The sequence below is a fragment of the Mustelus asterias genome, chromosome 1, assembly GCF_964213995.1.
Source record: "Mustelus asterias chromosome 1, sMusAst1.hap1.1, whole genome shotgun sequence".
NCBI classification, from domain to species: Eukaryota; Metazoa; Chordata; class Chondrichthyes; order Carcharhiniformes; family Triakidae; genus Mustelus; species Mustelus asterias.
Window position 1 is genome coordinate 173,980,054 of NC_135801.1, and position 72,089 is coordinate 174,052,142.

The window sequence follows — 72,089 nt, forward strand, 5'->3', positions numbered from 1 at the left end:
AACTGTCAGTGTGATTGCAATAAGTTTAACTTTTTTGCTTTTCCCATAATTTCATGGAGCAGTGGATGATTAACAAAGAGAAAGAATTAAGAGGCAATATGCCTCTAACACAGTGTAAAGGAAGACATGTTCATTTGGTGCTCATTTTCGATAGTGCTGAACAGCTGGAATCATGCTTCCATACTTCCCGTCTGCTGCTCCCGAATTGTTTGTGGATCTACATTGGCTTGTGTTCTTGCCTCAATTTTACAACTGGCTAGCTCTGCTGTAATGTCACAGACCTGACCTGCTGGTCGGAATTCTCCAGTCCCAGTCGCTCTACTGCTGCTGCCAGCAAGCTTGGAGAATCCCAGCTGCGCGCGAAGTTGGAGAATTCAGCCCATTAACTGTGTTTCTCTCTCCAAAGATGCAGCCAGACGTATTGCCGACATTTTACATGTTCAAAAGATATAGGAGCAGAATTAGGCCATTTGGCCCATCGGGTCCGCTCCATCATTCGATCATGGCTGATATGCTCCTCATCCCCATTTTCCTGCCTTGTCCCCATAACCCTTCAACCCATTTATGAGTTTACTCTACCTTGCTGCCTTCCTCCCTCCCACTCTTCTTTAAGACTCACCTTAAAAACTGTCTCTTTGACCAGGCTTTTTGTTCACTTGCTTTGATAGCTTTGAAGTTGGTGCAGTGTTAGTGTTTTCACATTGCAGATGCTGTATAATACAAGCTGTGTTGCATTGAGGTTTTCTTACCTTCTGTCTCCCGCTGGAAATGGACAGAGGGCAGGCAGGTGACTTGTACTGAGACCTCCAGCAGTGTTATTCTTTACTCAATTGAAGCCAATGATAACTCTCCTTCAGCTTTTGCTCACCTCCATTGCCTGCCATAGGCTAGGACCGGGCCTTTAATCAACAGCTTTCTGAATGGTTCTGATTGAAATACAGGTGTATCTATGTAAAGAGAAAACATGTTTGTCAATTTGCTTCTGAATTGGTGCCAGTGACCAGAGACCCACATGCCGAGAGCTCCCAGCATGAGTGCAGCACTTGATCCAATATAGAAACAACTCTAGATCCATGGAGTCATGGACTAAGGAAGCGGTGGTGGGTGAAGGCACCCCCCTCCCCTGATTGCTACAGGTAAAATGTGCTACAGGTGAATGTGTGGAATTCAGTACCACAGAATGTAGTTGAGGCCAAAACATTGGGTGATTTCAAGAAGGAATTAGATACAGCTCTTGGGGCTAAAGGGATACATAGAACATAGAACAGTACAGCACAGAACAGGCCCTTCGGCCCACGATGTTGTGCCGACCTTCATCTGAAACCAAGATCAAGCTATCCCACTCCCTACCATCCTGGTGTGCTCCATGTGCCTATCCAATAACCGCTTAAATGTTCCTAAAGTGTCTGACTCCACTATCACTGCAGGCAGTCCATTCCACACCCCAACCACTCTCTGCGTGAAGAACCTACCTCTGATATCCTTCCTATATCTCCCACCATGAACCCTATAGTTATGCCCCCTCGTAATAGCTCCATCCACCCGAGGAAATAGTCTTTGAACGTTCACTCGATCTATCCCCTTCATCATTTTATAAACCTCTATTAAGTCTCCCCTCAATCTCCTCCGCTCCAGAGAGAACAGCCCCAGCTCCCTCAACCTTTCCTCATAAGACCGACACTCCAAACCAGGCAGCATCCTGGTAAATCTCCTCTGCACTCTTTCCAGCGCTTCCACATCCTTCTTATAGTGAGGTGACCAGAACTGCACGCAATATTCCAAATGCGGTCTCACCAAGGTCCTGTACAGTTGCAGCATAACCCCACGGCTCTTAAACTCCAACCCCCTGTTAATAAAAGCTAACACACTATATGCCTTCTTCACAGCTCTATCCACTTGAGTGGCAACCTTTAGAGATCTGTGGATATGGACCCCAAGATCTCTCTGTTCCTCCACAGTCTTCAGAACCCTACCTTTGACCCTGTAATCCACATTTAAATTTGTCCTACCAAAATGAATCACCTCACATTTATCAGGGTTAACCTCCATTTGCCATTTTTCAGCCCAGCTTTGCATCCTATCTATGTCTCTTTGCAGCCTACAACAGCCCTCCACCTCATCCACTACTCCACCAATCTTGGTGTCATCAGCAAATTTACTGATCCACCCTTCAGCCCCCTCCTCTAAGTCATTAATAAAAATCACAAAGAGCAGAGGACCAAGCACTGATCCCTGCGGCACTCCGCTAGCAACCTGCCTCCATTCCGAAAATTTTCCATCCACCACCACCCTCTGTCTTCGATCAGACAGCCAGTTACCTATCCAATCGGCCAACTTTCCCTCTATCCCACACCTCCTTACTTTCATCATAAGCCGACCATGGGGGACCTTATCAAACGCCTTACTAAAATCCATGTATATGACATCAACCGCCCTACCTTCATCAACACACCTAGTTACCTCCTCAAAAAATTCAATCAAATTTGTGAGGCACGATTTGCCCTTCACAAATCCGTGCTGACTATCCCGGATTAATCCGCATCTTTCTAAATGGTCGTAAATCCCATCCCTAAGGACCTTTTCCATCAATTTACCAACCACCGAAGTCAGACTAATCGGTCTATAATTACCAGGGTCATTTCTATTCCCTTTCTTAAACAGAGGAACAACATTTGCCACTCTCCAGTCCTCTGGCACCATCCCCGTGGACAGCGAGGACCCAAAGATCAAAGCCAAAGGCTCTGCAATCTCATCCCTCGCCTCCCAAAGAATCCTAGGATACATTTCATCAGGCCCAGGGGACTTATCGACCTTCAGTTTATTCAAAACTGCCAATACATCCTCCCTCCAAACATCTATTTCCTCCAGCCTATTAGCCTGTAACACCTTCTCTTCCTGAAAAACATGGCCCCTCTCCTTGGTGAACATTGAAGAAAAGTATTCATTCATCACCTCGCCTATCTCTACTGATTCCATACACAAGTTCCCACCACTGTCCTTGACCGGCCCTAACCTCACCCTGGTCATTCTTTTATCAAAGGAGATGGGGGAAAGGGGGGATTGGGTATTGAATTTGATGATTAGCCATGATCATATTGAATGGCGGAGCAGGCTCAAAGGGCCCAATGGCCTACTCCTGCTTCTAGTTTCTATGTTTATCCACACCCACGTGTTTAGCAGCCACGCCTTTGCATTTTGCATGGGACACCAGCAGGCCCAGAGAGATCCGCACCTCATGACAAACTGCACCTGAAACAAAAGCAATAGTCGGACGATGCTGGATTGGTGCCAGCATCAATCAGCATTGGTACCAGCATACCTGTCGAGAGGTATTGATAGAGTGGATTCTCAGAGGCTTTTACCCAGGGCTGAAATGGTTGACACGAGAGGCCACAGGTTTAGGGTGCTGGGGAGTAGGTATAGAGGAGATGTTAGGGGTAAGTTTTTCACTCAGAGGGTGGTGGGTGCGTGGAATCAGCTGCCGGTAGTGGTGGTGGAAGCGGATTTGATTGTGTCTTTTAAGAGACTTTTGGATAGGTTCATGGAGGTTAGTAAGATAGAGGGTTATAGATGAGCCTAGAAGGTAAGGAAATTGTTCGGTGCAACTTGATGGACCGAAGGGCCTGTTTGTGCTGTAGCTTTTCTATGTTCTATGATGCTCTCCCCAAACATGAACGCCAAAAAAATAAATGCCAGTGAGGTAAAAGTTCAGAAGGGCGTTCTTTGTAACAGTAAAATGTTGTGCCATCGTGTCTGACTCAAAACTTCAGAGCAGTCACTTCCTCTTGGGATGATATTATCAGTTGTCAGATAGGACATATTGATTTCACTAAAACAGGCCCGTGCCTCATCCTCCCTTAGATTGTGTACAGTCAGACAAACAGCAGCCTCTATCCATTTATATGTAAAGACACCTGGGGGCATGATGTGTTTTTTTTCGGTGAGTAAGTTATGCAATAACCGGCTGGTATAGCGATGAATTCCTGCTACATTGGGTCACCCTTTCTGTGGACAATGTTGACAACGTCTAAGGGTAGGCCATGAATGTCTTTTTGTTAAATTTCTTCAAAGGTTCCTCGCCCTATTGATTTGTTTTTGTAAAAAAAAAGCTTTCAATCTACTTTTGCTGCATCTAACATAGATTACATTGTAGATTAGGTCATGTTGATGCTTGCTAGGCACAAATAAATTACCGGAGAAACTCTCTTCTTGAAAAATATTTTCAATTTTCTTTGATTTTTCCCAGCTTTGTTGCTTCCTCCTCACCTGAAGGTGCTGACCTGTGCTTAGTGTTAAAAACCTGTGCAAATCATCGCCCAAGTGGCTATTCTCTGTGTGTGAGCTCAGACAGTAAACACAGACTATTCACCACAGTTTTGTCAGTTTTATTTTATTAAACGCCTCTTCATTTGAATGGGCGCCACGGTGGCACAGTGGTTCGCTCTGCTGCCTGACAGTGCCAGGGACCCAGGTTCAATTCCGGCCTTGGGTCTCCGTGGGTCTCCTCCGGGAGCTCCGGTTTCCTCCCACACTCCAAAGATGTGCGGGTTAGGTTGATTGGCCATGCTAAATTGTCAGGGGGATTAGAAGGGTAAATATGTGGGGGTTACAGGACCTGGGTGGGATTGTTATCGGTGCAGGCTGGATGGGCCAAATGGCCTCTTTCTGCACTGTACATTCTATGAATAACCTGTTAATTTACTTGATTTCAGCAATAAAGCCCAAAGTTTGCTGTTTTCTCTTTTTTCATTTCTTAATTCTAATAACAGGAGAATTCCAGTTTCATAGAGTGAGTGAAGCTTGATCCCAATCAGGGGAGCCGGTGGCGCAGTGGTATTATCACTGGGTTAGTAATCCAGGGACCCAGGGCAATGCTGTGGGGTCCTGGGTTTGAATCCTGCCATGGTAGATGGCGAAATCCGAATCCAATAAAAATCTGGAATTAAAAATCTAATGATGACCATGACAACCATTGTTGATTGTCGCAAAAACCCATCTGGTTCACTAATGTCCTTTAGGGAAGGAAATCTGCCGTCCTTACCTGGTCTGGCCTACATGTGACTCCAGATCCACAGCAATGTGGTTGACTCTCAACTGCCCTCAGGGATGGGGAATAAATTTTGGCTCAACCAGCGACACCCACATCCCATGAATGAATAAAAAAAAGTCATAATCCCACCTGGAATCACAAGACAGGGATCAAGAGTGAAATCCCAGGTTTCTGTTTTCCTTCCCTCGCCTTCAGGATGCAGATACCAGTTGGAGTTGCTGGAGTGGATTCTGCTCGGCGTAGAATTCCTCAGCTCCAGAATTCCATCCTAAAGGTCCCCATCTTTCTCTATCTTTGTAGGTGCACTTGGTGTCAACCCTGCTCTGCTTTCAACAAGTTTGTAGGTGATCTTCCAACTCAACTCCACTATCCTCGTATCCCTCATATCCCTTAATTCTCTGAGCATCCAAAAATCTATTAACTGCTGTCTTGAGTGTGCTAAACGACTGAGCATCCACAACCATCTGAGTAGAGAATTTCAAAAGTTCAGTGAAGGAATTTCTCTTGTCTTGTCTGGTGTTTAATCCGGGCAAGTGTGAATCATAGAAACCCTACAGTGCAGAAGGATGCCATTCGGCCCATCGAGTCTGCAGCGATGACAATCCCACCCAGGCCCTATCCCTGTAACCCCACATATTTACCCTGCTACTCCCTCTAGCCTAAGCATCTCAGCACACTAAGGGGCAATTTAGCATGGCCAATCAACCTAACCCGCACATCTTTGGATTGCGGGAGGAAACCGGAGCACCTGGAGGAAACCTACGCAGACACGGGAAGAATGTGCAAACTCCACACTGAGCTGGGAACCGAACCCAGGTCCTTGGAGATGTGAGGCAGCAGTGCTAACCACCGTGCCACCCCAAAGTGAATTGCTGCACTTTGGGAGATCAATTGTTAAGGGTAAGTACAGTTAATGGCAGGACCCTGAACAGCATTGATGTACAGAGGCATCTTGAGGTTCAAGTTCAAATCTCCCTGAAAGTGGTCACAGAAGTAGATAGGGTGGTAAAGAAGGTGTATGGCATGTTTGCCTTTATTGGTCGGGATATTGAGTATAAGAGTCAAGATGTCTTGTTGCAGCTTTATGAAACTTTGGTTAGGCTGCACTTAGTGTGCTGCGTTCAATTTTAGTCACCACATTATAGGAAGTATGTGGAGGCTTTGAAGAGGGTGCAGAAGAGGTTTACCAGGATGCTGCCTGGATTAGAGGATATGAGCTATAAGGAGAGGCTGGACAAACTAGGATTGTTTTCTCTGGAGCAGCGGAGGCTGAGGGGAGACCAGTCTATAAAATTATGGGAGGCATTGATAGGATTGACAGTCAGAATCTTTTTCCCGGAGTTGAAATGTCTAATACTAGAGGGAACGCACTCAAGGTGAGAAGGGGAAAGTTCAAAGGAGATGTGAAGGGCAAGTGTTTTACACAGAGTGGCAGATGCCTGGAACACGCTGCCAGAGGTGGTGGTGCAGACAGATACGATAGGGGCGTTTAAGGGGATTTAGATAAGCACATGAAGGTGCAAGGAATAGAGGGACATGGACCAAGAGCAACCAAGCCTCCTTCTGCATCGTGACAATTCTGTGATCCTGTGCTTTGTTAAAGGTGCTAGATTAATGAAAGTTATTGTTTTTGGATAACTCAATGTGACACCGAGATTGTTTTAAATTATTTTGGAGAAAAATTATTCTCCTTTGGCAGAATTAAACATGCTCTCCAAAGAGACATTCTTTGTGCTTTATCCTTGTCAGAAATATTAGTGCCATGTACCTGTCAACACATGGAAGATACACATTCTTCCCAGTCCCATGTTAAACGGTGCAGTCTAGCAAACTAAAAATCATGGCCGGAATTCTCCCAAAAAAATTGTAAGTGTTGAATTCATGTGAAAACTGGAGTAATTCACACTGGTTTTTTCAGTGGGAATTCAGAGAAGAATCTCCCACACGCTGTGCACTGCAGGGGCCACCAGTGTGAGGATTATTACATTCCAGGGGGTGGGGCCTATCCCCGCGGGAGAGGCTGAAGTCAGCGCGCTGAGTGGGCTACTGCCCATGCGCCAATCTGTCAGTGCCGAGATCTGAGCAGAGGCCCCGCACTGATGGCTTCTTGATTGCGGTCCAGCTCGATCGCTGGCCAGACCCCGATCCCTGCAATGCTGGCTCTCCGACCCCCCCCCAGAGCCCAATCGCTGGCCCCCCCGACTATTCCTGGGCCCAGCCCTGACCACCCCCTCTCCCGGCCTGCCCCGATCTCCAGACCACCCCCCTCCATGATCCCCCCACTGGCAGTTATTCCCCCATAGTCCCGACTGCCCCCCCACAGTGCTGATGCCCCCGCAGTGCCGACCCACCCAGCAGGCTGATTCACACCACACCCCACCCCCCTCCAGCTTACCCCGCCTCCCCCAGCCCAGCCCGATCGCTGGCCTCCCTCCTTCCCTCACCGATCCTGACTGCAGAGTAGCAGTGGGACCCCCTCCCCACCCCCACTGACCATCCCCTAGCCCCCGCCCCCCCCATATGCTCCATCCTCTTGACACTGCCCCATTCCTGACGGAATGTCAAGGTGCCCCCTGGGCATTGGCACTTTGCCCCTTGGGCAGTGCCAGGGGACCCAGGCTGGCACTGTCAGGGGGCTAATGCCCAGGGGGCACCCCCCCCACTGCCCGATCCTCTGGAAGGGCCCTGATTTTCCCCCCTTCACTTCTGGCGGGGTCGGGCCGCTAGTTCCCCGAAAGTGGGGAGCTACAGTAATCCCCACTGGAGTGAACCACTCTGGCAGTGTGGGAGATGCTAGCAGACCCAGAGGCTTCAGTCGTGGGCCCGCTAATCTCATTCAAACTATATTCAAATAACCATTTAAATGGTCTTTGCTTCACTCCACCGATTTCTGGCACAGATCTGACACTGCTGGAAATCCGGTGCTGGGGGGATGCTAGTGGGGTGTGGACACATGCGCGAATCCCGCAAATCGGTTGACATGAGAATCTCCTGGCCTGCTGCGCTAAAAAATTAGTGCAGTGGGATGGGAGTATCATTCCCCCCTCATGTTGTTATCCATGGCAACAATGTATCAACTGCATTACCTAGTAATTTATTTTCTTAACAGAGGAACATAAGGCAGTTTTGGGTATTTGACTTGTTTAGTTTCATTCTGAACATAATCCGTTGTCAAAGGCGCTGTGTTGATACAACTCTGATGGTACAAAGCTAGGTGAGAAAGTAAGCTGTGACGAGGACCCAAGAGGCTGCAAAGGAATATAGGCCGGATGGACAAGTGGACATGAATGTAGCAGACAGAAAATAATGTGGGAAAATGTGAAATTATCGACTGCGGAAAGAAAAGCAGATAAGAGACTAATAAACAGGGTATCTTCAGGCAGGGGGTGCGGCTAGCCCATTGCACTGGGGGAGGGCTGATGCCCGTGGTTTTCCTGTGCTAGGGTAGAGCAAGTGATCCGGGTAGTCACTGGGGGTAAACCGAGGCTTTACCTGATGAAATTTTTCAAAGCCATCTGGGCTTTTTGACTACGATGAAGCTCAGATCAAGTCCAGGAGGGGGTGTAATGCCTCATCCTGTCAGCTTGGATCTGGTTTGTCCCTCATGTGGGGATTCTGATTAGACTTAATTGGCTTTTTTGATTCGGAATAAAGTACCAAAAGGTACAAGAAAAAATCTCCATTTGCTTATCTGGCAGGGGTGAAAGTATGATCATGTAGGTGGTACAGCCAAGCTAGGGGAGAGTCAATGATCCTGTAGGTGGTTCATCCAGGGCTAGGGGAGAGCCAATGGTCATGTAGGTGGTACACCCAGGCTAGGGGAGAGTCAATGATTCTGTAGGTGGTCCACCCAGGCTAGGGGAGAGTCAATGATTCTGTAGGTGGTACACCCAGACTAGGGGAGAGTCAATGATCATGTAGGTGATACACCCAGGCTAGAGGAAAGTCAATGATCCTGTAGGTGATGCACCCAGGCTAGGGGAGAGTCAATGATCCAGTAGGTGGTATACCCAGGCTAGGGGAGAGTCAATGATCATGTAGGTGGTTCACCCAGGCTAGGGGAGAGTCAATGATCATGTAGGTGGTTCACCCAGGCTGGGGAAAATCCAATGATCAGGATAGCCGAGAAGGTTTAACTGAGGCAATTAAACCTTCTGGTGCAATTTTCCAAAACCATCTTGGCCAAAGATGTGCAGGTTAGGTTGATTGGCCATGCTAAATTGACCCTAGTATCAGGGGGATTAGCAGGGTAAATATGTGGGGTTATTGGGATAGGGCTTGGGTGGAATTGTAGTCGGTGCAGACACAATGGGCCAAATGGCCTCCTGCACCGTAGGGATTCTATGAAGATGAGGCGTCAGATCAAGCCCAAGATGGGATGCAATGTCGCATCTTGTCAGATTGGATCTTGCTTGCCTCTCTCGTGGAGACCATGAATTGGATTCAATTGGAATTTGGATTGAATATTTTTTTCAATCTCCATTTGCCTCTTGGCCTTTTGGCTGAGATCAAGTGTTGGATCAAGTCCAAGATGGGGTGCAATGCCTCTTCTTGTCAGCTTGGATCTTGTTTGCCTCTCTTGTAGGGGCCATGAATTGGATTCAAATGGAATTTGGTTTTGGGAGCAAGTAAGGAATGGATTCGAGTCAGCCTGCTCCACTCTGAACATTGGCTTTGTAATTTTAAGAATGGAGTAAAAATTAAAAGAAATAGACGTCTCCATTCAGTCCACAACTGTGGCCCTAAGCTTCCAGTCGGCATGTCATTTTAATTCTCTACCTTGCTCCCACTCTGACCTATCCATGCTCGTCTCCCGCAGGATTCCAATGATACAAGCTTGAGGAACAGTACCTCGTCTTTCGATCAGGTACTTCATAGTCTTCTGGACTCAGTACTGAGTTCACCAATCCAGGGCCGGAATCTCGGCTCCTATTTTGCTGGTTTTGGTTTTACTGCCTTGTCTGCCACTCTTGGACTCTCAACACTGGTGCACTGAGCTCAGAGGATTGTCCTGATTCACTTTAACCACAGGCCTCATGCCTTTTGGTGGAACCTGTCTGAACAGACCTGCTGGTCACCCACAGGAGGAGGCCAGTGACTGATGTAGAGCAGAAACAAAGACAGGTGAGATCCCAACTGATCCCCACAGAGAGAAGATGGGGCTGGGAATGGAAGGATCTGGTCAAATAACTTCAACTCTTCCTGTGCAGAGTGTAGCAGAGACAGCTGGTTTTTGACACTCTTTCAAGCCTGCAGGGGGAACTTCAACTGATCAGTCCATGGGGAAAGATGTGTTGCCAGAGCATTCAGGTCTACAATGACCTGTTGATATATTAATGAACACACATAGGAATATTAGGAACAGGAATAGTTCATTTGGTCCCTTGAGTCTGCTACACCATTCATTGGGTGGCACAGTGGCACAGTGGTTAGCACTGCTGCCTCACAGCACCAGGGACCCGGGTTCGATTCCTGGCTTGGGTCACTGTTGGTGCGGAGTTTGCACATTCTCCCCGTGTCTGCATGGGTTTCTCTGGGTGCTCCAGTTTCCTCCCACAATCCAAAGATGTGCAGGTTAGGTAAATTGACCCTAGTGTTAGGGATTAGCAGGGTAAATATGTGGGGTTATGGGAATAGGGCCTGGGTGGGATTGTGGTTGGTGCAGACTTGATGGGCTGAATGGCCTCCTTCTGCACTGTAGGGATTCTATGACTTAAATCATTTATTGATTTCATTTACGCAGCTTTGCTCTATATCCCTTGACTACAATTAACTGCCACAAATCCCCAAATGACCACAGCGTTTTGGGGAGAGAATTCCAGATTTCTGCCACCCTTTTTGTACTGCCATATTTTGCCCCTAAATTTCTCAACTCTAAGAACAATGTTATGTTTTGTTCTTGGTTCCCTTACCAGGTGAAAACATTTCTCCACAGTTACCATATCAAATCCTTTTAACAGTTTAAACTCTCAGATCAGATCATCTCTCAAGGGACAGTGCTGGATCAAAGGAATAGGCTTAGGACATTGTCAAAAAGATTGGAAACCTAAGGAAAGGAGGCATAAGAAATAGTTAAGAAATGATAAAAGGGAAAATTGTGCTAGCGATAGGATATAAATATTTTTAAAGTTTGTATAAGTGCCTACATTAACACTGCAATGAAGTTACTGTGAAAATCCCCTAGTCGCCATGTTCTAGTTATCTAGCTGGTAACTAGGAAAGCTAATTGAATGTTATTATTTATTGCGAAGGGAATTAAATACAAAAGTGGGGAGGTTATGCTTTAGTTATGCAGGGTATTGGTGATATCTCAGCAAGAGTACGGGCTTGGAGGGCCGAAGGGCCTGTTCCTGTGCTGTATTGTTCTTTGTTCTTTGTTAGTACTGTGTTCAGTCCTGGTCTTTTTATTTAAACAAGGATGTAAATGCATTGGAAGCAGTTTAGAGAAGGTTTAATGAAGGAATACCAGGAATGGGTGGGTTGTCTTATGATGAAAGGTTGGATAGGCCAGGTTTGTATCTGTTGGAGTTTAGAAGAGTAGGGGGTGACTTAATCGAAACCTTTAAGATCCTGAGGGGTCTTGACAGGTTGGATGTGAAGAGGATGTTCCCTCACATAGGAGAATGTAGAACTAGAGGTCACTGGTTAAGAATAAGGGGTCATTTATTTAATGATGTCCCGAGGCATGGTACATTGGGGAAATATAAAATATGGTACATTGGGGAAACCATGCAGACGCTACGACAACGGATGAATGAACACCGCTCGACAATCACCAGGCAAGACTGTTCTCTTCCTGTGGGGGAGCACTTCAGCAGTCACGGGCATTCAGCCTTGGATCTTCAGGTAAGCGTTCTCCAAGGCGGCCTTCACGACACATGACAGCGCAGAGTCGCTGAGCAGAAACTGATTGCCAAATTCCGCACACATGAGGACAGCCTAAACCGGGATGTTAGATTTATGTCGCATTATCAGTAACCCCCACAGCTTGCCTCCTGGGCTTGCAGAATCTCACTAGCTGTTCTGTCTGGAGACAATACACATCTCTTTAGCCTGTGTTTAATGCTCCCTCCACCCACATTGTCTGTACCTTTAAGACCTGGCTGGCTTTAGGGATTCGCATTCTAATCAGTATTCTGTAACTTGATTTTGTGTCTCTGTGCACTGTTTGAGAGCACATTTCCACTCCATCTGACGAAGGAGCAGCGCTCCGAAAGCTTATGGTATTTGCTACCAAATAAACCTGTTGGACTTTAACCTGGTGTTGTGAGACTTCTTACTCATTTATTTAAGACAGAGATGAGGAGACTCTTGATCTTTCAGAGGGTGTTGAGTCTTTGGAACTCTTGTTCTGGAGAAGCATTGGAAGCAAAGTCTGAATATTTTTAAGACAGAGCTGGATAGATTCTTGATAAGCAAGGGGGTGAAAGGTTATCGGGGGTTGGTAGGAATGTGGGGTTATAGTTACAATCAGATCAGCCATGATCTTATTGAATGGCGGAGCAGGTTTGAGGGCTGAATGGCCTATTTCCTGTTCCTAATTCACATGTTTACATGTTCAGAGCAGGCATGTGCCTGTAAAAAGGAAGGGTAGGAAAGGGAGGATTCGAGAGCCGTGGATAACCAGGGAAATTGAGGATCTGATCAAAAAGAAAAGAGAGGCATACGTTAGATCCAGGCAACTGAAAACAGATGGAGCTCTGGAGGAATACAGAGAGAGTAGGAAAGAACTCAAACGGGGAGTTAGAAGGGCAAAAAGAGGTCACGAAATGTCCTTGGCAGATAGGATTAAGGAGAATCCTAAGGCATTTTATTCATATGTTAGGAACAAAAGAGTTGTCAGGGAAAAAGTCGGACCTCTCAGGGACAAAGGAGGGGAATTATGCTTAGAACCCAAGGGAATAGGGGAGATCCTAAATGAATACTTTGCATCGGTATTCACAAAGGAGAGGGACTTGTTGACTGGGAGTGTCTCAGAGGGAGGTGTTGACCTGTTAGAGAGAATCTCCATTACAAGGGAGGAAGTGTTAGGTTTTTTAGGTAACATTAAAACTGACAAATCCCCAGGGCCTGATGGCATCTATCCTAGACTGTTCAGGGAGACAAAAGGTGTGATTGCTGGGCCTCTGACGGAAATCTTTGTCTCTTCATTGGACACGGGTGAGGTCCCTGAGGATTGGAGGATAGCGAATGTGGTACCGTTATTTAAAAAGGGTAGCAGGGATAACCCAGGTAATTATAGGCCAGTGAGCTTGATGTCCGTGGTAGGGAAGTTGTTGGAGAGGATTCTTAGAGACAGGATGTATGCGCATTTAGAACGGAACAATCTTATTAGTGACAGACAGCATGGTTTTGTAAGAGGGAGGTCGTGCCTTACAAATTTGGTGGAGTTTTTTGAGGAAATGACAAAAACGGTTGATGAAGGAAGGGCCGTGGGTGTCGTCTATATGGATTTCAGTAAGGCATTTGACAAAGTCCCTCATGGCAGGTTGGTTAAGAAGGTTAAGGCTCATGGGATACAAGGAGAGGTGGCTAGATGGGTAGAAAACTGGCTTGGCCACAGGAGACAGAGGGTAACAGTCGAAGGGTCTTATTCTGGCTGGAGGTCTGTGACCAGTGGTGTTCCGCAGGGCTCTGTACTGGGATCTCTGCTATTTGTGATAGATATAAATGATTTGGAAGAAGATGTAACTGGTGTTATCAGCAAGTTTGCGGATGACACGAAGATGGCTGGACTTGCGGATAGCGATGAACATTGTCGGACAATACAGCAGGATATAGATAGGCTGGAAGATTGGGCAGAGAAATGGCAGATAGAATTTAATCCAGATAAATACGAAGTGATGCATTTTGGAAGAACTAATGTAGGGAGGAGTTATACAATAAATGGCAGAGCCATCAAGAGTATAGAAACACAGAGGGACCTAGGTGTGCAAGTCCACAAATCCTTGAAGGTGGCAGCACAGGTGGAGAAGGTGGTGAAGAAGGCATATGGTCTGCTTGCCTTTATAAGACGGGGTATAGAGTATAAAAGCTGGAGTCTGATGTTGCAGCTATATAGAACGCTGGTTAGGCCACATTTGGAGTACTGCATTCAATTCTGGTCGCCACAGTACCAGAAGGACGTGGAGGCTTTAGAGAGAGTGCAGAGAAGGTTTACCAGGATGTTGCCTGGTATGTAGGGTCTTAGCTATGAGGAGAGATTGGGTAAACTGTCTCAAACCCTAAGCTAATCCCAATTGCCCGCATTTGGCCCATATCCCTCTATACCCATCATACCCATGTAACTATCTAAATGCTTTTTAAAAGACAAAATTGTACCCGCCTCTACTACTACGGGGCGGCACGGTAGCACAGTGGTTAGCACTGCTGCTTCACAGCTCCAGGGACCTGGGTTCGATTCCCGGCTTGGGTCACTGTCTGTGTGGAGTTTGCACATTCTCCTCGTGTCTGCGTGGGTTTCCTCCGGGTGCTCCGGTTTCCTCCCACAGTCCAAAGATGTGCGGGTTAGGTTGATTGGCTATGCTAAAAATTGCCCCTTAGTGTCCTGGGATACGTAGGTTAGAGGGATTAGCGGGTAAAATATGTAGGGATATGGGGGTAGGGCCTGGGTGGGATTGTGGTCGGTGCAGACTCGATGGGCCGAATGGCATCCTTCTGCATTGTAGGGTTTCTATGACTACCTCTGGCAGCTTGTTCCAGACACTCACCACCCTCTGTGTGAAAAAATTGCCCCTCTGGACACTTTTGTATCTCTCCCCTCTCACCTTAAACCTATGCCCTCTAGTTTTAGACTCCCCTATCTTTGGGAAAAGATATTGACTATCTAGCTGATCTGTGCCCCTCACTATTTTATAGAGAGAGAGGGAAAGAGACAGAGTGAGAAAGGAGAGAGAGATAGACAGAGTGAGAAAGCAGAGAGAGACAGAATGGGAATGGAGAAAGTAAGAAAGCAAGAGAGTGGGAAAGAGAGAGAGACAGAAACAAAGTGGGAAAGGAGAGAGTGCGAGAAAGAGAGACAGAGTAGGAAAAGAGAGCGAGAAAGAGACAGGTGGAAATGGAGAGTGAGAGTGAGGCAGAATGGGAAAAGAGAAAGAGATAGAATGCGAAAAGAGAGAGTAAGAGAGCGAGAGAATGGGAAAGAGAGAGACAGAGACACAGACAGAGTGGGAAAGGAGAGAGAGAGGGAAAGAGAGGCAGAGTAGGAAAAGAGAGATAGAAAGAGACAAGTGGAAATGTGGAGAGAGAGAGACAGAATGGGAAAAGAAAGAGAGAGAGACAGTGACAGAGTGAGAATGGAGAGAGAGGGAGGGGCAAAGTCAGAAAGGAGGAGAAGTAGAGAGAGTGGGAAAGGAGAGAGAGAGACAAAGTGGGAAAGAGAAGCAAGCAAAAAGTTGAATTGAGTTTCAGGAGTGCTGTGGGCGAGACACAGAAATTCAGGGCCTGTTTGGGTGATTTACTGCAATCTAATTTGAGTTTCTATGGTAATTCTATTATATTCAGTGATTCCTTTTATTTTGCCTGTTATTTCAGCTATGAAAGCATAACGCTGCTCATGTACGGAACAATATTTCAACTCCTACATTGTTTGTTTCTGGGTGAGAAACATCCAAAGGGACCTGACTCCAGCTTTAACATCGAATCCTGAGGGAAACCAACGATTCCCAAAGCTGATTCACTTAAAAGTCGTGATTTTCAGGCATGAAACCATAACTTATCGTCAGGGCTCACTGTATTTTACGCATAATTAAAAGCTTCTAGTCTGGAATAGGATTCAAAGGCATTTTGGTGTTCAGACAACATTGATGTCAGCATTTATGCTCCCCACAAGCCTCCTCCCGCCTTCATGTCATTGAACTCCATAAATTTGCCGGATAAAATCATCAAAGTGTGTTATGGCACAGGAACAGGTCTTTTGGCCAATTGAGTTTGCACTGATGCATTTGTCTCCTCTCGCATCCCCAACCCTTTAATATTCTACTTCCGAAAACAACTTTCTGCCTCTAATTGTCATGATGTTCCCTTCACATCCTTTAGACAGCACGGAGTGCTTGACAACCCAGTAAGTGCAGTCACACGTCAAAGAGTCAAAGGGTCATTTCGGGACAAGAAGAGGCCATTCATTCCATCGAGCCCATCTCAGCTGTTGTCCACTCGCTCTTGTTAAGTAAATAAATATGGAAGTCAACTTGTACATAGCAAGATCCCACAAGCAGCAGGGGAAGGAGAGACCCAGATTTTAAATTGATGGCTGATGGTACAGTGTTCGCACAAGGAAAACGATCTAGTTTTCTTCATATAGCACTATAGGATTTTTTATGCCCACTTCAGGATGCACATGTTTGATGTTACATCAGAAAGAGGACATAATGCACCTATGGCTGTTTGGCCAAATTCCCCTCCAATTCGATTTTCAAATTTGCTGATGACACTACCGTAGTGGGTCGGATCTCAAACAATGACGAGACGGAGTACGGGAAAGAGATAGAGAATCTGGTGAACTGGTGCGGTCACAATAATCTCTCCCCCAATGTCAACAAAACGAAGGAGATTGTCATCGACTTCAGGAAGTGTAGTGGAGGACATGCCTTTGTCTATATCAACGGGGATGAAGTGGAGATGGTCAAGAGCTTCAGGTTTCTAGGTGTCCAGATCACCAACAACCTGTCTTGGTCTCCCCACACCGACACTTTAGTTAAGAAAGCCCATCAACCGCTCTACTTTGTCAGGACATTAAGGAAATTCGATGTGTCCACCACGACTCTCACCAATTTTTACAGATGCACCATAGAATGCATCCTTTCTGGATGTATCACAGCTTGGTATGGCTCCTGCTCTGACCAAGACTGCAAGAAACTATAAAGAGTCATGAATGAAGTCCATTCCACCACTCAAACAAGCCTCCCATCCATTGACTCCGTCTACAGTTCCCGCTGCCTCTGAAAAGCAGCCAGCATAATCAAGGACCCCACGCACCTCCGACATTCTCTCTTCCACCTTCTTCCGTCGGGAAAAAGATACAAAAGTCTGAGATCACATGCCAACCGACTCAAGAACAGCTTCTCCCCTGCTGCCATCAGACTTTTGAATGGACCTACTATATATTAAATTGATCTTTCTCTACACCCTAGTTATGACTGTAACACTACACTTAAGTTTAAACTTAAAACTTAAACTCAAACTTCTGCACCCTCTCCTTTCCTTCTCCCTTATGTACTCTATGAACGGTATGTAAAGCACGTAAGAAACAATACTTTTCACTCTATCCCAATACATGTGACAATAATAAATCAAATCAAATCAAATCAAAAGGTAGAATGCCTCAATACCACATTAAGGTGCCAGCATATGTGGTAGCTCACATCTGGTCTTTAGTGATACTTAAGACCTTGTGACCCACAGGTAACATATTAATCATCTAAGGAGTCTTCAACATTGACTTGTGCTGCAAAATCTCACAAGTAATGTTTATTTATTAGCTTACATTAACACTGCAAAGGAGTTACCATGAAAATCCCATAGTCGCCACACTCCGGCGCCTGTTCGGGTACACTGAGGGAGAATTGAGCATGGCCAATGCCCCTAACCAGCACGTCTTTTGGATTGTGGGAGGAAACCCACGCAGACATGGGGAGAACATGCAAACTCCACACAGACAGTGACTCAAGTCAGGAATCGAACCCAGGTCACTGGCGCTGAGAGGCAGCAGTGCTAACCACTGTGCCACCGTGCCGCCCCACAAATGAGACCATGTCAGAAATATAACTGTGCCTGGAAGTTTTTCCCTCAATTAACAATGCAAGCTAAGATAACTGCGGATGCTGGAAATCTGAAATAAAAATAGAAAGTTCTGGAAAAACTCTGCAACATCTGTTAACATTTCAAGTCTAATGTGGCTTCTTCACATCCGAATGGGAATCTTTCTGCACCAATACTGCCAGACTGGCTGGGTTTTTCCAGAACTTTCTGTTTCTATAACAATACAAACTGGCCAAGTTGTGCTCCCTGATGTCTGTCAGTGGGTAGTTATTTAAAGAAGCCTCAGGACTATCAGATTTAACACTGGTGATGACTGACATCTTCTGTACCTTCCCAATAATACCCTATAATATCGTGCCAAAACTGTCTGCAGTACTCCAGCAGTGGCCTAACTCGTGTTTCATTCAGGTCTAACAGAACCTCCCTGCTCTTTTTACTTTAGACCTTGGCCAGTGGAGGAAAGATATGCCCTCTTGACCTTAATTTAAAAGAAAGACTTGCATTTATATAGCGCCTTTCATGACCAAAGGACATTTCAAAGTTGGAGTCCAGTCACCGTTGTAACGTAGGCAACCCAGAACCAGTTTGAACACAGCAATGCCCCATGAATACCAATGAAATAATGACAAGGTAACCTCTTTTTAACAAGGATGATTGAGGGGACAAATATTGCCCAGGGTACCCAGGGAATTTTGCCAGCTCTTCTTCGAAATATTGGGCATCTTTTACACTCACCCGAGATGGTTTAATGACTGATCAGAAAAACAGCACCTGCAACAGTGAAACATCTCTCAGTGCTGCATTCAGACAATCAGAGAATCCCTACATGCCGAAGTCGCCAATCGGCCATTGCGTCTGCACTGATTCTCTGATAGAGTATCTTACCCAGGCCTTTTCCCCTGCCGTAGCCCCGTAACCCCACGCATTTACCATGGCTAATCCATTTAACCTACACATCTTGGGACACTAGAGTTCTACTGCCCCACCCGCCAGGGGAATCAGAGCGGATAAGGGGCAGACAACGGGAAGGTCCATTGACCTCAGATGGGATTTTCCAGTCTCAGGTCAAGTGAGGACGTAAAATCCCGCCCAAAGGGGCAATTTACCATGGCTGTGGGAGGCAACTGGAGCACCCGGAGGAAACCCATGCGAACACGGGGAGAATCTGCAAACTCCACATAGACAATCACCCAGGCAGCTGTGCTAACCACTGTGCCACCATGCCGCATTGAAGACTGTCAACCTAATTCTTGTGCGCATTACCATTTAAAGACTAATAAGGTTAATTAACTGCTGCTATTAACACTGCGCGTCTTATCCTTGAGACATGTGAGCATGCGAAATGACAAGCATATTGTTGAATATTAGTGTCAGCGAGTGTACAATCAGCATTGCCCGAGGCACAAACTCGATGCTGGTAACTCCAAGCGGCTGTATACAATGAGCTGTCTGCCGCAGTCAGACAAATAGTGGCGATTGTGTTTCAGGTAAGCACAGAAATATTGCTTCACTTTGCCATGATGCCGGGAAAGGACTGTTGCAGAGAAGAATGGAGTCTTTATGCAGTTGCTGGAACGGACCTGAGTATCTGGAGGGCATGTCACGATGATAACCACAACCTACTGAACAATGAAAGACCCTTGTCTTGTGTTTTTTTTCAATTCTTTACCAATCCGCTGAGAATCGAGACAAATCTGCTGAAACCACTGTTTGTTTTGTGTAAGTTAAGTGGTCACAGTAAAATAAACCGATAGATGACACTGCATGGCACCACGAGCAGTCGATGCAGAGTGGGGAATTTACCCAGAGAGACACAGCAGCAAACAACTGCGGATGCTAGAAATCTGAAATAAAAATAGGAAATACTGTTTAAAGTTTATTTGTTAGTGTCACAAGTAGGCTTACATTAACACTGCAATGAAGTTACTGTGAAAATCCCCTCGTCGTCACACTCTGGTGCCTGTTCAGATACACTGAGGGAGAATTTAGCACGGCCAATGCACCTAACCAGCACATAACAAAGAACAAAGAAAATTACAGCACAGGAACAGGCCCTTCGGCCCTCCAAGTCTGCACCGACCATGCTGCCCGACTTAACTAAAACCCCTTACCCTTCCGGGGACCATATCCGTCTATTCGCATCCTATTCATGTATTTGTCAAGACAAAAAGTCACTACCATATCCGCTTCCACTACCTCCCCTGGCAAGGAGTTCCAGGTACCCACCACCCTCTGTGTAAAACATCTGCCTCGTACATCTTTAAACTTTGCCCCTCGCACCTTAAACATGGAATTTAACGCAGACAAGTGTGAGATATTGCACTTTGGAAGGACAAACCAAAGAAGAACGTACAGGGTAAATGGTAGGACTCTGAAGAGTGCAGTTGAACAGAGGGATCTGGGAATACAGGTACAGAATTCCCTAAAAGTGACGTCACAGGTGGATAGGGTTGTAAAGAATGCCTTTGGTACATTGGCCTTTATAAATCGGAGTATCGAGTATAAAAGTTGGAGTGTTATGGTAAGGTTATATAAGGCATTGGTGAGGCCGAATTTGGAGTATTGTGTACAGTTTTGGTCACCTAGTTACAGGAAGGATGTAAATAAGGTTGAAAGAGTGCAGAGAAGGTTCACAAGGATGTTGCCGGGACTTGAGAAGCTGAGTTACAGAGAGAGATTGAATAGGTTGGGACTTTATTCCCTGGAGCGTAGAAGATTGAGGGGAGATTTGATAGAGGTGTACAAGATTTTGATGGGTATAGATAGAGTGAATGCAAGCAGGCTTTTTCCGCTGAGGCTAGGGGAGAAAAAAACCAGAGGGCATGGGTTAAAGGTGAAAGGTGAAAAGTTTAAAGGGAATATTCGGGGGGGGCTTCTTCACGCAGAGAGTGGTGGGAGTGTGGAATGAGCTGCCGGATAAAGTGGTAAATGCGGGGTCACTTTTAACATTTAAGAAAAACTTGGGCGGGTTCATGGATGAGAGGGGTGTGGAGGGATATGGTCCAAGTTCAGGTCAGTGGGACTCGGCAAAAAATGGTTCGGCACAGACAAGAAGGGCCAAAAGGCCTGTTTCTGAGCTGTAATTTTCTATGGTTCTATGGTTCTATGTGTCCCCTAGTAATTGACTCTTCCACCCTGGGAAAAAGCTTCTGACTATCCACTCTGTCCATGACCCTCATAATCTTGTAGACTTCTATCAGGTCAACTTCTTTCAGACTGTAGGAGGAAACTGGAAGAAATCCACACAGACACGAGGAGGACGTGCAAACTCCACACGGACAGTGACCCGAGCCGGGAATCGAACCCACTGAGGCAGCAGTGCTAACCACTGTGCCACCCCTCTACTGGGCAACATCCGACGGAAGAGCTTGCCATCTGAAACATCAAGTCTGTTTTTCTCTCCATGCAGATGCTGCCTGAATATCTCCGGCATTTTCATTTCATTTCGGGCGGCACGGTAGCACAGTGGTTTGCACTGCTGCTGCACAGCTCCAGCGACCTGGGTTCGATTCCCGGCTTGGGTCACTGTCTCTGTGGAGTTTGCACATTCTCCTCGTGTCTGCATGGGTTTCCTCCGGGTGCTCCGGTTTCCTCCCACAATCCAAAGATGTGCGGGTTAGGTTGATTGGCCACGTTAAAATTGCCCCTTAGTGTCCTGGGATGCGTAGATTAGAGGGATTAGCGGGTAGAATATGTCGGGATATGGGGGTAGGGCCTGGGTGGGATTGTGGTCGGTGCAGACTCGATGGGCAGAATGGCCTCTTTCTGTACTGTAGGGTTTCTCTGATTTCTCTCTCTCTGATTCAGCAAAGCGATGTGTTGCTGCGAGCAATATTCATCTATAAATCTCAATTATTGGTAAAATATAAGATATGAGTACATTGATTTTGAAATCCTGCTGTGATGGAGGCCACCAACATAACAAAAAAAAGCAATAATGGCTGATATATTCACATCTTTACAGAACAGCAGGTACATAACTCACAGGAACTGGGGAAGCAAAAGACCATACTAGTGTATTCAAAGAACAAAGAACAATAAAAACAGTACAGCACAGGAAACAGGCCCTTCGGCCTGAGCTATATGAATGTTGAGATCCCAAGTTCCAGCCCTCACCTGTACAGAATTAACTGATTTCAGTCAAAGTTGTGCTAGGATTGATATGGCTTAACACAGAACACCGAGCTTAAGAAAGGAAAACTCAGGCAAAGTTCTTTCTTCTGATCGCCACGTGTTGACTTTTACTAGAAATTGTTGTAATATGCCTTTAAGGGATCGCAACATGACATTGAAACATAGAAACCAGAAGCAGGAGTAGGCCATTCGGCCCTTCCAGCCTGCTCCGCCATTCATTTTGATCATGGCTGATCATCAAAATCAATATCTTGATTCCTCCCTTCTCCCCATTTCCCCTGATCCCTTTAGCCCCAAGAGCTATACCTGATTTCTTCTTGAAATCAGACAACGTTTTGGCCTCAACCACATTCTGTGGTCGTGAATTCCACACATCCACCACCATTTGGGTGAAGAAATTTCTCCTCACCTCAATTCTAAAAAGTTTCCCCCTTATAAGGGAGGAAGTGTTAGGCGTTTAAGGAAGCATTAAGGTAAACAAATCCCCAGGGCCAGATGGCATCTGTCCTAGATTACTGAGAGAAACAAGAGATGAAATTGCTGGGCCTCTAACAGAAATCTTTGTTTCTTCATTGGACACAGGTGAGGTCACAGAGGATTGGAAGATAGCAAATGTGGTCCCGTTATTTAAGAAGGGTAGCAAGGATAACCCGGGTAATTATAGGCCGGTGAGCTTGACGTCCATGGTAGGGAAATTGTTGGAGAAGATTCTTAGAGATAGGATATATGCGCATTTAGAACTGAATAGTCTCATTAGCGATAGACAACATGGTTTTGTACGAGGGAGGTCATGCCTCACAAATTTGGTTGAGTTTTTTGAGGAGGTGACAAAAACGATTGACGAGGGAAAGGCCGTGGATGTCATCTACATAGATTTTAGTAAAGCATTTGACAAGGTCCCTCATGGCAGGCTGGTGCAAAAGGTTAAATCTCACGGGATCAAAGGTGAACTAGCTAGATGGGTACAGAACTGGCTTGGCCATAAAAGACAGAGAGTAGCAGTGGAGGGGTCTTTTTCTGATTGGAGGTCTGTGACTAGTGGTGTTCCGCAGGGCTCTGTACTGGGACCTCTGCTGTTTGTGGTATATATAAATGATTTGGATATAAAAGATGTAGCGGTCTGATCAGTAAGTTTGCGGATGACACAAAGATTGCTGGAGTTGCTGATAGTGATGAATATTGTCAGAGAATACAGCAGGATATAGATAGGCTGGAAAATTGGGCGGAGAAATGGCAGATGGAATTTAATCCAGATAAATGCGAAGTGATGCATTTTGGTAGATCTAATGTAAGGGGGAGCTATACAATAAATGGCAGAACCATCAGGAGTATAGACACACAGAGGGATCTGGGTGTGCAAGTCCACAGATCCTTAAAGGTGGCAGCACAGGTGGAAAAGGTGGTGAAGAAGGCATATGGCATGCTTGCCTTTATTGGATGGGGCATAGAGTATAAAAGTTGGCATATGATGTTGCAATTATATAGAACGTTAGTTAAGCCACATCTGGAATACTGCATCCAGTTCTGGTCGCCACACTACCAGAAGGACGTGGAGGCTTTGGAGATAGTGCAGAAAAGGTTTATCAGGATATTGCCTGGTATGGAGGATATTAGTTATGAGGTGAGATTGAGTAAACTAGGGTTGTTCTCCCTGGAAAGACTGCAATTGTGTAGGGTAAAGGTTGAGGGGCGACCTAATAGAAGTTTATAAAATTATGAAGGACATAGATAGGGTGAAGAGTTGGAAGCTTTTTCCCAGCTCAGAAATGACAAACACAAGGGGTCACAAGTTCAAGGTTCAATACAGATATGTGGGGGACGTATTTTACACAGAGGGTGGTGGGGGCCTGGAATGCACTGCCAAGCAAGGTGGTTGAGGCAGACACGCTAGGATCACTTAAGACTTATCTAGATAGCCACATGAACAGTCTGGGAATAGAGGGATACAAACAGATGGTCTAGTTCGGAACACATGATCGGTGCAGGCTTGGAGGGCCGAAGGGCCTGTTCCTGTGCTGTATTGTTCTTTGTTCTTTATCCTCAAACTATGACCGCTAGACTGCACCACCACCGGGAACATTCTTTCTGAATCTACCCTGTCTAACATTGTTAGAATTTTATAAGTTTCTATGAGATCCCTTCTCACTCTTCTGAACTCCAGTGAATATAATCCAAACCGATTTAGTCTCTCCTCATATGACAGACCTGTCATCCCAAGAATGGTAAACCTTCTCTGTACTCCCTCTATCAAAGGACATCCGTCTTCAGATAATGACACCAAAACTGCACACAATACTCCAGGTGTGGCCTCACCAACACCCTACACAATTGCAGCAAAACATCCCTAATCCTACACACAAATCCTCTCGCTATGAAGGCCAACATACCATTTGCCTTTTTTACTGCCTGCTGTACCTGCGCACTTACTTTCAGCAACTGATGCACGAGGACACTAAGGTCTCGCTGAGTATCCACCTCCCTGAATTTACACCCATTCAAATACTAATGTTATCCTACATCACCAGAAGGGAAGTGTGTCATGCAATCCAATTTTATTTTTATTTCTGCTTTTGAGCAGAGCAAACACACACAGCTCTGCTGATGTCATCAAGCTTTCTACTGATATAGAGCCTAGTTCTTATGTGCCTAGTCTCGATAGAAGAACCCACAACATGTTTACCCAATCCCGTATGATCAGTGCCTTTATATCACTACAATAATACAGCAGAAATTACGGGCTTGTGAACTTTGAGTTTGGATAAGATTGAAGATGGGTAGAAGTGCCCTCTATCTATCTCCTCCTGCAGTGCCCCACCTTCCGCAACCTCCCACTCCCCAACCCCCACTCCATAGTTGTACTATCACATTTTCATATTCTTTCATGGAATGCAAGCATTGCTGGCAAGGTCAACATTTATTGTCCATCCTTTATGGTCTTTGAACCGAGTGGCTTGCAAGGCCATTTCAAAGGGTAGTTAAGTGTTAACCACATTGCTGTGGGTCTGGAGTCACATGGAGGCCTGGAGTCACATGGAAGGGGGCCAAATCAGGTAAGGACAGCAGATTTCCTTCCCGAAAGAGGTATCATGATGACTAACTATTCAGACGCGGTACCGTTGGGTTGCCTGCACCTCTGGATCTTTGTGAATGATTAATTTCCCTTGGGACAGGAGAGAAGAGGATGAGATGTGGTTCTGAAATATCCTCAAAGGAACAGTTTAAGCCAAGATGAATTAACATGGAGAGACTGTGGGTGAGATTTTCCGGCCCTGCCCGCCACCGGAATCGTCCGGTCCTGTTGAAAGCCAACGGACCTTTGGTTGGGCTGTCTAATCTCCCACAGCGGGTCTGGAAAATCCCGACCTCTGGAAGCAGGATTGTCCTCCTTGGGACAAAGAAGATTAAAGCGAGATTTAATATTCGTGTTCAAAACAATGAAGAATTTTGATGGGGGTAAATAAAGAGAAACGGTTCCCAGTGGCAGAAAGGCAAAGGGCACAGATTTAAAATAATTAGCAAAGGAACCAGAGGGGCGGAGAGGGAATTGCTCTCTGTCAAACAACTTAGAAAAGACAACAAGGCAACAAGACAAACAACTGTCAAACAACTTGCCAAGGTTTGGAATACCCTGTCTGAAAAGAGATTCCTTGACAGTCCAAAGATGTGCGGGTTAGGTTGATTGACCATGCTAAATTGATCCTAGTGTCAGGGGGATTAGCAGGGCAAATGTGGGGGGTTACGGGAACAGGACCTGAATGGGATTGTGGTCGGTACAGACATGATGGGCCGGATGGCCTCCTTTTGAGATATATAGGGATTCTGTGATTCCATGACAGCTTTCAGAAGAGGATTGGATTGATTCATATTTGAAAAAGGCAAAGCTGGCGGGTTATGGGAAAAGTCTGGGAGTGTGGGGTGAATAGTTCCCCAGCGAGCCAGCACAGAAATGATGACCCAAATCCTGTGCTGTAATATTGCATGGTTATGTTTTGCTGATAACATTGGAAAATGAAACCATCGCATGGTTATTATACAGACATCAAATGACAAAACACACTGCTCTCAGAAACTGTTAGGACGCTATTGGGATAACGTGGTCCAGTAGCTGCTGGCTTGTCACATCTCTTGCATTTGTGGATTTCTGTGCAACTGTATGTACTGCACTGCAGGTCAGACTTTAGGATGCTGATGATTATCCTCATGTTAATGAATAGCTGAATGTCCTCCTGTACATACTGGTTAGCTTTAAAAGTGTAAAGGTTCTGAACTGGAACTTTACATATCACCAAAATGCAATTCAAACGGATAGCTCCAAGCTGGTTGGAATTGGGTGGCACGGTAGCACAGTGGTTAGCACTGCTGCTTCACAGCTCCAGGGACCTGGGTTCGATTCCCGGCTTGGGTCACTGTCTGTGTGGAGTTTGCACATTCTCCTCGTGCCTGCGTGGGTTTCCTCCGGGTGCTCCGGTTTCCTCCCACAGTCCAAAGATGTGCGGGTTAGGTTGATTGGCCATGCTAAAATTGGCCTTAGTGTTCTGAGATGCGTAGGTTAGAGGGATTAGTGGGTAAATATGTAAGGATATGGGGATAGGGCCTGGGTGGGATTGTGGTCGGTGCAGACTCGATGGGCCGAATGGCCTCTTTCTGTACTGTAGGGTTTCTATGATTCTATGATATAAGGGGTAATTTCATCACAGGCAGATCCTTTCAGGAAGTTGGTTGTTTTCCACAATCTGTCCACCTTCCATTGCCTGCCAGTTTCATTGGTTCAAGTGATGTGGAATAGTTCAATAGTGCAACAGAACAAAGAGATCGACCACCCCTCACCTGGTCGATCAACCCCCCCTCCCCTCCCCATTGCCTGGTTGATCACCCCCCCCGCCCTCCCTTTTCCATGGGGCCCGGTCGAATGCCACCCCCACCCCAGGGCCTAGACATTCGCCCCCCCCCCCACCTCCCCCACAACCCAGTCGATCACCAACCCCCCCCCCACCCTCCCACCGCTCCCCAGTCAATCGCTGCCCCAGCCAATAGCCAATTGCAGATTGCGCAGCTCTCCCTCCTGCCCCCCAGCCGATCGCTGTTTGCAGCATGCACACCTCCCCCGCTTGCCTCCCTTTAGGCCGCTAGCCCCCCATCATGGCACTGCCCCCCTCCCCTTAGGCCTCACCCCTAAGACTCCACCCCTTCACACTGCCTGGTGCCTGGTGAGCAGCGCCAGGGTGCCATGTGGGAAGTGTCAGGCTGGCCATGTCCAAGGAGCACTGCCTCCCTTGCCCCCGACCTCCCAGGGGGCCTCAGTGGCCTCTGGTCCTACCAGCGAGGCCACCATGTGAAATCCTCGTTGATGGGGACCATATACGATACGGGTAGGACCTTCACCAGTGAGGCCGTTAAGCCAAGTGAGGCCGGACGATTGTGTCCTGGGCTCACTAATTCTGTGTAAATGAAAATTTAAATGTTAAAATCAGCCTCACGTCCGCTGCTTACACTGGAAATTGGGGGCTGGTAAGATCGCCAGAGGTGAGAAATTGTGCGTGAACCTGGTTTTTCGCCTCTCATGCGATCTTACTGGCTCGCCCCACCATTGACCTGTGTGACAAGCCAGTAAGATCGCCCCCTTGAAATTACATAAAGCCTTGCATGATCCTGGATTGTCCCAAAGTCCTTTACGACTAATGAAGTGTTTAGGAAGTATATAGGGAAACAGGGCAATCAATTTGCGCACAGCAAGACCCCACAGACAGTAACAAGATGCATTACAAGATATTCTGCTTTAAGCAACGCTGGTTGATGAATAAATATCAGCCAGGTCATCGAGAGGTGTCCTTCTGCATTCTCCACCTGTGAGGGCAAACAAGACCTTTTTGGCCAACTTCTCATCCGAGGGATAGCACCTCCAACGGTGCAGCACTCCCTCAATACTGCACTGGAGTGTTAGCCTAGAATGTGCTCTTGTATCTGAAAGACTGAAGTGGTGATCTTCTGGCTCAGGTGAAAGTGCTACCACTAAAACCAAGTCTGATGCCTCTGGTTGCTGTTTTCGGAGAGCTGTGAACCAATCTGACCTCAGTGGGCCCAGTGCCCATGTTGAAACAATGAGAAAAGGAATGTTTCATCTGTTAGTGCTGCCAACATTCATTTCTGGGTTTGGAGATGCTGACCAGGATCTTTCTGCTTCTCATCATTCCCCAGCCCATAATTTTTAGCTGGAGTGGCGGAACCGGAAAATTCTGGCACCTTCTACTTAGAGAATGTAACATACAGAGACCAAAAAATAAGCTCACAAAATGTTGGCATCTCCTGGTCATTTCTAGTTTACACACAAGTAAAGTTTATTTATTAATCACAAGTAAGCTTACACTAACAATGAAGTTGCTGTGAAAATCCCCGAGTCGCCACACTCCGGCGCCTGTTCGGGTTCACTGAGGGAGAATTTAGCCAATGCACCTAACCTGCACATCTTTCAGACTGTGGGAGGAAGCCGGAGCACCCGGAGGAAACCCACGCAGACACAGGGAGAATGTGCAGACTCTGCACAGCCAGTGATCCAAGCTGGAAATCGAACCCGGGTCCCTGGCGCTGTGAGGTAGCAGTGCTAACCACTGCGCCACCGTGCCGTACCTTTCGGACTGTGGGAGGAAACCTCTGATGGGTGTGTGCCATTCGCATTGCCCCTGCTGCACTTGCTGATCACGAGCAGATGAGAAAATGACATCTAAATAGACATGATGTGGAGATGCCGGCGTTGGACTGGGGTAAACACAGTAAGATGTTTAACAACACCAGGTTAAAGTCCAACAGGTTTATTTGGTAGCAAAAGCCACACAAGCATTCGGAGCCTTAAGCCCCTTGTTCAGGTGAGGTTTGTCTCAGGTGAGGCACTCACCTGAAGAGGGGGCTTAAGGCTCCGAAAGCTTGTGTGGCTTTTGCTACCAAATAAACCTGTTGGACTTTAACCTGGTGTTGTTAAACTTCTGACTATCTAAATAGACAGTCAGGCTTTAGCAGTTTGTGAAATTATGGTGCTGACAACCATCCTTGCCCCACGAGGCCAAGCATAATCTCTGCTTGATATGTGATCTAGCGAACTCACCGTGGGAGTACGCAGGGAAAAGGTTTTTGTTTTTGAATGTAATCTTTTCACAGTCCTCAGTATTGGGGCATATGATCGCCATGTATAAAAAAAGCTGCAGAAATGTTTCGTTGATTGAGAAAGTGCCAGGTGCTACCTTCAGAAACGGGATGAGTCCACTTTTTAACAGCCTGCCGTGTGAGCTTCAGGCAACGGTGGTGTCGAAATATGAATGCGCTGAGCTGATCTGACAGATTTCTCTCCTGCTGCCTTAGAAACGTTTTCATTCACTTGGACCTTTGCGGTCGAGATATGCGCTGGAATCTTGTCATCCGTCCAATAAACAATCCTTTTTAACATCTCGGCATTTAGAACAATACATTGGGTCTTTTATTCATCTGCCTTTAATTTGGCACCTCGACAAATACTGGTTGAGAGGTTCCATTGGCACTTGGTTATGATGACCTTTGGACCCTCCACTTGTAAGTGGAGTTTCTTTAAAAGGAGAATACTTTTGTGAGGTTTGTTTCGTTCTGTTTTGTGTGCCAGCAAGCAGCAGCCAGCTAGCAAGAAAACTGCTCGCGCTTGAAGGAAAAATGTTCCCTTTTTTTTCACCCCACATTCTTTCAACTTCTATTGATGCTCCTCGAGCCAGGTGCCAATAATAGCTGGTTCTGAAAGAACCCTTCTGCACATTTGATGATAAAAGTGTCAGAACAAACAAGTAGACCAGTTTGGCTTATCCGCCACTTCCTCTATTCTAGGTAGTGCTTTGTCCCTGCTTGAATGGCTCTGACCCGGTCCAGCTTAGTTTGGGAGTTCACCACATGAAAAACATGGAAAGAAAACCCACCCCAGTTTCTCAGTGCTGTATCGTATACAATCAATGCTCAGGGCACCTGGATCAGCAGTTTGCAGTCCAAACTCCAAACTTGCATTGTTTTTCCATGAGTCCTTTCCATTCTAAACCCGTCAGGGATCATAGAATCTTAGAGTCCGACAGTGCAGAAGGAGGCCATTTGGCCCATTGAATCTGCACTGACCACAATCCCACCCAGGCCCTATCCCCATAACCCCATGCATTTACCCTAGCGAGCCACTAAGGGACAATTTAGCATGGCCAATCCACCTAACCAGCACATCTTTGGACTGCTGGAGGAAATTGGAGCACTCGGAGGAAACCCATGCAGACACGGGGAGAATGTGCAAACTCCACACACACGGGGACCCAAGCTGGGAACTGAACCCGGATCCCTGGCGCTGCGAGGCAGCAGTGCTAACCACTATGCCACCGTGCCATCCTATTTTGTGAAGACATTGTCTAAATTTCTTTCACTCCAAGATCCATGTCCATCTCTATCACCCCCCCCACCCACACCCCCACCTCCCCCCACACCCCCCAACCTTCCCCCTGCTCCACATGTTTGAATATTCCCCCAAGCAGATTTCTTTCCCTGCCATGACACTGGAATTAAACTCACAAATGACATCCCCTGTGACTGTGACATTATTCTTGACCTCTCCGCAACCTTTGACGGATTTGACCACATCAACCTGAGGATTGCTCAGTGTTCAGCTGCCGGGCGGCGTGGTGGCACAGCGGTTAGCACTGCTGCCTCGCAGTGCCACAGACACGGGTTCAATTTCAGTCTTGGGTCACTGTCTGTGTGGAGTTTGCACGTTCTTCCCGTGTCTGCGTGGGTTTCCTCCGGGTGCTCCGGTTTCCTCCCATAGTCCAAAAGATGTGCGGGTTGGATACCACTGGCCATGCTAAATTGCCCGTCAGTGTCAGGGGGATTAGCGAAGTAAATACATGGGGATGTGGAGATAGGGCCTGGATGGGATTGTTGTAGGTGTAGGCTCGATGGGCCGGATGGCCTCCTTCTGCACTGTATGGATTCTATGATTCATATTCTTTCAATATTGAAGCAGTCAATGCCAGCAAGGGCTAGAAAGCATCTGGAATTGGGATAATAAGTGTACCTCATAAACACCCGATCTTGACCATCTCAAGCAAAAGAAAGCACAGGCTTTGACCTTTAACAGGACAACCATCAGAGAGTCTCCCACCATTCATAGCGATCATAATTCTATCTCCTTCACGATAGCATTGGAAAGAGATAGGATCAGGCAGGCTAGGAAAGTGTTTCTCTGGAGTAAAGGGAAATACAGTGTCATCAGGGAGGAAATTAGACGGGTAAATTGGAAGGAGGCATTCTTGGGGAAAAGTACCGAAGGAAAGTGGAGGATTTTCAAGGAATGTTTGTCTGGAGCTCTGCATGACAACGATCCGATGAGACAGGGGGGTGTTGGTAGGGTACGGGAACCGTGGTGCACGAAGGTTGTGATGAACCTGGTGAATAAGAAAAGAGAGGCGTACAGAAGGTTCAGAGAGCTAGGAGGTGTTAAGGATTTAGAGGAGTATACGGGATGTAGGAAGGAGCTTAAGAAGGAAATTAGGAGAGCGAGAAGGGGTCATGAGAAGGCCTTGGCGGGTAAGATTAAGGAGAATCCCAAGGCTTTCTACAAATATGTCAAGAGTAAAAGGATGAGATGTGAAGGCATAGGACCCTTAAAAGGTGAAGGGGGAAAAGTTTGTGCGGAACTGTTAGAAATGGCGGAGCTGCTTAATGAATACTTTACCTCGGTATTCACGGTGGAAAGGGATCTGGGTGGTTGTACTGCTGGTTTGCGGTGGACAGAAAGGATCGAGCATGTGGACATAAAGAAAGAGGATGTGTTGGAACTATTGAATGGCATCAAGGTTGGTAAGTCGCCGGGACCGGATGGGATGTATCCCAGGTTACTGTGGGAGGCGAGGGAGGAGATTGCGGAGCCTTTGGCGATGATCTTTGCATCGTCGATGGAGACAGGAGAGGTTCCGGAGGATTGGAGGATTGCAGATGTGGTCCCTATATTCAAGAAAGGGAACAGGGACAGCCCGGGAAATTACCGACCGGTGAGTCTAACCTCAGTGGTTGGTAAGTTGATGGAGAGGATCCTGAGAGACAGGATTTATGATCATCTAGAGAAGTTTAGTATGATCAAAAGTAGTCAGCACGGCTTTGTCAAGGGCAGGTCGTGCCTTACGAGCCTGGTTGAGTTCTTTGAAAATGTGACCAAACACATTGACGAAGGAAGAGCGGTGGATGTGGTCTATATGGACTTCAGCAAGGCGTTCGATAAGGTCCCCCATGCAAGACTTCTTGAGAAAGTGAGAGGGCATGGGATCCAAGAGGCTGTTGCCTTGTGGATCCAGAACTGGCTTGCCTGCAGAAGGCAGAGAGTGGCTGTGGAGGGGTCTTTCTCTGCATGGAGGTCAGTGACCAGTGGAGTGCCCCAGGGATCTGTTCTGGGACCCTTGCTGTTTGTCATTTTCATAAATGACCTGGATGAGGAAGTGGAGGGATGGGTTGGTAAGTTTGCTGATGACACCAAGGTAGGTGGTGTTGTGGATAGTTTGGAGGGATGTCAGAAGTTGCAGCGAGACATAGATAGAATGCAAGACTGGGCGGAGAAGTGGCAGATGGACTTCAACGCGGATAAGTGTGTGGTGATCCATTTTGGCAGATCCAATGGGATGAAGCAGCAGTATAATATGAAGGGTACCATTCTTAGCAGTGTAGAGGATCAGAAGGACCTTGGGGTCCGGGTCCATAGGACTCTTAAATCGGCCTCGCAGGTGGAGGATGCGGTCAAGATGGCGTACGGCGTACTGGCCTTCATTAATCGAGGGATTGAGTTTAGGAGTCGGGAGATAATGCTGCAGCTTTATAGGACCCTGGTTAGACCCCACTTGGAGTACTGCGCGCAGTTCTGGTCACCTCATTACAGGAAAGATGTTGAAGCCATTGAAAGGGTGCAGAGGAGATTTACAAGGATGTTGCCTGGATTGGGGGGCATGCCTTATGAGGATAGGTTGAGGGAGCTTGGTCTCTTCTCCCTGGAGAGACGAAGGATGAGAGGTGACCTGATAGAGGTTTACAAGATGTTGAGAGGTCTGGATAGGGTAGACTCTCAGAGGCTATTTCCAAGGGCTGAAATGGTTGCTACGAGAGGACACAGGTTTAAGGTGCTGGGGGGTAGGTACAGAGGAGATGTCAGGGGTAAGTTTTTCACTCAGAGGGTGGTGGGTGAGTGGAATCGGCTGACGTCGGTGGTGGTGGAGGCAAACTCGTTGGGGTCTTTTAAGAGACTTCTGGATGAGTACATGGGATTTAATGGGATTGAGGGCTATAGATAGGCCTAGAGGTGGGGATGTGATCGGCGCAACTTGTGGGCCAAAGGGCCTGTTTGTGCTGTGGCTTTCTATGTTCTATGTTCATTCACATTTTGGTGACCAACATCAAACAAAATCATAGGACCAAACTACAAAGTCATAATTTAATTGGTGACTGGTTCATAAATGGCACCCAACCTTAATCATAGATGTGAATCCCTTCCTGTTATTTGATTTTTGTTCCATTTTCATTTTACATCTTTTATTACTTTCTTTTTACATTTCTTATTCTTAGAAACAAAGAAACATAGAAGATAGGAGGAGGCCATTTGGCCCTTCGAGCCTGCTCCGCCATTCATCACAATCATGGCTGATCGTCCAACTCAATAGCCTAATCCTGCTTTCCCCCCATAACCTTTGATCCCGTTCAAAATTACAACTTCTGTTTTTTTGTACCGAAGGGTATGATATCAGGTTAGGTGCATGGCCAATGCTAAATTGTCCTTTAGTGCCCCAAGGTTAGGGGATGAGCCATGGGAAATGTGTGGGGTTCTGGGGATAAGGCAGGGGAGAGGGCCTGGGTAACATACTCTATCAGTGATGGGTTGGGAAATGAACAGCACAAGGACTGAGAAGGAAGTGTAAATGAGAGCGGGTGAATTCACTATCCAATCAGGTCTGGAAAAAGAAGAAAAGAGAGAGGTTCAGAAAAATTGAATTCCAAGAGAAAAGAAACAAAGGAATTTTTTTCTTAAGCATGTAGAAGTTAAAATTGTGCATTTTAAAGATCGCCAACAATTAAAACCAAATGAGTGAGACTCTGGGTTTGTAATAGTTGATTTCCTGTGGCAGAGAGGTTGATTACCATGATGACAAAAGGGTTCTTTGACTTGAAATGGCAAGACTTAACTTTCTGTGGCCTGTTTGGTTTGTACCTACACCCGAGTACAGCAACTTCACATGGCTCTTTGCAACTTGATGGGGAGGCTGAGAGCGAGATGATGTTTTAGAATCATGGAATCATTGAATCCTACAATGCAGAAGGAATCCATTCGGCCCATCGAGTCTGCACTGACTCTCTGACAGAGCATCTTACCCAAGCCCTATCCCCGTAACCCCCATGTATTTCCCCCACTAATCCCTCTACACATATTAGGACACAAAGGGGCAATTTTAGCAATTCACCTAACCTGCACATCTTTGGACTGTGAGAGGAAACCGGAGCACCCGAAGGAAACCCACGCAGACACGGGGAGAACGTGTAAACTCCACACAGTGACGCAAGCCAGGAATTGAACCCGGTTCCCTGGCACTGTGAGGCAGCAGTGCCACCATGCCACCGCCTGAGGTCTGAATCCTGGCAAAATTAGGTTCTGCCCCAAATTCTTGCTTCTTTCAGTCCCCTTGAGAAATCCCAGAGTTTCTGGGGTCTCTATTATTTAGCTTCAGAATCTACACTTCCAATCTGCCGAACGTGCTGTGGTGGGTTTAATTTTTCCTCTGTTGGCTGTTACAGTTAATTAGTTTGAGCAGTCTCAATTCTATTCCCAGTGGCATGCATCTGTTGCTGCAAATTATCCTTGAATTTGACATTACTGCCACGAGTCTGGTAATCTCCCACAGAGCAGCAAAGGCCAGGTAGTGTAAATGCTGGGAAGACTACACTAGCTCAGTAGTCAGTACTCTCTTGAGATTGAGTGGGCAATATATCAAGAGTTTTGACACTCCACCTGTCCAGTGTTATTTATTAACTGGAAGCTTCTTTTCACTGAATACAAAAAAGAAAGTAAAATTGACGACTATTGTTCCATCATTTTCAAGAATACACAAATGCAGAGGCAAAATCAATATAATCCCGAAGATTTGCCTCATTGTAATGATATATCAGGCTGATAAGGACCTTTGAATGGCACACACAGGACAGAGGAAATTATGCAGTAGGTAACTGCCACCGTTAACTGGGCCATTCCACATTGTCCTGTCACTTTTACATCACTCTGTCGTTATTCTTACTGAAGAGTCAGATTGTCCTTATCATCGCCCAACCCCCAGTAAACTCAATGACACAGAAAGTAGTTGAGGCCAAAACATTGATTTCAAGAAGGAATTATACATTTATTTATTAGTGTCACAAGTAAGCTTACATTAACACTGCAATGAAGTAATTGTGAAAATCCCCTGGTTGCCACACTCCAGCGTCTGTTTGGAGACACTGAGGGAGAATTTAGCATGGCCAATGCACCTAACCAGCATGTCTTTTGGACTGTGGGAGGGAACCGGAGCACCTGGAGGAAAAAACTAGGAGGAGTAGGCCTTCAAATCTGCTCCGCCATTCAATATGGCTGATCCTTGATCCCAATGCCATATTCCCATTTTCTTCCTATACCCGTTGTTGCCATTAGAATCTAAAAAAAATCTATCTCTTTCTTGAATACATTCAGTGACTTGGTCTCCACAGCTTTCTGTGGTAGAGAATTCCACAGGTTCACTACCCTGTGAGTGAAAAACTCTTTCCTCATCTCAGCCCTAAATGGTCTACCTCATATCCTGAGACTGGATCCCCAGGTTCTAGATTCCCCAGCCAGGGAAAACATCCTTCCTACATCTAGTCTGTATGGCCCTGTTAGAATTTTATACGTTTGAATCAGATTCATCCTTCTAAACTCGAGTGAAGTGCTGTGTTCCCAAACACTGACAACAAGGATTTGTGACAAACAATACTTTACTCACTAACTGAACTTACTTACTCCACGCTTGAACTAGGCCCTCGCTCCGGGGAGAACTCCCACGCTTCCGTCATGTGATCCTTGTCATCACGTGACCACTCAGTCTGTAAGTAAAGTTCCTCATCCCTGGAACTATTCTCATGAATCTTTCCTGCATCTTCTTGAATGCCTTCACATCCTTTCTAAAATGTGGACTGGCCACAAAACCCCAGCTGAAGTAGAACCGGAGTTTTATTCAGGTATAAAATTACTTCCTTGCTTTTGTACTCTCTGTCCTATTGATAAAGCCCAGGATCCAGGATACTTTTAAAACGGCACGGTGGCACAGTGGTTAGCACTGCTGCCTCACAGTGCCAGGGATTGATTCCTAGCTTGGATCACTGTCTGTGTGGAATTTGCACATTCTCCCCGTGTCTGCGTGGGTTTCCTCTGGGTGCTCCAGTTTCCTCCCACAATCCGAAAGGCGTGCTGGTTAGGTGCATTGTCCATGCTAAATTCTCCTTCAGTGTATCGGAATAGGCGCCAGAGTGTGGCGATTAGGGGATTTTCATAGTAACTTCATTGCAGTGTTAATGACACTAATAAATAAACTTTAAACTTATTGTAACAAAGAGTTAAATTCTGGTTGCACAAATCTGCTCACTGCACAGTGGGAATTGTGACAACAGCATAGCTTAGCCTTAGTAAGAAAGCCAAAATATTCATAAAACTGATTAAAACATCATTTGAATTTATGATTCTTTATAAACCTTTGGTCAGTGAATTTTAAAGTTTATTCAGCCACTCCAGTTTACATGCATGGATTCAATGCACCTGTCTGGCTTCATGTGTAGCCATAGTCATTTTATTTTAAAGTTTTTGTTAAGTAGTTGATGCCAAAACATTGAATGCATTCAGGAGGCGGCTGGATATAGCACTCGGGGCAAATGGGATCAAAGGTTATGGGGAGAAAGCAGGATTAGGCTACTGAGTTGGATGATCAGCCATGATCTTAATGAATGGTGGAGCAGGCTCGAAGGGCCAAATGGCCTCCTCCTGCTTCTATCTTCTATGTTTCTATGTTTTAAAGTTTATTTATTAGTGTCACAAGTAGGCTTAGATTAACACTGCAATGAAGTTATTGTGATAATCCTCTTTCCTCAATTTCTGCGATGATATATCGTCTCCCGAACACTTGCTTGAGGAGAGAAGACAACATGAAAAGACAATGAAGAGAAATAATGCTCTTGCCCAGGTTCTTTGTGATTCTTCCAGCAGCAGAATAAAAATAGCGAGGCGTGAAAACTAAACAGAATTTCAGATGTTGGGATTGGCTTTTTGGAGATGAAAATCTTCTGCCTTGCCAGAAAAATCTGAAAGAGATGTGTTTGAGGTGGGTCACACTTGAGTCTTGCCTGTTGGACTATCCCTCATAGGAAAAGCGTTGACAGTGTTTGGAAGGGATAAGTCTACCTTCAATAAACATTTTGACTTGTTTTGTTTGACTTACTTTGATTAATAATAAACTGCAGAAAATAACGATACTTGTCCCAATGCAAGTCCCACATTGAAACTTCACTCAGTTTCTGGTTTACAGAAAGATGCCTTGGAAGTTGAATAATTTATCTTATTTTTGCGCCTGGAATGGGAAAATATTCTGTTGCACGATAAATGGAAGGACTTCAAAAGCTATAAGTTAATTTGACTTGTGTAATTCAAGAAATATATATTTTTGTGTATCTATATACCTGAAAGCATAAGTAGAAATCAAATTCATGTCTTTTGGCAGGGAGCATGGCAGAGCTAAACAAAGAAAGGATTCTCTGTCTATGAATGAGTTCAAGTGTTGCACGTGACTAACCAGTACGATGGTGTACATTCAGTTCCATTATGTTAGGGTTGCTAGAGCCATGGAGGATGGATAGGAATAGTTGCCCAATATGTCGTCACAGGCTTCCCTCATTAAGCAAACTAAATAATCCAATGTTGCAGATCAAGAAAGGAGGGAAAGAGGAAGAAGGAATGTTTTGGCATTCTTCCAACTATGTAATTATGGACTTTCATAAATGTGTCTAGTAACAAGCAATACCAAAAATGTTACACAGCTAGCAGGCTAGAAGACACCAACATTTCAAAACGTATTTTTCACAGGACGTGAGTCTCCCAGTAATGGGATTAGCAGACTTTAGACAGATCAGAATAATACATTGTTCTGCTATTAGGAAACAACTTAGACGATTGAATCATCAAGGGGAGGCATACATATGTTCATATTTTAGAGCTACAAAAGCTGAGGGGACAGAAAACAAATACACAGAGAAAACCATCAAAGGGAAAAGTAATATGAATGCCAACATTTCGGGGAAGCGGGAGTTGGTGGTGGGGGCATTTTCCACCTGGCAGTCTGTAAGCCGAGTTCTAGCTAGTAGACCAGAAGCAAGAGTGCAGAAACCTTCATGGAGGCAGTTAAAACCATTTCTTTGTTGAACAAAGAAGAGACTTCCCCCAGAATAACTCTTCAATCATATGCAATGTGGTAACTATAAGCTGGCTTTTACTGATAGACTACTGAAGCAGATGTGGTTTGGGAAGAGGGAAGTCCTGAAAGATTTCAGATCTCGTAACTATATTTTGGATCGGAAAAGGGTTATTTCGAGATAAACTGTGTGGGTGTGTTTAGTAGCTGTCTTAGATTATTATAGTCCTGTTCATGTTTATGCAATGTATTATTTTGTTTACTGGAATGGTGTGAGGAGTCATGTGCAAGAACAAATGAGAAAGAACCAGCCCATTTGTAGTATAACACTTATTAAAAATGATTTATTACAGTAAAGAAAAGTCACAGATACACGAACGGGACCATACTGTTCTATAAGTAGAACATAGAACATAGAACATAGAACATTACAGCGCAGAACAGGCCCTTCGGCCCACGATGTTGCACCGACCAGTTAAAAAAAAAACTGTGACCCTCCAACCTAAACCAATTTCTTTTCGTCCATGAACCTATCTACGGATCTCTTAAACGCCCCCAAACTAGTCGCATTTACTACTGATGCTGGCAGGGCATTCCAATCCCTCACCACCCTCTGGGTAAAGAACCTACCCCTGACATCGGTTCTATAACTACCCCCCCTCAATTTAAAGCCATGCCCCCTCGTGCTGGATTTCTCCATCAGAGGAAAAAGGCTATCACTATCCACCCTATCTAAACCTCTAATCATCTTATATGTTTCAATAAGATCCCCTTATAAGTAAAGGCCAGATTATAGTTATCACACAGTATACGATTGAGGAGTTATTTTTGTAGTCAGGAAGAACATTTACAGGCATGGGAGAGACAGTGCATGGATCTTTGTAGCTGTGTTTCCATGTGAGTGAGTTATTGTGGAAGAGTTCCCTAATCGGTACACAATGTGCCTTTGTCTTTGCTTTCAGTGTTGAGAGATTGTAGAGCTGTCTGACCTAATGTGCAAGCAAACTCCTTCCGTACCTGCAGGGAAAGTGAAGGTCAGGAACATGGGGAAGAAGATGCCAAACAGAGTGGGGGCTGGGACACGGCCCTGTTTCACTTCATTCTTCACGCTGTTGGAACCATCGAACTGTTCAGTACAGTGCATGTTGTCATGGAAGGAGCGGAGGAGGCTGAGGAGCTTTGGTGAATAGCCAATTTTTCCCAAAATCCTGTACAGCTCTGCCACGCTGACAATTGAATGCCTTAGTGGGATCTTTTAAAGTAGGAAAAGGGCCCTGTTCCCTACATAGCTGGCATATACAGAAGATCATGTCCACAGTAGATCTTCCAGCACGGAGACTGCACTGTGTTTCCAGGTAGACTCGGTCTGCAAGTAAATGAAACTTTTTAAGTATGACCCAAGCAAAGTCCTTCTTCATGACACTAAGGAGTAAGATGCCCCTGCAGTTGTTGCAGTCTCCTCTGTCACCTTGCTTTCTGTATAGCACGATGATTTTGGTAACACAATACCACTGAAAGTTATAGGCCATTTAGCTGGACATCAGTTGTGCTGTAATCCATTATTAAGGATGTGGTAACAGGGAACTTAGAAAATCAAAATATGATGAAGTGCATTTTATGAAAGGGCAATTGTGTTTAACAAATGTATTTGTTTTTTTGAAGATGTGATGAGCAGAGTAATAGGTAAAGGGAAAACAATGGATGTAGTGTATCTGGATTTTCCAAAAGCATTTGACAAAGTGCCACTTGAAAGGTTGTTGTACAAGGTAAGGCCTTTTGGGGTTTGGAGAGATATATTTGAAGGATAGAAGGACAGAAAACAGAGTAGGGATAAATGGATCATTTTCAAATTGGCAGTCTATAACTAGTGGAATGTTGCAATGGTCAGTGCTGGGGCATTAACTAATTACAATCTATATTAAAGACATAAATGACATGATCGAGAGTAATGTATCCAAGTTTGCTGCTGATACACAGTTAGCTGGGAATGTAAGCTGTCAGGAGGTCACAAAAAGGTTGCAAAGAGATCAAAACAGAAAACAAGGTGGAGGATGCTGTATGATTTGATTTGATTAATTATTGTCACATGTATTAACATACAGTGAAAAGTATTGTTTCTTGCGCGCTATACAAAGCATAACCTTCATAGAGAAGGTAACAAGAGAGTTCAGAACATGGTGTTCCAGCCATAGCTAGGGTGTAGAGAAAGATCAACTTAATGTGAGGTAGGTCCATTCAAAAGTCTGATGGCAGCAGGGAAGAAGCTGTTCTTGAGTCGGTTGGTACATGACAAAGAACAAAGAACAATATAGGAACAGGCCCTTCGGCCCTCCAAGCCTGCACCGATCATGTGTTCCTAACTAGACCATCCGTTTTTATCCCTCTATTGACAATCTGTTCATGTGGCTATCTAGATAAGTCTTAAATGATACTAACGTGTCTGCCTCAACCACTTTGCTTGGTAGTGCATTCCAGGCCCCCACCACCCTCTGTGTAAAATACATCCCCCGCATATCTGTATTGAACCTTGCCCCCCTTACCTTGAACTTGTGACCCCTTGTATTTGCCATTTCTGACCTGGGAAAAAGCTTCCAACTGTTCACCCTATCTATGCCGTTTATAATTTTATAAACCTCATGACCTCAGACTTTTATATCTTTTTCCTGATGGAAGAAGGTGGAAGAGAGAATGTCCAGGGTGCGTAGGGTCCTTAATTATGTTGGCTAATTTGCCAAGGCAGCGGGAAGTGTGGGCAGAATCAATGGATGGGAAGCTGGTTCGCTGGATAGATTGGGCTACATTTCTAGTTTCTTGCAGTCTTGGACAGAACAGGAGCCATACCAAGCTGTGATACAACCAGAAATAATGCTTTCTATGGTACATCTGTAAAAGTAGGTGAGAGACGTAGCTGACATGTCAAATTTCCTTAGTCTTCTGAGAAAGTAGAGGCGTTGGTGGGCTTTCTTAACTATAGTGTCGGCATGGGGGGACCAGGACAGGTTCTGGGGAACTGTGAGGTTATTTGTTTTTGTGGTAAGAATAGAATAGCTGAGTATTTTCTTAAATGTGTAAACCTTTCATTTGTGATGTTCAGAGAGAATTAGGTAAGAAAGGAATGCAGAATGTTAGCGGGCAATTTGAAAGACAAATGACATTTTGGCGTTCATGGCAAGCTGGAGTACAAGAGCAAAAATATCCTTCTAAAATTGTATAGGACATTGATGAGACCACAACTCTGCACATCTAAGGAAGAATATACTTGCCTTGAAACCATGGGCCAGCAGAAAGGTCTATGCTCTTTCAAGACATGGTATATAAAGAGAGAGTGATATTTGCCTTAAAGACGGTACAGCAAGGTTCACTCAGATTGGTTATATTACAAAGACAGGCTAATAAAATTGGGCCACACTCTGTTGAGTTTAGAAGAATGAGAGGTGGTCTTATTGAAACATGGAAGATTGAGGATGGGCTTGAGGGAAAGTTTAAAGTTTATTTATTAGTGTCACAAGGAGGCTGACATTAACATTGCAATGAATTACTGTGAAAATGCCCTAGTCGCCGCACTCCAGCACCTGTTCGGGTACACTGAGGGAGAATTTAGCATGGCCAATGCACCTAACCAGTACATCTTTGGACTGTGGGAGGAAACCGGAGCACCTGGAGGAAACCCATGCAGACACAGGGAGAACGTGCAAACTCCACACAGTGGCCCAAGGTCAGAATTGAATCTGGGTCCCTGGCACTGTGAGGCAGCAGTGCTAACCACTGTGCCACCGTGGGAATAGGGGAAGAGCACTCAAGCTCCATTGCTTGAAATCTTGTAAACGAGGGAGAAAAAAATTCAGTCGAGCTTTGGCAGGACTGTTGTGTTTTATAAGACTTGTTGGCTGAATTTCAACAAGAAGACCCACCACGCCCCATAGCAACCAAGAAGGACTGTGGATAAACAATCTGTAAACTGTTCCCATCCAAGCTGATACAGCTGTTGAGTGGTGAAATAAGCCTGAAAACCTTCATTGAAAAAATAGGTCCCGTTCTGTTGAGCAACTACACAAGGTGTTCTGAGAAAGTCTGAAAAGAAAGTGCTGAGATTAGGGATGCTTTTGTTTTGCCTCACTGGCAGACATGAAAGGATTGGCCAGAGTCCCGAACAGCAGATGTTTGGGTCCGAACTACTCACGATTCCTCTTCCACGAAATACCATCATGATGAAACAAATGAAATCTGCTCCGTCTTTTATCTGTAACTGTTTTAGTGTTCTAACTGTTAAAACAGAAGATGGCGAAGGCAAGGCCAAAATTCCCCCGCCTCGCATTTTAAGAACTGGAGCTTTAATCAGCCTTTCTCCAGGTTGAAACTGGTAATATTTCTTCAAAATTAAGATATAAATTAAACCCTTCTGAACATTTAAATGGCCGATTTTGATCTGACAGTGTTATGGAGAGGCTGGATAGATTGGGACTTTTTTCTCTGGAGCGTAGGAGGCTTAAGGGTGATCTTATAGAGGTCTATAAAATAATGAGTGGCATCGATACAGTGAGATGGTCAATATCTTTTCCCAAAGGTAGGGGAGACTAAAACAAGAGGGCATAGGTTTAAGGTGAGAGGGGAGAGATACAAAAGGGTCCAGTGGTGCAATTTCTTCACAGAGGGTGGTGAGTGTCTGGAACAAGCAGCCAGAGGCAGTAGTAAAGGCGGGTATAATTTTGTCTTTTAATAAGCATTTAGACAGTTACATGGGTAAAATAGGTATAGAGGGATATGGGCCAAATGTGGGCAATTGGGTCTAGCTTAGAGGTTAAAAAAAAGGACAGCATGGCCAAGATGGGCTGAAGGACCTGTTTCCATGCTGTAAACGTCTATGACCTGTGATCTCTATTAGGCAGATGGCATTGGGGGAGGGGTAAGCGAGGGGAGAAATGATAGAATCCCTACAGTGCAGAAAGAGGCCATTTGGCCCATTGAGTCTGCACCGACAACAATCCCACCCAGGTCTTATCTCTGTCACTCAATGTATTTACCCTACTAATCCCCCTGACACTAAGGGTCAATTTAGCATGGCCAATTCACTAACCCATGCATCTTTGGACTGAGGGAGGAAACCAGAGCACCTGGAGAAAACCCACAGAGACATGAGGAGAACGTGCAGACTCCGTACAGACAGTGACCCAAGGGCAGAATGTACGGTTGCCCTGGTGCAAATGTTCAAACATTGCTACCTGACATTATGCCATGCCACCCCCTAGGTTCGATTCCCAGTCTGGTGGTAAGAAAAATAATGAAGCCCTCACTAAAGGACAGAATAGATAAATAGCCAGTGTGGATTTGAAAAGGGAAAAATCTTGCTTGACCAGTCTTATTGTAGTTGGATGGTAATGCAATAATATTACAATGATGAGGTTCATACGATTATTATGCTTTGCGCCTCTGTCTCTAATCTGAGGTAAAATGATGGGGGATGTGATCTTGCCTGACAGCAAGCCTGGATGATTTGAGTTTAAAGAAGGCCCATTATTGTTTAACTAGGAAGAAGATTGTGAGGTGTTCCAGCTTGGAGATAAGCAGCTGCCTGTGTGCTAACATTGTCTTGATTTTAAGTCTCTAACATCCAGAGAAGTGTTGAGAATGTCGGGTTGTAAGCTATTCATTTACTTCCAAAATAAAGGAGACTTTTGGTGTCAAGATTAACTAATGAGCATTTCTACCTAGATAAAAGGACCATGTGATTCATGATTCCATGGTGATCGACTTTGAGATAGGGAATGTTATGAGGAAGCCATGGTGATATTGGGTTATAGACTTTCATCAAATATCATTGAGTATCACGGAGACAGGTTAGTCTTCCAGGGTTTTATAGAGAGTAAGTAAGTAGGGGCCACAAGTCTCAATGGTTCACGGCACAGAAACTGGGTAGAAAACTGAGTTGAAACAAAGCTGGAAGATTAATCTGGCTTCCACTGGAGGGAGGGTCTCCAGTAATACTGTCATTCTGAAGGACACCATTCAGCCCATGGATTTCAGACTGGCTCTCTGTAGAGAAATCCAGTCAGCCCCATTCCATTGCTCTATCCCTGTGGCCAAGTGGGCTCTTGAGGGACATAAACTTTCCATCCAATTTCCTTTTGAAATTATTGATCATCGTTGCTTCCACCACCCTCGTGGGCAGCAAGTTCCAGGTCGCTACCTCTCACTGTGTTAAAAAGTTCCTCCTTGCATCTATTGACCCGGTATCTCCTACCATATCTGTGTTGCCTTGTCCTTGTATGATAAGCTAATGGGAACAGCTTTTCTTTGTCTACCTTACCTAAACCTGCCAGAATCTTCCAGCAAATTTCTCCTCAATCCCCTTTGCTCCAAAGAGAACAACCAAGCTTCTCCAACAATCTCGTAGTTAAAACCCCGCACATCTGAAACGATTCTGGCAACGCTCCTCTGAGCTCTCACAAGGACGTCCACTTCCTCCCTGAAGTGTGGTGACCAGATCTGGACACAGTACTCTCATTGTGGTCTCACTAGAACTTTATGAAGGTTTAGCAACATGAGACACAAATTCAGCCTGAACTATCGAATTGGACATCCACAATTAAACTGCAGTTTCCGTTTGTAAATGGTTACACTTCCCTCAGTTGTTGCAGTGTGAAGAAGTGCGGTCAAACTATGTCAGCAGGTGAGATGTTGTCGCTGATTGTTCATTCAGGTAAGCAAGGATTCTGGGAAGGCCAGGAATATTGTCGAGTCTGCAATCAGGGTAGGATGGACGGTTGAAGTGGGGAAGGGATACCCTGCTTCACGAGGAGCGCAAGGAGGTCTCTAAAAATATGTTTCAAAGAGTAACTTACCTGGGTTTCCCATGTCTAGGGTCCTTGTTGCTTGCAGCTTGCACTGGTGGGGTGATAGGGGGGTGGTAGAGTAGCAGGTGGTGGGGGGTGGTTGTCATGGTAGAGGGTTGCGGGGGGCGGGATTAGGGGGTTCTGGTTGTGTGACAGTGGCATTGTGGCAATGTCACTTGTCAGTAGGGTAGTGATCCAGAGATTCAGGATAGTGCCACCATGATGCTTTTCTCTCCACAGATGCCACCAGACCTGCTCGGTTTTCCAGCACTTTCTCTGCTTATTACAAGAGTGATACTTGTTTGGAGAAATACCATTGTGCACTGTTGCCTCTTGTGTACTGTGGCTTGCCATAGTCATGTGACCTCTAATGGCACTCCTTTGTGAGTAAAGGACTTGGCCTTTTTACCCAGGATCATGGAGTAATACTCATGCCACCACCAATAAACCTCGCACTCAGTGGGTGGAATTCAATGCCACTCCTGGGAGTGGGCCAGCTGGCAGGAGGACTGTTCAATGGGGCGGGAATGTGCAGGGTGAAGAGCCTTTCCAAATTTCCCTCATCAAGTCAAGCAGAAACGGACCTGGTTTGGTTGACCTTCCTGGCCCTAGGCCATTAAGACCCTTAATTAGCCAGTTAAGGAACACGGTAGCACAGTGGTTAGCACTGCTGCTTCACAGCTCCAGGGACCTGGGTTCGATTCCCGGCTTGGGTCACTGTCTGTGTGGAGTTTGCACATTCTCCTCGTGTCTGCGTGGGTTTCCTCCGGGTGCTCCGGTTTCCTCCCACAGTCCAAAGATGTGCGGGCTAGGTTGATTGGCCAGGCTAAAAAAAATAAATTGCCCTTAGTGTCCTGAGATGTATAGGTTAGAGGGATTAGTGGGTGGATATGGGGGTAGGGCCTGGGTGGGATTGTGGTCGGTGCAGACTCGATGGGCCGAATGGCCTCTTTCTGTACTGTAGGGTTTCTATGATTCTATGATTCTATTTCTATGACTTATGAAGCTCATCCCACCCGCCACTGGTTTTGACCTCAGGCTGGGAGGAGCTCTCAGGCTCAAGCACCCTGTGCACCATGAAGGGTCCTACCGGTGTCAAGGGTTGCCCCTGTGGGAAGATACCATCCTGCCCACAACACTGACCCCTCCCTCACCTCAGCTCCTCACAGGGGACTTTTCCACTGCCCTCAGTGAGGTCACCTCTCCTCCAGGGCCTAATCCCAGAGCCAGTTTGAGCAGTCACCACCATTCCTGATGGTGCAGCTGGGTCTGAAGAACGACTGTTCATCTGAGTGAGTGGCAGTTCTAGAAGGTGGGACCTTAATCTAGAAAGGCCCTGGGAACCCCAAGGGCAGCAAGCTAAGTGCCTGATAGGAATTTAACCTCACCAGCTTCATAAGAACATAAGAACTAGGAGCAGGAGTAGTCCATCTGGCCCCTCAAACCGGCTCCGGCATTCAATAAGATCATGGTTGATCTTTTCGTGGACTCAGCTCCACTTACCCGCCCACTCACCATAACCCTTAATTCCTTTGCTGTTTCACAATTTACCTAACCTTGCCTTAAAAACATTTAATGAGGTAGCCTCAACTGCTTCACTGGGCAGGGAATTCCACAAATTCACAACCCTTTGGGTGAAGAAGTTCCTCCTCAACTCAGTCCTAAATCTGCTTCCCCTTATCTTGAAACCATGCCCACAATTTCTAGCTTCACCTGCCAGTGGAAACAACCTCCCTGTTCCTATCTTATCTATTGCCTTCATAATCTTACATATTTCTATAAGATCTCCCCTCATTCTTTTCAATTCCAGTGAGTATAATCCCAGTCTACTCAGTCTCTCCTCATAAGCCAACCATTTCAACTCCGGAATCAACCTAGCGAATCTTCTCTGCACCCCCTCCAGTGCCAGTGCATCCTTTCTCAAGTAAGGAAACCAAAACTGTACACAGTACTCCAGGTGTGGCCTCACCAGCACCTGATACAGCTGCAACATAACCTCGCTGTTTTAAACTCCATCCCTCTCGCAATAAAGGACAAAATTCCATTTGCCTTCTTAATTACCTGCTGCACCTCCAAACCAACTTTTTGTGATTCATGCACAAGGACACCCAGGTCCCTCTGCACCTTTTGCATGCTGCAATTTTTACCATTTAAATAATAGTCCATTTTGCTGTTCTTCCTACCAAAATGGATGATCTCCCATTTACCAACATTGTACTCTGCCAGACCCTCGCCCACTCACTTAGATTATCTATATCCCTTTGCAGACTTTCAGCGTCCTCTGCACACTTTGCTCTACCATACATCTTAGTGTCATCTGCAAACTTTGAAAAGCTTGGTCCCCAACTCCAAATCAATTGTAAACAATTGCGGTCCCAACACTGATCCCTGAGGCACACTAGTCACTGATCGCAACCAGAAAAACACCCATTTACCCCCACTCTTTGCTTTCTGTTAGTTAACCAATTCTCTATCCACGCTAATACATTACCTATAACAATGTGCACCTTTATCTTATGCAACAGCCTTTAATGCGGCACCTTGTCAAATGCCTTCTGGAAATCCAGATACGTCGCATTCACAGCTTCCCCATTGTCCACTGCACATGTAATGTCCTCAAAGAATTCCACCAAATTAGTCAAACATGACCTTCCCTTCATGAACCCATGCTGCGTCTTACCAATGGGACAATTTATATCCAGATGTCTCGCTATTTCTTCCTTGATGATAGATTCAAGCATTTTCCCCATTACAGAAGTTAAGCTAACCGGCCGATAGTTACCAGCCTTTTGTCTACCTCCTTTTTTAAACAGTGGCGTCACATTTGCTGTTTTCCAATCTGCGGGAACCACTCCAGAGTCCAGCTGTCTGGCCAGTTGACGGAGCCACCAACGCAGCCATTTAATTCAGCCATGTGTCTATGGTCCATGTTTGGCTCCATTTATTGCTGCCCAGTGCCGCATTCTGTGTCAAAAAGATTGACTCTTTTTAAGCAATCTTTCTCATTTTGGCACAGTTGTTCACATTTCAGTTGCTGGATTGGGTGCCAGTGTTTTGTTGAGTGGAATTGGAATCGCTACAAATATAAAACTTCACATGAGGTCAGAATGAGGCTGGAGCTGCTCTGAAGCTTGGTTCAGTTGAAAATATTGAGGTGGGAAAAGAAGAGTGAAGGAATAATCATTATTTTAGCTCTTTCCAATGTTCTCTGCACCTGGCCACTGCGAGGTAGCAACGTGGAATCTGAAGCTTAGAAATTAGTACTTACCACATGAGCAGAAAAAGGCTTAATACCTTTTTTTGAAATAGGTTAAGTCCTCCACGAAAACACTCACCTTGAAATGAGGAGTCCCATATTGGCAGCCTTTTAGTTTGGCTAAGTTCCTGGATCACTGAGGCATGTGGTGGGTGATGTGACTGTAAGTGAAATGTTAGCATCAGTGAAGAACAAGACATTCCTCGTACGTTCCTGGAAAATGTTTTCAGGCCGGGTCTGCAGCTTGCATCATCAAACCAACAATCTTTCCGTCACCTTTCTTTCTCTCTCCTGAAAGCACTTTTTAAAAATTCATTTGTGGGACATGGGCATCGTTGGCTGGCCAGCATTTATTGCCCATCCCTAGTTACCCTTGAGAAGGTGGTGATGAGCTGCCTTCTTGAATCGCTGCAGTCCATGTTCTGTGGGTTGACCCACAATGCCGTTAGGGAGGGAATTCCAGGATTTTGACCCAGCGACTGCGAAGGAATGGCAATATATTTCCAAGTCAGGATGGTGAGTGGGTTGGAGGGGAACTTGCAGGTGGTGGTGTTCCCATTTATCTGCTGCCCTTGTCCTTCTACATGGAAGTTGTCGTGGGTTTGGAAGGTGCAGTCTAAGGATCTTTGGTGAATTGCTGCAGTGCATCTTGTGGATAGTACACACTGCTGCTACTGAGCGTCGGTGGTGGAGGGAGTGGATGTTGATGAATGTGATGCCAATCAAGCGGGGCTGATTTGGCTTTGATCGTGTCGAGCTTTTTGAGTGTGTTGGAGCTGCATCCATCCAGGCAAGTGGGGAGTATTCCATCACACTCCTCACTTGTGCCTTGTAGATGGTGGATAGGCTTTAGGAAGTCAGGAGGTGAGTTACTCGCCGCAGTATTCCTAGCCTCTGGCCTGCTCTTATAGTCAGTGTGTTTATGTGGCGAGTCCAGTTGAGTTTCTGGTCAATGGTAACCCCAAGGATGTTGACAGTGGGGGATTCAGTGATGGTTACACCACTGAATGTCAAGGGGCAGTGGTTAGAGTGGTTAAGTCACACCACAGGTCCTGGTCCACTGCCACTGCCTACCCTGTAACAATTGCCCAAGTTATCATTCTTCATATGGATGCTTGCAGTGGAGGGGCAGACTTGACATCTGACTCTCTATTGTCCAACCACAGGCACTTTCAGTGGGAGAGCAGTACTGAGTGGGAATGCACACATTTTTCTGTTCTTTAGCACAATGGTCCTAAGACCAATTCTGGTACTACTTGTGTTGTTTTCCCACTCGGCTTACCTCCCAGTGTGGTTCCCAGTCGTGTGTGTGTTTTGTTTAGTCTGATGTTCTGAATTATATGTGATGGATGACCAGTTGCTTTCAGCCCAAACATTCAGTGTTGGATACCCACATAAAGAACAAACAGATGTGCCAGAGTTACACTGTGTCAGGCGCTATTGCATGTGCTAAAGATCATTCCTCGCACTGAAAACCATGGACTGTTGCCTTTGTCTATTCCTTTTGGTCCAGTATTGACTCAGTCAGAGACCTGTGCAAACCTGAAGCCAGTCGGCGTGGGAACAAACAATCCGTAATGATTTCTTTTGAAAACGTTCAGGTGTTCCTCAAGTAAGCTGTGCAAGATACGGTCTGTGGAACTAGAAGCTGAAGAAAATGCAACTTGATTAATTTGTACATGCCTGGTTGCACTGAATAGAGACGCTTACCACATGTGTCTGTGTAACAATCTCTAATTTAGACACCATACAATTATGCAGAAATAAGTTCAAAGGCCTGCAGCTATTTTTGAGTGGGAGTAGTTAGCTTCATCAGTTATTGTGTGGTCTGAGTGTAGCGATGATGAAAAGGTCCTGCAGATTGAACTGAGATCAAAGCCTTCCACCAACATCGTCATGATTTATTTCCTTCAGTTCTCAGCTAGAACGCTAGATGGAGCGCCTTGTGAAAAAAACAGAGGTAACATTCCAGACGGCAGCAAGAGCTATTGAAAATGGATGATCGATATCTATCCAGTCAGTGCCACCACAGATTACGTACCCTGTTCCCTACACAATGAACACCACAACAAGCAAAATAATTCAGGACCAGTGGCACAGTGGTTAGCATTGCTGCCTCACAGCATCAGGGACCAGGTTCGATTCCCGGCTTGGGTCACTATCTATGTGGAGTTTGCATGTTCTCCCCGTGTCTGCGTGGGTTTCCTCCGGGTGCTCCAGTTTCCTCTGAAAAATGTGCTGGTTAGGTGGATTGGCCATGCTAAATTCTCCTTCAGTGTACCCGAGCAGGCACCTAAGGGATTTTCACAATAACTTCATTACGGTATTAATGTAAGCCTACTTGTGACACTAATAAATAAACTTTACTTTACTTTCACTGTGAAATCTTTCCCTGAACCCTGAAGAAAACTTGGGAGGTGATGGCCTAGTGGTATTATTGCCAGAGTATTATTCCAGCAACTCAGCTAATGTTTTGGATACCCATGTTCAAATCCCACCAAGGCAGATGGTGGAATTTGAATTCAATAAGATAAATATTTGGAATTAAGAATCTACTGATGACTATGAAACCATTGGCGATTGTAGGAAAAACCCATCTGGTTCATTGATGTCCTTTAGGGAAGGAAATCTGCAGTCCTTACCCAGTCTGGGCTACATGTGACTCCAGAGCCATAGCAACAGATTTTCAATTGCCCTCTGAACAAGGCAACTAGGGATGGGCAATGAGTTCTGGCCATCAGCGACACCCATGATCCATGCTAGGTGAAGATCCAAGCTACAATCCAATCCTGAAAGCTGCACCCCCAGCAATATTCCACAAAGACATCCCCCAGATCCAGCAGCTAAATGTCCATTTAAATATATGAAGGGGTTCAACTTCTTCCTATGCACAGTGTTACAAAGACAATTTGTCTAAGTACAAAACCTGACTTCTCATTCCATGCCCAAGCTATTAGTAGCAGTTGGAATTTTGGTCTCTTAACTGATCTAGATTTCAAAGTTTATTTATCAGTTACAAATAATGTTTACATTAACACTACAATGAAGTTACTGTGAAATTCCCCTAGTTACCACACTCCGGCGTCTATTCGGGTCAATGCACCTAACCAGCTCGTCTTTCAGACTGTGGGAGGAAACCAGAGCACCCAAAGGAAACCCACGCAGACACAGGGAGAACGTGTAAACTTCACACAGTGACCCAAGCCGGGAATCGAACCCGGGTCCCAGGTGCTGTGAGGCAGCAGTGCTAACCACTGTGCCACCGTGCTGCCCGTTCTGGGTTGCTTTTATGTTTTACGTGGATGACACAATGGTTAGCACTGCTGCCCCATAACGCTAGCGACCCGGGTTCAATTCCGGCCTTGGGTCACTGTGTGGAGTTTGCACATTCTCCCGTGTCAGCATGGGCTTCCTCCGAGTGCTCTGGTTTCCTCCCACAGTCCAAAGATGTGCAGGTTAGATGGAATGGCCATGCTAAATTGCCCCTCAGTGTCCAAACTTATGTAAATTGAGTGGATTTGCCTTGGTAAATATGTGGGTTTAAGTGGATAGGGCAAGGAGAGAGCCTGGGTAAGATACTCTGTCAGAAAGTTGGTGCAGACTCGATGGGCTGAATGGTCTCCTTCTGCACAATAAGGATTCTATGATTTTATGAATGACTGGAACGTCAACCTAGAAACGACACACAGCAATGCCGTGTGGGACAGGGACAATTTTATTCTGCTTTGTGCCTGGGAACTGAACATTTCAGACACACTTCCCTTTAATTCTGCTAACTTAACAACATTTAACTTCATGGCAACAGGGGGACACAATACCCCCCTTAGCAACATGAATAATACACTGCACCATTACATGACACAAAACAGCGTATTATCAGCTTATCCTGAGACATTCGATGGCAGAATGATTGCATTATACGGAAAATGGTTCATGTATACAGAGGCAGGAGAACTTAATCCAGACTTCATCGGGGCTCAGAGTCCTGTGCAGTGTTCAAACCAGACTCTGTCTACCTTCCCTGATGGATGTGGAGCTCCCACACTGGACAATATTTAACTCTTAAATCCCACCAACAGCACAGTTTATCGGGTCCTGTATCCCTTTGCTGTTTGTGGGATCTTCCAGTACACAAATTGGCTGGTGTATTTCCTATTCAGCTCTGACGAAGGGTCATCTAGACTCAAAACGTTGGCTCTATTCTCTCCCGATGTGGAGATGCCCGCGTTGGACTGGGGTAAACACAGTAAGAAATTTAACAACACCAGTTGTTAAACTTCTTACTCTATTCTCTCCCCACAGATGCTGTCAGACCTGCTGAGATTTTCCAGCATTTTCTGTTTTTGTTCCTATTTTAAACCAGGAGATACATTGTAAGCAAAGCACTTTGTGAAAATTACAATGGAAATGCAAGTTCTTCCTTTTTAACAATCTTCCAATCTTTAAAATTTGTGGTTCAAATTTAACAACGATCTTAAACAGGATACAATTCCAACCGTAGATTATGGAATTTTGTGGGGAAGAATGCAGAGAAACGAACAACGGAACACAAATCAAAAAACAATTCTGCCACAGCAGAATATTGAATTCTGAAGTTTATTGTCATCCTGAGAATGTCCTGGATCATTTGCAAACAACACAAGAAACCGACTAATACATTTTTAAATACTTAGATTGAGCGATTTGTTGGCACTATGCCACTATGAGGGTAGCAGTGGAAGGGTGCGTTTCTGAATGGAGGGCTGTGACAAGTGGCGTTCCTCAGGGATCAGTGCTGGGACCTTTGCTGTTTGTAATATATATAAATGATTTGGAGGAAAATGTAACTCTTTTGATTAGTAAATTTGTGGACGTCACAAAGGTTGGTGGATTGGCGGATAGCGATGAGGACCATCAGAGGATACAGCAGGACATAGATCGGTTGGCGACTTGGGTGGAGAGATGGCAGATGGAGTTTAATCCGGACAAATGTGAGGTAATACATTTTGGCAGGTCTAATGCAGATAGTAGACATACAGTAAATGGCAGAACCCTTAAGAGTATTGATAGGCAGAGAGATCTGGGTGTACAGGTACACAGGTCACTGAAAGTGGCAATGCAGGTGGAGAAGGTAGTCAAGAAGGCATACGGCATGCTTGCCTTCATCGACTGGGGCATTGAGTTTAAAAATTGGCAAGTCATGTTGCGGCTTTATAGAACCTTAGTTAGGCCGCACTTAGAATATAGTGTTCAATTCTGGTCTCCACACTACCAGAAGGATGTGGAGGCTTTGAAGAAGGTACAGAAAAGATTTACTAGGATGTTGCCTGGTATGAAGGGCATTAGCTATGAGGAGAGGTTGGAGATAGGGCACAGTGAGAAGGGTAGATGGGGCGGGGGGGGTGGTGGTGTTGCGGCTGAGGGGGGGGAGGGGGGTGGTGAGGGGGCGGGGGGGAATCTGTGAAACATGATTGATCACAAACATTAGATCAGACACAAGAGGCATATACACCAAGAGAAGTGGAATGGATGCAAATGTATTTACATATTTAGACAGGATATGCAGATTGTAAATGCCGTGGCATCTTTGTGATCCTAATGTTTCTTAATCCTTCAAAACCTACCTTGATCTTGGTGGAGGTGGAAGCAGCCTGCTTACTGCAACACCCTGTTGTCTGAGGTGGCTTTGGTGGGTGACTTCTGGAGGCTGACACCTGGAGGGCCCGGGCCTGCTTGCCAGGTCTCCTGCTGTGCAGCAGATGTATCCTCCTCAGCCTGTGGAGCTGATGGGGTCAGAGGAAGATGGAGTGTGGATCAGCTAGACACTCTTGGAGTCATCTGGGAGGATGTTTCCAGGGTGTCCAGCTGCTGGTCCTTGTCCATCTGGGTGCCCAGGGACCATTCGCAGACTTCTTGAGGGCAAGGGGCACCTGGAGGGAACACCTGGAGTGTTGCTTTGTCCCTCTCTTACTTGGTAAGAAGTCTCACAACACCAGGTTAAAGTCCAACAGGTTTATTTGGTAGCAAAAGCCACTAGCTTTCGGAGTGCTGCTCCTTCGTCAGGTAAGTGAAGGATCAGTGAAGGAGCAGCGCTCCAAAAGCTAGTGGCTTTTGCTACCAAACAAACCTGTTGGACTTTAACCTGGTGTTGTGAGACTTCTTACTGTGTTTACCCCAGTCCAACGCCAGCATCTCCACAGCCTCTCTTACTTGGCCACTGATGGAAGCCACCAATGTCTTCAGCAATGGACTGCAACTCCTGCAACAACGCAGGTGCTATATCCTTGACCAAGGTCTCCATGGTGGTCACCTTCCTATCTGTGTTGACCATGGTGCAACAACATCAGACTGAATGCAAACCGACTCCTCCTTGGCCATTGCAATCTGTTGACCGCATCAGACAGCCCTGCCTGATATTCCCGTGTCCGTCCTTGCAGTTTACGATCTGTGTTATGGCAGAATCCAGAGGCTGTCATTTGACTGGGATACAGTGGGAATCCTTGTCTCAGCAGTCCTCCAAGTGTCGGAGACCTTGGACATCCCTGCCTTCACCTGTTGTGGATCTGAAACTGTGATATGCTCACCAGATTGTGAACCGAGCCTGCTCCAGAACTAAATCCCCCTGTGCTGGTGGAGGGTGCAAGTGAACGCTGTGATAGATCTTCATCTAGTGGGTCCTCGGCATCCTCATCTGAGGTGGTGTGGGGACTGGGGCTGCGGGCCTGGCTGCCACCAACCCTCTTGCATTTTCCTCACTGTTGCCCGTCAGAGAGAGAACAGACTATTAGTTATTCGACTGCATCATAAATAACATTACAGAACACCCACAGTATCGTTGGGGTGAACATGAGTTAGCGCTGGCTCCTCACTTGGTTGGGAGATACCAGCCTCACTGTCAGCATACGCACAGTCCCAGTCCTCACCAGCCAGCTCTGCCACAAACTCTTCAAACTCTGTGAGAAGCCTGAACTCAGGCATCCCTCTGCCCATCCGCGATCGCTCCCTTTCATTGTGGATCCTGCATAAAGACAGATGTGAAGATGCCGGCGTTGGACAGGGGTAAACACAGTAACAGATTTAACGACACCAGGTTAAAGTCCAACAGGTTTATTTGGTAGCAAATACCATTAGCTTTCGGAGCGCTGCTCCTTCGTCAGATGGAGTGGATATCTGCTCTCAAACAGGGCATACAGAGACACAAAATCAAGTTACAGAATACTGATCAGAATGCAAATGTCTACAGCCAACCAGGTCTTAAAGATACAGACAATGTGAGTGGAGGAGGGAGCATTAAGCACAGGTTAAAGAGATGTGTATTGTCTCCAGACAGGACAGCCAGCAAGTCCAGGAGGCAAGCTGTGGGGGTTACTGATAATGTGACATAAAGCCAACATCTCGGTTTAGGCCGTCCTCATATGTGCGGGACTTGGCTATCCGTTTCTGCTCAGCGACTTTGCGCTGTTGTGTGTCGTGAAGGCCACCTTGGAGAACGCTTACTCGAAGATCAGAAGCCGAATGCCCGTGACCGCTGGAGTGTTCCCCAACAGGAAGAGAACAGTCTTGCCTGGTGATTGTCGAGCGGTGTTCATTCATCAGTTGTCGTAGCATCTGCATGGTTTCCCCAATGTACCATGCCTCGGGACATGCTTTCCTGCAGCGTATCAGATAGACAACGTTGGCCGAGTTGCAAGAGTAGGTACCGTGTACCTGGTGGATGGTGTTCTCATGTGAGATGATGGCATCCGTGTCAATGATCCGGCACGTCTTGCAGAGGTTGCTGTGGCAGGGTTGTGTGGTGTCGTGGTCACTGTTCTCCTGAAGGCTGGGTAGTTTGCTGCGGACAATGGTCTGTTTGAGTTTGTGCGGTTGTTTGAAGGCAAGAAGTGGGGGTGTGGGGATGGCCTTGACCAGATGTTCGTCTTCATCAATGACATGTTGAAGGCTCTGGAGGAGATGCCGTAGCTTCTCCGCTCCGGGGAAGTACTGGACGACGAAGGGTACTCTGTCCACCATGTCCCGTGTTTGTCTTCTGAGGAGGTCGGTGCGGTTTTTCGCTGTGGAGCGGGGGGGGGGGGGTGACAATTAGAGGATTCCTGACCCCGGCCCCAGGATTTCCAATTTTTAGGAGTGTTTTGTTAGGAAGCAGGCTGGTTCAGGTTGCAGCCCTGCACTCTGAACTCCTGACCTGGCCGGCTCCATTGCAGGGATGGGCATGCCCGAGTCCTCTGCAATTACCATGAAGACAGGCCAACATTTCAAAGAGTTCATGTCACCTTAGAGATTCAAAATGTCCTCCTCATGCCCCACTGCCAAGTTATGACCCTTAAACAACCCACATGGTTGTAACACTTGCCCCTATGCCAAACTATGGCACCTCCATGTCCATTCACTCATTCTATAAAAGGAATAAACCTTATACTGACAACAGTATGTGTTGAAAATATTTTAAATAGCATTCGTTCATAAAAATAATTTCCAACACTCCAATGAAAATGTCAATCAACCAGACCCTTTAAAATATTAAATGTTGAAACTGTAAGCACTTGAAACTACTATATCTCACATAAATAAACATTTTGAAATTGACAGATCAGTTGGAGAGCCAGAGCTGCCAATCAAACAATATTTCTTTCTGGGGCTTCCATGTTCTGGACACCTTTTAATGGATGCCCGGCTCTCAACCAAGAGAACATAATAAGGCTTGGTTGAGAGCCCAGCCAATTGCCCATTGAAACACCCTAGTCCCAGAGAAAATCTTGCTTGATTGGTAGCTCTTGTTCTCTGATTTCTTCTGTCAATTTCACAGTGTTTATTTACGCAAGATAAAGAAGTTTCAAGTGCTTGCAGTTTCTGCTACTGAAACTTTATAGAATCTGGATGATGGTCACTTTTATTGGGCTGTCGTAAAAGCTATTTTTATGAATGAATGAGTGAATGAATGACTGTTTCTAAAGGTTTTCTTTACACATCTCACTGTCACCATAGAGTTAATTGCTTCTATGTTGTGAACGGGCATGGACGTACCATAGCTTGGCACAGGAGACATGAGGGACCAGAGGGGTGGTATCAGGGGCATAGCTTGGCACTGGGGACATGTGTAGCCAAATGGGAGGGGGGGCATGGTGTGGCATGGATGGAGTGTTGGGGTATGTGTGAGGAGGTGTAAGAGATGTGGGCTGGAGGGCTTTTTTATTTTTACTTTAACTGGATCAAGGATCCACAATACCTGGCAGCCTCTGTGGCTGCCTCAGAACATTATCCTGGGTTAGCTCGCCTGACTGCAGCCTGCATCCAACCCCTACAATGAAAACCCTGTCCTTGGGGACACTATTGCCCGAGGTTGGCAGGGTGAGCAGGGATTTTTCCCAACGCTCGCTATCTGCCTTGAGGACACCAATCCAAACCCTGGTGGCAGCAAACTAAGCATAGCTGGTAATGGTGCACCGACAAAAGTCGGGCTATTCAACAATGTTTGTAGTGCAGTACAGGGCCAGTACATATCCCTGAAAGGAAAGTTTTTTTAAAGTTTATTTATTAATGTCACAAATAGGCTTACGTTAACACTGCAATGAAGTTACTGTGAAAATCCCCTTGTCGCCACACTCCGTCGCCTGTTCAGGTACATTGAGGGAGAATTTAGTATGGCCAATGCACCTAACCAGCACATCTTTCAGGCTATGGGAGGAAACCGGAGCACCTGGAGAAAACCCACATAGACATGGGGAGAATGTGCAGACTCCACACAGACAGTGACCCAAGCCAGGAATTGAACTCATGTCCCTAGTGCTGTGAGGCAGCTGTGCTAACCACTGTGCCACCGTGCCACCCAAAAGCAAAGGGCCCTTGTAATGACCTCAGCCAGGCTAATGAGGTCGGCAACCTTTTGTAAATACGTTACGGGAAATGAAGCTGCAATGGGGATCATGAACCATTTAAAGGCAGATGAAGTTAAAGGTTGAATGGGTATGAACTACCTGATGAGTCCTAATTGATGGTAAAATCAGGGAGCCTCATGCTCCTTGTTAAAAGCAGGTGTGTCAGTCTCCCAGCCTGCATTCGGCAGGGAGCAACTGGAGAGCTGGCTCTGTACAGATGCGCATGGTGTAAATAAAGTAACTTGGTGACGGGACTTGCGCCTCCGTGGAGCGTTTACAGCCCTGATCACTTTATTGAGCACGCGTGAGCAACAAATAAAGTAATAAATTGTCAAACTTAAATCTAGCAGACGTGGGGAGCTATATAAAACACCACAGGGATACAAAGGAATTAACAAGACAAGCGAAATAGAAATAAGACAAAGGTGAAAGACAAATAGTGCAACCTTTTGTAAATACGTTGCGGGAAATGAAGCAGCAATGGGGATCATGAACCATTTAAAGGCGGATGAAGTTGAAGGTCGAATGGATAATTAGGAAGTGGCAGACTTGCTAAATGAATACTTAGTTTCCATTTTCACAGAACAAAATACCAGTGGTATAAGGGAACCTAATAATAAGTTGAGAGGAGGAGCTTAGTGGATTTAATATAAGTCAGATCATCGTAATGGGGAAAATAATGATAGACTAATCTCCAGGATCTGATGGTTTTCACCCGAGAGCATTCACAGAAACAGGTGGGGAAATTGCAGATGCATTAGTCATGATTTTCCAAAGTTTCTTCAGATTTGGGAATTGTGCCTTTGGATTGGAGAATTGCAAACGTTCCTCCATTATTTATAAAAGGAGGAAGGGAGAACCCAGGCGACTACAGGCTTGTTAGTTTGACATCAGCTGGGGAGTGGGGTTGCCAGCACTCCAGGATTGGCCTGGAGTCTCCAAGGATTGAAGATCAATCTCTAGGACATTGCTGTGTGTGACCCTGGAGAAAAATCATTGGGACATTAAAATAAATGTTTTTATTTGTCATTTTTCCTTGAACATTGCTCTTTTCCAGACTTAGGGCGGCATGATGACACAGTGGTTAGCACTGCTGTCTCACAGTGCCAGGGACCCGGGTACGATTCCCGGCTTGGGTCACTGTCTGTGTGGAGTCTGCACGTTCTCCCCGTGTCTGCGTGGGTTTCCTCCGAGTGCTCCGGTGTCCTCCCACTGTCCAAAAGACGTGCTAGTTAGGTGCATTGGCCATGCTAAATTCTCCCTCAGTGTACCCGAACAGGTGCCAGAATGTGGCGACTAGGGGATTTTCACAGTAACTTCATTGCAGTGTGAATGTAAGCTTACTTGTGACTAATAAATAAACTTTAACTTTAAAATATTGAAAATGGGGATGAACTTGTTCAACGAGCAGTCAAGTTTCATCCAATTGCGTATAGAACATTTTTGCTTTTCAATTGGCGTAGGAAGGTAATGCATCACAAGGATGGATGTGTTGGTCAACTAATGGCTGGATCTTGGGGGCAAGTCACGTGATGAAACCTTCAGGAATAGATTTAATCACAGTTGGCAACCCAATCAGGGACATTTACTGGAATCTTCCATTAGGGACAGAGTGACTGAATATTTAAACAAGACATCAGGAAGTGTAGTGGAGGAAATGCCCCTGTCTACATCAATGGGGGTGAATGGAAATGGTCAAGAGTTTCAAGTTTCCAACAACTTGTCCTAGTCCCTCCATGCCGCGCTGTAGTGAAGAAAGTCAACCAACGCCTCTACTTTCTCAGGGGGCTGAGAAAATTCAGCATGTCAGCTACGACTCTCACCAACTTTTACAGATGCACAATAGCAAGTATTCTTTCTAGATATATCATAGCTTGGTATGGCTCCTGCTCTGTCCCAGGCCGCAAAAAGCTACAAAGCGTTGTGAATGTAGCCCAGTCCATTAAGTAAACCATTCATTGACACCGTCTACACTTCCCACTGCCTCGGAAAAGCAGCCAGCATAATCAAGGACCCCATGCACCCCGGACATACTCTGTTCCACCTTCTTTCATCAGAAAAAGATACAGAAGTCTGAGGTCAGGTACCAACCGATTCAAGAACAGCTTCTTCCCTGCTGCCATCAGACTTTTGAATGGACCTACCTTATATTAAGTTGATCTTTCTCTACACCCTAACTACGACTGTAACACTACATTCTGCACTCTCTCCTTTCTTTCTCTCCTATGTACTCTATGATCAGTATACTTTGGCTGTACAGCTCGCAAGAAACAATACTTTTCATTGTATGTGACAATAATAAATCAAATCAAATCAAGGTATGAGCTGATCAAAGAGAAGCAGCATGGATTTATGAGGAGTAAAGTATGTCTGACTGAAGTATGGCAGGGGGGTGGGGATCAAACTATTAGGTCTATAAGTGTGGTGGCTGGGGACGAGCTTGGGGCTGGGACAAGGCTGGCAAAGAAGAAGAGCACTCTGGGGGAGGACGACCTCACTGAGCCTGGGGGTCTGGAGTGCTTATACTTCAATGCAAGGAGCGTAGCAGGTAAAACAGACGAACTTGGGGCCTTAATGCGCACGAGGAATTTGGATGTGGTTGCGGTGACAGAGACTTGGTTGAAAGAGGGACAGGACTGGCAGCTGAATATTCCAGGGTACAAGTGTTTTAGGCGAGACAGAGGAGGGGCCAAAAGAGGTGGGGGAGTAGCGGTATTGGTTGGAGAGCATATTACAGCGGTGCAGAGGGAGGACAATTCGGAGGAGTCGTGTAGCGAGTCACTCTGGGTGGAGCTTAGAAACAGGAAAGGCGCAGTCACTATGTTGGGGGTGTACTACAGGCCCCCCAACAGCCCAAGGGAAGTGGAAGAATGGATATGTCAGGAGATACTGGATAGGTGCAGGAAATATAGGGTTGTTGTAGTGGGAGACTTCAATTTCCCTGGTATAGACTGGAAATCGCTGAGGGCAGGGACTCTGGATGGGGAGGAATTTGTAAAATGTGTACAGGAGGGTTCGTTGGAACAATATGTGGACAGCCCAACTAGAGAGGGGGCTATACTGGACCTGGTACTGGGGAATGAGCCCGGTCAGGTCTTCAAAGTTTTGGTTGGGGAACATGTGGCAAATAGTGACCACAATTCTGTTAGCTTTAGGATAGTGATGGAAAAGGATGAGTGGTGTCCCAAGGGTAAGGTGTTGGATTGGGGGAAGGCTAACTTTATTGGGATCAGGCAGAAATTGGCAGCTCTTGATTGGGAGAGGCTGTTTGAGGGTAAATCCACATCTGGTATGTGGCAGTCTTTTAAGGAATGGTTGTTAGGGCTACAGGACAAGCATGTGCCTGTAAAAAAGAAGGATAGGAAGGGTAGGATTAGAGAACCGTGGATAACCAGGGAAATTGAGGGACTGGTCAAAAGGAAAAGAGAGGCGTATGTTAGGTCCAAGCAGCTAAAAACGGAGGGAGCTCTGGAGGAGTACAATGAAAGTAGGAAAATACTCAAACGGGGAATTAGAAGAGCAAAAAGGGGTCACGAAATGTTCTTGGCAGACAGGATTAAGGAGAATCCCAAGGCATTTTATTCATACGTTAGGAACAAAAGGGTTGTTAGGGAAAAAATCGGACCTCTCAGGGACAAAAGTGGGGACTTATGCTTGGAGCCCAAAGAAGTAGGGGAGATCCTAAATGAATACTTTGCGTCGGTATTCACAAAGGAGAGGGATGTGTTGACTGGGAGTGTCTCGGAGGGGAGTGTTGAACCGTTGGAGAAAATCTCCATTACAAGGGAGGAAGTGTTCGGTTTGTTAGAGAATATAAAGACTGACAAATCCCCAGGGCCTGATGGAATCTATCCAAGGCTGCTCAGGGAGACGAGAGGTGAAATCGTTGGGCCTCTGACGCAAATCTTTGTCTCGTCACTGGACACAGGTGAGGTCCCAGAGGATTGGAGGATAGCCAATGTGGTCCCGTTATTTAAGAAGGGTAGGAAGGATAACCCGGGTAATTATAGGTCGGTGAGCTTGACGTCCGTGGTGGGGAAGTTGTTGGAGAAGATTCTTAGAGATAGGATGTATGCGCATTTAGAAAGGAATAAACTCATTAACGATAGTCAGTATGGTTTTGTGAGAGGGAGGTCATGCCTCACTAACCTGGTGGTGTTTTTTGAAGAAGTGACCAAAATGGTTGACGAAGGAAGGGCCGTGGATGTTGTCTATATGGACTTTAGTCAAGCGTTTGACAAAGTCCCTCATGGTAGGCTAGTGAAAAAGGTTGGATCCCATGGGATAAAGGGGGAGGTGGCTAGATGGGTGGAGAACTGGCTTGGTCATAGAAGACAGAGGGTGGTAGTGGAAGGGTCTTTTTCCGGCTGGAGGCCTGTGACTAGTGGTGTACCGCAGGGCTCTGTATTGGGACCTCTGCTGTTTGTGATTTATATAAATGATCTGGAAGAAGGAGTAACTGGGGTGATCAGTAAGTTTGCGGACGACACAAAACTGGCAGGACTTGCAGATTGTGAGGAACATTGTCAGAGGCTACAGAAGGATATAGATAGGCTGGAAATTTGGGCAAGGAAATGGCAGATGGAGTTCAATCCTGATAAATGCGAAGTGATGCATTTTGGTGGGAATAATGTAGGGAGGAGCTACACGATAAATGGAAGAACCATAAAGGGTGTAGAGACGCAGAGGGACCTGGGTGTGCAAGTCCACAGATCTTTGAAGGTGACGTCACAGGTGGAGAAGGTGGTGAAGAAGGCATATGGCATGCTTGCCTTTATAGGACGGGGCATAGAGTATAAGAGTTGGGGTCTGATGTTGCAGATGTATAGAACGTTGGTTCGGCCGCATTTGGAATACTGCGTCCAGTTCTGGTCGCCACACTACCAGAAGGACGTGGAGGCTTTGGAGAGAGTTCAGAGGAGGTTTACCAGGATGTTGCCTGGTATGGAGGGGCTTGGTTATGAGGAGAAATTGGGGAAACTGGGGTTGTTCTCCTTGGAAAGACGGAGGATGAGGGGAGACTTAATAGAGGTGTATAAAATTATGAAAGGCATAGATAGGGTGAACGGTGGGAAGCTTTTCCCCGGGTCGGTGGTGACGTTCACGAGGGGTCATAGGTTCAAGGTGAAGGGGGGGAGGTTTAACACAGATATCAGAAGGACATATTTCACACAGAGGGTCGTGGGGGCCTGGAATGTGTTGCCGGGCAAGGTGGTGGAGGCGGACACACTGGGAACGTTTAAGACTTATCTAGACAGCTATATGAACGGAGTGGGAATGGAGGGATACAAAAGAGTGGTCTAGTTTGGACCAGGGAGCGGCACGGGCTAATTGTTCCTTGTTTCTCGTTTCAAGGCTTCATTCTATGATCATCTTGCTGGTGCCAGTACAGAGCGAGACTGCGGATAGTTGGGAACCTGTCTCGGGGGCAGGGAATTCATATGGTGTTCGTGGAAGTGGAAATGACTAGGGTTGGGAAGCATTTTCCGATCAGGGCCATTGTGATCTCCTGGACTCGTTTCGATCGCCTCAGGGGGTCGGAGAGGAATTTCCCAGATTTTTTTTCCCCATATTGGCCCTGGGGTTTTTCACTCTGGGTTTTCGCCTCTCATTGGAGATCACATGGTCTGGAATGGGGGGGTGGGGGTGAGTTAATAGGTTGTAATGAACAAAGCATCGTAGCTGTGAGGGACAGCTCGGTGGATAGGATATTGGTATGTAGATAGGCTGGAAAATTGGGCGGGGATCCTGGATTCAGGGTTCAATCCTGGACCGGGGAGCGGCGCGGGCTTGGAGGGCCGAAGGGCCTGTTCCTGTGCTGTATTGTTCTTTGTTCTTTGTTCTTTGTTCTTTGTTTGAACTAGGTTATTCTTTTTGGGAAGACCACTAACATGGTTGATAGAGGAATGTCAATCAATGCTGTCCATACAAAATTCAGGAAGGTGCTTTATAAGATTGAGCACTAGATTCTTATCAGAAATAGAAGTGCATTAGAGGAAATCTTGTTGCATGGGTTGTTTTTTATTTGTTCACCGGATGTGAATGTCACTGACTATCGATAAATGGAAAATTGGGGAAAAACTGGTGCTTCCCAGGTATCTGCACTGAAATCGTAGCTTATCACCATGTCTGCCAAGGACTTGGAAGAAGCAACAGAAAGGAATGCAGATCCAAGTTCATAGAGTCGTAGAGGTTTACAGCATGGAAACCTCCTTGTCCACGCCGCCCTTTTTTTTAACCACTAAGCCAGTCCCAATTGCCCGTGTTTGGCCCACATCCCTCTATACCCATCTTACCGATGTAACTGTCTAAATGCTTTTTAAAAGACAAAATTGGACCCGCCTCTACTACTACCACTGGCAGCTTGTTCCAGACACTCACCATCCTCCGTGTGAAAAAAATGTCCCTCTGGACCCTTTTGTATCTCTCCCCTCTCACCTTAAACCTATGCCCTGTAGTTTTAGACTCCCCTACCTTTGGGAAAAGATGTTGATTATCTAGCTGATCTATGCCCCTCATTATTTTGTAGACCTCATTTGCAGATAACATTAAGTTAGGAGGTAAGTGTTGTAGATGGGAGTAGAAATTTACATGCACAGATGGAGTGAGGCAAAGTGAGTTCAGTGTGAGGTCATTCACTTTAACCTGAGAAAGATAAATCTGAATGTTCGGTTAATGGCGAGACATTAGACACAATGAAGGAACAAAAAGATTTTGGGTTTCCATGCTCATTGCCATGGGTAGATGAGACATCTTCTTGAGTTATTGCAATCTGTAGATTGGAGATGCCTCGTAATATTGGCAGGAAAGGGTGTTTTAGGATTTGAACTCAATAATGACATAGGAACAGTGATAGATGCCCAAGTCAAGATGGTGTGTGACACGGAGGGAAATTTGGAGATTACGCTGTTCCATTGTCCTTTTCCTTAAGCATTTCAGCAGAATTTAATGCCCTAAAGTTAAGTTTAGGGTCAAGGAGGCATTTAATTGGGCAAGGTGGGGCTGGGCGGGGACACCATCACCTTCTCCTCTCGGAGGGCGGTGAATCTGTGGAATTCTTTACCGCAGAGGGCTGTGGAGGCTGGGTTGTGAAGTATTTCCAAGGCTGAGATCAGCAGATTTTTAATCAGTAAAGGAATCAAGGGTTATAGGGATAAGGTGGGAAAGTGTTGAGGATGATATCAATCAGTCACAATCTCACTGACTGGGGGAGCAGACTCGATGGGCCAAATGGCCTCTTTTTGGTCCTATGTCTTGTGGTCTTATGGTCTTCACATCTCTGTCTTGATTAAGTCAGGAAGGCTTGTTGATGACCTCCCGCCCCTGATTTGATTTGATTTGATTTATTATTGTCACATGTACTGGGATACAGTGAAAAGTATTGCTTCTTGTGCACCATACAGACAAAGTATACCATTCATAGAGTACATAGGGGTGAAGGAAAGGAGAAGGTGCAGAATATAATGTAACAGTGATAATTAGGGTGTAGAAAAAGATCAACTTAATATATGGTAGGCCCATTCAAAAGCCTGATGGCAGCAGGGAAGAAGCTGTTCTTGAGTCGGTTGGTACGTGACCTCAGACTTTTGTACCTTTTTCCCGAAGGAAGAAAGTGGAAGAGATAACTTTTTTACGCAGAGAGTGGTGGGTGCCTGGTAGTGGAAGCAGATATGACAGTGAGTTTTAAGGGGCGTCTGGACAAATACATGAATAGAATGGGAAAAGAGGGATATGGCCTCCGGAAGGGTAGGGAGTTTTAGCTCAGTCAGCAGCATGGCCGGTGCAGGCTTGGAGGGCCGAAGGACCTGTTCCTGTGCTGCAATTTTCTTTGTTCTTTGTTATAATGTCTGGGGTGCGTGGCTTCTTGGTTATGCTAGCTGCTTTTCCGAGGAAGTGGGAAGTGTCGACAGAGTCAATGGATGGGAGACTGGTTTGAGTAATGGACTGGGCTACGTTCACAATCCTTTGTAGTTTCTTGCTGTCTTGGTCAGAAGCCAATTGAGGGCAATTAATGCAGGGTAGCAACTGCTAATCACTATCCAGTGCTCTCCATTGCAAACTGCCCATATGCCAAAAGACAGGTTGGGATCAGATGTAATGCCCCCAGTAAAATGGCTGCTCTACTCTTCACTGTGCGGACTCACACATGAAGTACGCGCACATGGGTGAGGTAGTGAAGGAATATGCCAGCGTCTGCGGAGCTGTATTGTAGCGTGAGTCAGTGCGTCCAGGAAACTAGAAAAGAAAAGAGACATAAATAGAACTGGGGGGGGGTGAAGAAACTATTGAGTTGGCCAACAATTATCTGTCAGTTGAGACCAAATATTGTACAAGAGACTAAAGGAGCAGGGATCCATCAAGAAATAACAGTAATTGTGGATTTAACTTACGGCGTCTACATCAATAAAGATTGGAATGGCTGAAGGTAAATGTCCAAAAATACTTGCGTGAAGGCAGTGATCACACAGTTGGAAAAACAACTGTCACCCAAAGTAGCCCAGCCAAGCTCTGAAACTTATAACTTTGCACTGTTTGTACGTCAGTTATATTTATCTTCGAGCTGATTTATTTCCTCCTTGATATATATTGGAAAAGAAATGTAGTATTCAGGGCACAAATCTGAACAGTTTCATCAGAGCAGACTTACAGAATTACTCGATGAAAATGATGATGGATGAACAAGATTGAATCACACATGCCATTGCTGAAATGTTTCTTTGTCTGGGCTGGATGCCATCAGCTGTTCACTCCTCGAACAGTGATATAAACATTCATCTTGTGATCTCACAGTTCACAGGAGTCTTCCTTACCTTCTGTAGAATATGTCGATGAATTTTGCAGCTTTGTGAATCACGCAGCGGTGACTGACGTACAAACAAATCGTGGTGAATTAATAACGTATTCTTAATCTGTAGAAAAACATAGCAAAGGGCAAGGCTATTAGGGTTTCGCATTCTAAACTGTTTCAAAGTAAGTTTTTTTGCTGTGTGTCAGTTTATTCGTGAAACTGGGTGTTTCACATATTATTAGAGCTATTGTATGAATTAACCACCGGGATTTAGATGATGTGAATTTGTGCTGTCACTGGAATCCCATGTTACTGCACACAACTCACTCCAACCCAACTTGAAATGATATATACACAACACACACTGGTAACTGACTGTGAAACTTGCTGCTGTTTGCCAGCGCTCAAAGTCCACCACTCGAAGATGGCAGATGTATTTATACCTGACCACAGGAAGAGATGTATAACAGGTCTGAAATCATAGTCCTCAGCTATATTACACCAACGATGGGGAGGTGATGGCCTAGTGGTATTATCACTAGACTATTAATCCAGAAACCTAGCTCATGTTCTGGGGACCTGGGTTTGAATCCCATCACGGCAGATGGTGGAATTTGAATTCAACAAAATAAATATCTGGAGTTAAGAATCTACTGATCACGAAGCATGGGAACTAGGAGTGGGCCCTTAGATCCTGCTCTGCCATTCATTTTGATCATGGTTGATCATCGAATTCAATATTCTGATCTCCCCTTCCTCCCTTGATCCCTTTCTTCTTGAAATCAGACATTTTGGCCTCAACTACATTCTTTGGTAATGAATTCCACACATTCACCGCCCTCTGGGTGAAGAAATTTTTCCTCACCTCAGTTCTAAAAGATTTACCCCTTATCTTCAAACTATGACCCCTAGTTTTGGACTCCCCCCACCATTGGGAACATTCTTTCTGAATTTATCCTGTCTAACCCTGTTAGAATTTTATAAGTTTCTATGAGATCCTCTCTCATTCTTCTGAAAAGCAGTGAATATAATCCTAACGACTTAGTCTCTCCTCATATGATAGATCTGCCATCCCAGGAATCAGCCTGGTAAATCTTCGCTGTACTCCCTCTATAGCAAGGACATCCTTCCTCAGATAAGGACATCAAAACTGCACACAATACTCCAGGTGTGGCCTCACCAACGCCCTATACAATTGCAGCAAAACATCCCTATCCCTATCCTCAAATCCTCATACTCGAAACCATTGTCGGAAAAGCCCATCTAGTTCACTAATGTCCTTTAGGGAAAGAAAACTGCCGTCCTTACCTGGTCTATCCTACATGTGACTTCAGAGCCACAGCAATGTGGTTGACTCTCGACTGCCCTCGGGCAACTCGGGATGGGCAACGAATGCTGGCCAGCCAGCGATGCCCATGTCCCACGAATGAATAAAAAAAGAATTGCCATTGATACAGGGGAACTAAGCTGTAAGAAACTTATTTGCACTAAAGAGATTCATTGAATGAAATAGAGGCTTAATGTGGAAGAAAATTCCTGGATTAAAGCAACAATGGAGTTAGTTGTTGGGGATGCTCCAGTTAACACTCGGGTTCTGCTGCATATGTTCTCGTAATGACAATTGCAACAAAAATATTATTTCAGCAGCCTGGTCTGTATTCGGTTCATTTACAAAAGGACTGGATGCTGAAACTTCAATGAGCTTGTTATGTGAAGGATCCTCCACAAGGTGGTATTGTGGATAAGGGTAACCACCCCCACAGAAGAGCTGAAGTTAAAGTTTATGTCACAAGTAGACTTACATTAACACAGCAATGAAGTTACTTCATAGGAAAATCCCCTAGTCGCCACACTCCAGCACCTGTTCGGGCCAATGCACCTAACCAGCACATCTTTCAGACTGTGGGAGGAAAGCGGAGCATCCGGAGGAAACCCACACAGACGCAGGGAGAACGTGCAAACGTCGCACAGACAGGACCAAGCCAGGAAATGAACCTGGCTCCCTGGTGCTGTGAGGCAGCAGTGCTAACCACTGCGCCACCATGCCACTCATAGACAGCTGGAGCTATCTCCAATGCATTTGGGCACAGGAGTTCAGTTACATTGCGAATATTCTATGTGTTATACTAAGGTTAACATTTGTGACTGAAGAACTTATGAACATGCTTGTTCTCTGGTGCCTATTCATGCTTGCTGCACAATCATGGTATTTCGGTTACTCAATGATTGCTGTTTTCTGTCTGGTGCAACTGGTGCTAGTTGCCACTGAGTTGGAAGTACAGCACTTCAAAGATATGCAAACATGCTGGCAATTAAAATAATGTGATGTTGTATATGCTGCAGGAGATAGGACACAACAGCTCTGAAGTCTCCATCGAACGTTCAATGAGTCATTTATAAAGCTGATGGGCAGAAAGAGACCAGTTGATCCATCAACGCCATAATGAATAGATCATCATAGTTAAGACTTTTCATCTCTCCCTCCACCCCCACCCCACCCCACCACCACCTCCCATCCACCCCTGCAGCCAAATATAATCTGGCAAATGCAACCTAAGCGAAAAGACCAAGGACCAATAAAAGAAAAAGAAATGTGTGTGTCTGGCCGTGGGTGCAGGCCAAGAGGTCTGTTAAAGAAGCAAGGTTCACAATGGCTAACAGTTCCAAGGGAGATGATACATGATACACTGACACATGCCAAATGATGATTCACAGAGGCACAACACGTCTATATAGAGTTAATGGGTTCCAACAGGAAACATGACAGGGGTGAGCTGCTAATTAGTCCACAAAGCTATAAAATAGATTACTGCTAAACTGCTTGATTATCCCCACCACCATTTCAACTTTGATGTGGAGCATCCGTAGTATTCAAGGCGACAGGGTCTCTATCACTGTGTACAGGTCCTGACACTTCCAAAAATCATCAGTTTCAATGAGATTGTGTTTAGGGTATTATTCTTTGGCACCAAGGTGTAAATTCCATAAAGGTACAGATGGTGTGTATGAGTGTGTGTGTGACCAATTTCAGTTGACCAGTCTTAATGTCTAGTCTCTGAGGAGTCCTGGTGATTCATTCAGCAGCTTCTGGCCTGTTCTTGCAATTACAGAGTGGCTGATTCATTCATCCTGCACCAATTGACAACTCAATGGTTAGACTCAATCATTGTTCACAATGACTCTGCACAACTCAACTAGGGCTAAGGCATCCTGCAACATGGCTCAAACGTTGAGCACAGTGCTGGTCAAAAAAGGCTTTTGTTACATTGAATCTGTGCTTCATGTATCTGGGCTGCCTTGGCTGAAGCGTCATGTGTGATCCTTGAAAGGTATCCAAAACAATGACAATGCGCTGCTTGGTCTACGGTATTATCCTTGAAAGAGACATTAAAGGATAGGGACAAGATGAGGCCAAGGAGAGACAGTTACATCTGAGGAAGAACTGCCTTCTGTAAGAGAACAGCGGCAGCAATTGATTTGCTACCTCTTTCCCTGAGGGAGGAGGTGCCACCAAAGTAACCATGATGGGTTGCTGCAATGTATCCTGTAGATAATAAATAGTGAATCCCCAGTGTGTGAGTGATGGAGAATATTGTCGCTCCGTCCAGTAGCAGGAGCATCAACCATGTTATCAAGCTTCTTGAGTGTTGCCATAGCTGTTTTCATCCAGGCAACTGGTGAGTACTCAGTCCTGACTTGTGTCATACGGATGGTGCAGAGGTGTGAGGAGTCAGGAAGTGAGCCAGTCATTACAGAATATGCAGCTTCTCGCCTGCTCTTGCAATTACAAAGTTAACATGACTAATCCAGTTTAGGGCATAGAGTCATAGAGTCATAGAGCAATACAGCATGGAAACAGGCCCTTCAGCCCAACTGGTCCATGCTGACCATGGTGCCCTCCCAGCAAGTCCCAATTGCCTGCGTTTAGCCCATATCCCCCTAATCCTTTCCCATCCATGTACTTATCCAAATGCTTTTTAAATGTTGCCATTATTCCTGCCTCAACCACTTTCTCTAGTAGCTCATTCCATATACACACCACCCTCTGCGTGAATAAGTTGCCCCTCAGGTCCCTTTTAAATCTTTCCCCTCTCACCTTAACCCTATGCCCTCTAGTTTTCAATTCCCCTACCCTGGGAAAAACACTATGTGCGTTCATCCTATCTGTGCCCCTCATGATTTTAGACACCTCAATAGGTTCAACCCTTGTTCTCTTACGTTCCAAGGCATTAAGCCCTAGCCTGGCCAATCGCTCCCTATAACTCATAAGAACATAAGAACATAAGAAATAGGAGCAGGAGTAGGCCATCTAGCCACTCAAGCCTGTTCCGCCATTCACTAAGATCATGGCTGATCTGATAGTGGGTTCAGTTCCACTTACCGCCCACTCCCCATAACCCTTAATTCCCTTAATGGTTAAAAATCTATCTATCTGTGACTTAAACACATTTAACGAGGTAGCCTCTACTGCTTCATTGGGCAGAGAATTCCAAAGATTCACTACTCTCTGGGAGAAGAGGTTCCTCCTCAACTCTGTTCTAAATTGACTCCCCTGTATTTTGAGGCTATGCCCCCGAGTTCTTGTTTCCATTGTAATTGGAAATAACCTCGCTGCTTCTACCCTGTCTAGCCCCTTCATTATCTTATATGTCTCTATATCTCCCCTCAGGCCCACTAGTCCCAGCAACATTCTCATAAATCTATATTGGTATATTGGCCTTGGTTTAAGTTTACTGTTTAATGAGGTCACAAGTAGGCTTACATTAATGCTGCAATGAAGTTACTGTGAAAATCCCCTAGTCGCCACACTCTTTGCATTCTTTCCAGTTTATCAACGTCTTTCCTTTAACAGGGTGACCAAAACTGTACACAATACTCCAAGTGCGGCCTCACCAACGACTTATACAACTGTAACATAATGTCCCAACTCCTATACTCAGTGC